Source organism: Oncorhynchus nerka, unplaced genomic scaffold, assembly GCF_034236695.1.
Source record: "Oncorhynchus nerka isolate Pitt River unplaced genomic scaffold, Oner_Uvic_2.0 unplaced_scaffold_408, whole genome shotgun sequence".
NCBI lineage: Eukaryota > Metazoa > Chordata > Actinopteri > Salmoniformes > Salmonidae > Oncorhynchus > Oncorhynchus nerka.
In genome coordinates, this window is record NW_027040491.1 from 678926 (window position 1) to 751014 (window position 72089).

Consider the following 72089-nt stretch of genomic DNA (forward strand, 5'->3'; position numbering starts at 1 on the left):
TGGTGTTGATAGAGGTGTTGTGTAGAGGGGTCTAGGTGCTGATGGAGGTGTTGACTAGAGGGGGTCTGGGTGCTGATAGAGGTGTTGACTAGAGGGGGTCTGGGTGCTGATAGAGGTGTTGTGTAGAGGGGTCTGGGTGCTGATGGAGGTGTTGTGTAGAGGGGTCTGGGTGCTGATAGAGGTGTTGACTAGAGGGGGTCTGGGTGCTGATAGAGGTGTTGTGTAGAGGGGGTCTTGGTGCTAATATAGGTGTTGTGTAGAGGGGGTCTTGGTGTTATGTAGAGGTGTTGACTAGAGGGGGGTCTGGGTGTTGTGTAGGGGGAGGTGTTGACTAGAGGTGTTGTCTGGGGGTCTGTGCTGATAGAGGTGTTGACTAGAGGGGTCTGGGTGCTGATAGAGGTGTTGACTAGAGGGGGTCTTGGTGCTGATGGAGGTGTTGACTAGAGGGGGTCTTGGTGCTGATGGAGGTGTTGACTAGAGGGGGTCTGGGTGCTGATAGAGGTGTTGTGTAGAGGGGGGGTCTGGGTGTTGATAGAGGTGTTGACTAGAGGGGGTCTTGGTGCTGATAGAGGTGTTGACTAGAGGTGTTGGGAGTCTTGGTGCTGATAGAGGTGTTGACTAGAGGGGTCTTGGTGTTGATAGAGGTGTTGTGTAGAGGGGGTCTTGGTGTTGATAGAGGTGTTGTGTAGAGGGGGTCTTGGTGCTGATAGAGGTGTTGACTAGAGGGGGTCTTGGTGCTGATGGAGGTGTTGACTAGAGGGGGTCTGGGTGCTGATATAGGTGTTGTATAGAGGGGGTCTGGGTGCTGATGGAGGTGTTGACTAGAGAGGGTCATGGTGCTGATAGAGGTGTTGTGTAGAGGGGGTCTTGGTGCTGATGGAGGTGTTGACTAGAGGGGGTCTGGGTGCTGATGGAGGTGTTGACTAGAGAGGGTCATGGTGCTGATAGAGGTGTTGTGTAGAGGGGTCTTGGTGCTGATGGAGGTGTTGACTAGAGGGGGTCTGGGTGCTGATGGAGGTGTTGACTAGAGGGGGTCTTGGTGCTGATAGAGGTGTTGTGTAGAGGGGGTCTGGGTGCTGATGGAGGTGTTGACTAGAGGGGTCTGGGTGCTGATAGAGGTGTTGTGTAGAGGGGGTCTGGAGGCTGATATAGGTGTTGTGTAGTGGGGGTCTTGGTGCTGATAGAGGTGTTGACTAGAGGGGGTCTGGGTGTTGATAGAGGTGTTGACTAGAGGGGGTCTTGGTGTTGATAGAGGTGTTGTGTAGAGGGGGTATGGGTGTTGATAGAGGTGTTGTGTAGAGGGGGTCTTGGTGTTGATAGAGGTGTTGTGTAGAGGGGGTCTAGGTGCTGATGGAGGTGTTGACTAGAGGGGTCTGGGTGTTGTGTAGGGGGTCTTGGTGCTGATGGGGGTGTTGACTAGAGGGGGTCTGGGTGCTGATAGAGGTGTTGTGTAGAGGGGGTCTTGGCGCTGATGGGGGTGTTGACTAGAGGGGGTCTGGGTGCTGATGGAGTTGTTGACTAGAGGGGGTCTGGGTGCTGATAGAGGTGTTGACTAGAGGGGGTCTGGGTGCTGATATAGGTGTTGAGTAGAGGGGGTCTGGGTGCTGATATAGGTGTTCAGTAGAGGGGGTCTGGGTGCTGATAGAGGTGTTGACTAGAGGGGTCTGGGGGTGATTATATAGGTGTTGTGCAGAGGGGTCTGGGTGCTGATAGAGGTGTTGTGTAGAGGGGGGTCTGGGTGCTGATGGAGGTGTTGACTAGAGGGGTTCTGGGTGCTGATAGAGGTGTTGTGTAGAGGGGGTCTGGGTGCTGATAGAGGTGTTGACTAGAGGGGTCTGGGTGCTGATGGAGGTGTTGACTATAGGGGGTATGGGTGCTGATAGAGGTGTTGTGTAGAGGGGGTCTGGGTGTTGAAAGAGGTGTTGACTAGAGGGGTCTTGGTGTTGATAGAGGTGTTGTGTAGAGGGGGTCTGGGTGCTGATATAGGTGTTGTGTAGAGGGGTCTGGGTGTTGATAGAGGTGTTGACTAGAGGGGTTCTTGGTGTTGATAGAGGTGTTGTGTAGAGGGGGTCTGGGTGCTGATAGAGGTGTTGTGTAGAGGGGGTCTTGGTGGTGATGGAGGTGTTGACTAGAGGGGGTCTGGGTGCTGATAGAGGTGTTGACTAGAGGGGGTCTGGGTGCTGATAGAGGTGTTGACTAGAGGGGGTCTTGGTGCTGATATAGGTGTTGTGTAGAGGGGGTCTTGGTGTTGTGTAGAGGTGTTGACTAGAGGGGGTCTGGGTGTTGTGTAGAGGTGTTGTGTAGATGGGGTCTGGGTGCTGATAGAGGTGTTGTGTAGAGTGGGTCTTGGTGCTAATATAGGTGTTGTGTAGAGGGGGTCTTGGTGTTGTGTAGAGGTGTTGACTAGAGGGGGTCTGGGTGTTGTGTAGAGGTGTTGACTAGAGGGGGTCTGGGTGCTGATAGAGGTGTTGACTAGAGGGGGTCTTGGTGCTGATGGAGGTGTTGACTAGAGGGGTTCTTGGTGTTGATAGAGGTGTTGACTAGAGGGGGTCTTTTGTGCTGATAGAGGTGTTGACTAGAGGGGTCTTGGTACTGATGGAGGTGTTGACTAGAGGGGGTCTGGGTGCTGATATAGGTGTTGTATAGAGGGGTCTGGGTGCTGATGGAGGTGTTGACTAGAGAGGGTCATGGTGCTGATAGAGGTGTTGTGTAGAGGGGGTCTTGGTGCTGATAGAGGTGTTGTGTAGAGGGGGTCTGGGTGTTGATAGAGGTGTTGTGTAGAGGGGGTCTGGGTGCTGATGGAGGTGTTGACTAGAGGGGGTCTGGGTGCTGATAGAGGTGTTGTGTAGAGGGGGTCTGGAGGCTGATATAGGTGTTGTGTAGTGGGGGTCTTGGTGCTGATAGAGGTGTTGACTAGAGGGGTCTGGGTGTTGATAGAGGTGTTGACTAGAGGGGTCTTGGTGTTGATAGAGGTGTTGTGTAGAGGGGGTATGGGTGCTGATAGAGGTGTTGTGTAGAGGGGGTCTTGGTGTTGATAGAGGTGTTGTTTAGAGGGGGTATGGGTGTTGATAGAGGTGTTGTGTAGAGGGGTCTTGGTGTTGATAGAGGTGTTGTGTAGAGGGGGTCTAGGTGCTGATGGAGGTGTTGACTAGAGGGGGTCTGGGTGCTGATAGAGGTGTTGACTAGAGGGGGTCTGGGTGCTGATAGAGGTGTTGTATAGAGGGGTCTGGGTGCTGATAGAGGTGTTGACTAGAGGGGTCTTGGTGCTGATATAGGTGTTGTGTAGAGGGGGTCTTGGTGTTGTGTAGAGGTGTTGACTAGAGGGGGTCTGGGTGCTGATGGAGGTGTTGTGTAGAGGGGGTCTGGGTGCTGATAGAGGTGTTGACTAGAGGGGGTCTGGGTGCTGATAGAGGTGTTGTGTAGAGGGGGTCTTGGTGCTAATATAGGTGTTGTGTAGAGGGGGTCTTGGTGTTATGTAGAGGTGTTGACTAGAGGGGGTCTGGGTGCTAATATAGGTGTTGTGTAGAGGGGGTCTTGGTGTTATGTAGAGGTGTTGTTTAGAGGGGGTATGGGTGTTGATAGAGGTGTTGTGTAGAGGGGGTCTTGGTGTTGATAGAGGTGTTGTGTAGAGGGGGTCTAGGTGCTGATGGAGGTGTTGACTAGAGGGGGTCTGGGTGCTGATAGAGGTGTTGACTAGAGGGGGTCTGGGTGCTGATAGAGGTGTTGTATAGAGGGGGTCTGGGTGCTGATAGAGGTGTTGACTAGAGGGGTCTTGGTGCTGATATAGGTGTTGTGTAGAGGGGGTCTTGGTGTTGTGTAGAGGTGTTGACTAGAGGGGTCTGGGTGCTGATGGAGGTGTTGTGTAGAGGGGTCTGGGTGCTGATAGAGGTGTTGACTAGAGGGGGTCTGGGTGCTGATAGAGGTGTTGTGTAGAGGGGGTCTTGGTGCTAATATAGGTGTTGTGTAGAGGGGGTCTTGGTGTTATGTAGAGGTGTTGACTAGAGGGGGTCTGGGTGTTGTGTAGAGGTGTTGACTAGAGGGGGTCTGGGTGTTGTGTAGAGGTGTTGACTAGAGGGGGTCTGGGTGCTGATAGAGGTGTTGACTAGAGGGGGTCTTGGTGCTGATGGAGGTGTTGACTAGAGGGGGTCTTGGTGCTGATGGAGGTGTTGACTAGAGGGGGTCTGGGTGCTGATAGAGGTGTTGTGTAGAGGGGGTCTGGGTGTTGATAGAGGTGTTGACTAGAGGGGGTCTTGGTGCTGATAGAGGTGTTGACTAGAGGGAGTCTTGGTGCTGATAGAGGTGTTGACTAGAGGGGGTCTTGGTGTTGATAGAGGTGTTGTGTAGAGGGGTCTTGGTGTTGATAGAGGTGTTGTGTAGAGGGGGTCTTGGTGCTGATAGAGGTGTTGACTAGAGGGGGTCTGGGTGCTGATGGAGGTGTTGACTAGAGGGGGTCTGGGTGCTGATATAGGTGTTGTATAGAGGGGGTCTGGGTGCTGATGGAGGTGTTGACTAGAGAGGGTCATGGTGCTGATAGAGGTGTTGTGTAGAGGGGGTCTTGGTGCTGATGGAGGTGTTGACTAGAGGGGGTCTGGGTGCTGATGGAGGTGTGTTGACTAGAGAGGGTCATGGTGCTGATAGAGGTGTTGTGTAGAGGGGGTCTTGGTGCTGATGGAGGTGTTGACTAGAGGGGGTCTGGGTGCTGATGGAGGTGTTGACTAGAGGGGGTCTTGGTGCTGATAGAGGTGTTGTGTAGAGGGGGTCTGGGTGTTGATAGAGGTGTTGTGTAGAGGGGGTCTGGGTGCTGATGGAGGTGTTGACTAGAGGGGGTCTGGGTGCTGATATAGGTGTTGTGTAGAGGGGTCTGGAGGCTGATATAGGTGTTGTGTAGTGGGGGTCTTGGTGCTGATAGAGGTGTTGACTAGAGGGGGTCTGGGTGTTGATAGAGGTGTTGACTAGAGGGGGTCTTGGTGTTGATAGAGGTGTTGTGTAGAGGGGGTCTGGGTGCTGATAGAGGTGTTGTGTAGAGGGGGTCTTGGTGTTGATAGAGGTGTTGTGTAGAGGGGGTATGGGTGTTGATAGAGGTGTTGTGTAGAGGGGGTCTTGGTGTTGATAGAGGTGTTGTGTAGAGGGGGTCTAGGTGCTGATGGAGGTGTTGACTAGAGGGGTCTGGGTGTGTGTAGAGGGGGTCTTGGCGCTGATGGGGGTGTTGACTAGAGGGGGTCTGGGTGCTGATGGAGGTGTTGACTAGAGGGGGTCTGGGTGCTGATGTAGGTGTTGTGTAGAGGGGGTCTGGGTGCTGATAGAGGTGTTGACTAGAGGGGTCTGGGTGCTGATATAGGTGTTGAGTAGAGGGGGTCTGGGTGCTGATATAGGTGTTGAGTAGAGGGGGTCTGGGTGCTGATAGAGGTGTTGACTAGAGGGGGTCTGGGTGATTATATAGGTGTTGTGCAGAGGGGGTCTGGGTGCTGATAGAGGTGTTGTGTAGAGGGGGTCTGGGTGCTGATGGAGGTGTTGACTAGAGGGGTTCTGGGTGCTGATGGAGGTGTTGTGTAGAGGGGGTCTGGGTGCTGATAGAGGTGTTGACTAGAGGGGGTCTGGGTGCTGATGGAGGTGTTGACTATAGGGGGTATGGGTGCTGATAGAGGTGTTGTGTAGAGGGGGTCTGGGTGTTGACTAGAGGGGTCTGGGTGCTGATAGAGGTGTTGTGTAGAGGGGGTCTGGGTGCTGATGGAGGTGTTGACTATAGGGGGTCTGGGTGCTGATAGAGGTGTTGTGTAGAGGGGGTCTGGGTGCTGATGGAGGTGTTGTGTAGAGGGGGTCTTGGTGTTTGGTGTTGTGTAGAGGGGGTCTGCTGATAGAGGTGTTGTGTAGAGGGGGTCTGGTGTGATGGAGGTGTTGTAGAGGGGGTCTGGGTGCTGATGGAGGTGTTGTGTAGAAGGGGTCTTGGTGTTGAGTAGGGGGTCTGGGTGTTGTGTAGAGGGGGTCTGGGTGCTGATGGAGGTGTTGTGTAGAGGGGTTCTTGGTGCTGATAGAGGTGTTGTGTAGAGGGGGTCTTGGTGCTGTTGTCTAGAGGGGGTCTGGGTGTTGTGTAGAGGGGGTCTTGGTGCTGATAGAGGTTTTGTGTAGAGGTGGTCTGGGTGCTGATGGAGGTGTTGACTAGAGGGGGTCTGGGTGCTGATGGAGGTGTTGACTAGAGGGGGTCTTGGTGCTGATAGAGGTGTTGACTAGAGGGGGTCTGGGTGTTGATAGAGGTGTTGAGTAGAGGGGGTCTTGGTGTTGATAGAGGTGTTGAGTAGAGGGGGTATGGGTGTTGAGGGGGTAGAGGTGTTGAGTAGAGGGCGGCTTGGTGCTTATAGAGGTGTTGACTAGAGGGGGTCTGGGTGCTGATAGAGGTGTTGTGTAGAGGGGTCTTGGTGTTGATAGAGGTGTTGTGTAGAGGGGGTCTTGGTGTTGATAGAGGTGTTGTGTAGAGGGGGTATGGGTGTTGATAGAGGTGTTGTGTAGAGGGGGTCTTGGTGCTGATAGAGGTGTTGTGTAGAGGGGGTCTTGGTGCTGATAGAGGTGTTGACTAGAGGGGGTCTGGGTGCTGATAGAGGTGTTGAGTAGAGGGGGTCTTGGTGTTGATAGAGGTGTTGTGTAGAGGGGGTCTGGGTGTTGATAGAGGTGTTGTGTAGAGTCAGTCAGCTGTGTGTCAGTCAGCTGTGTTTCAGTCAGCTGTGTGTCAGTCAGTCAGTCAGCTGTATTTCAGTCAGCTGTGAGTCAGTCAGTCAGTCAGCTGTGTGTCAGTCAGCTGTGTGTCAGTCAGTCAGTCAGCTGTGTGACAGTCAGTCAGTCAGCTGTGTGACAGTCAGTCAGTCAGCTGTGTGTCAGTCAGTCAGTCAGCTGTGTGTCAGTCAGTCAGTCAGCTGTGTGACAGTCAGTCAGTCAGCTGTGTGTCAGTCAGCTGTGTGTCAGTCAGTCAGTCAGCTGTGTGTCAGTCAGTCAGTCAGCTGTGTGTCAGTCAGCTGTGTGTCAGTCAGTCAGTCAGCTGTGTGTCAGTCAGTCAGTCAGCTGTGTGTCAGTCAGCTGTGTGTCAGTCAGCTGTGTTTCAGTCAGTCAGTCAGCTGTGTTTCAGTCAGCTGTGTTTCAGTCAGCTGTGTGACAGTCAGCTGTGTGTCAGTCAGCTGTGTGTCAGTCAGCTGTGTATCAGTCAGTCAGTCAGTCAGTCAGCTGTGTTTCAGTCAGCTGTGTGTCAGTCAGCTGTGTGTCAGTCAGCTGTGTTTCAGTCAGCTGTGTTTCAGTCAGCTGTGTGTCAGTCTGTGTTTCAGTCAGCTGTGTTTCAGTCAGCTGTGTTTCAGTCAGCTGTGTGTCAGTCAGCTGTGTTTCAGTCAGCTGTGTGTCAGTCAGGTGTGTGTCAGTCAGTCAGTCAGCTGTGTTTCAGTCAGCTGTGTGTCAGTCAGCTGTGTGTCAGTCAGTCAGTCAGCTGTGTTTCAGTCAGCTGTGTGTCAGTCAGCTGTGTTTCAGTCAGCTGTGTGTCAGTCAGCTGTGTGTCAGTCAGTCAGTCAGCTGTGTGTCAGTCAGCTGTCAGCTGTGTCAGTCAGTCAGCTGTGTGTCAGCTGTGTCAGTCAGCTGTGTTCAGTCAGTCAGCTGTGTGTCAGTCAGCTGTGTGTCAGTCAGCTGTGTGTCAGTCAGCTGTGTTTCAGTCAGCTGTGTCAGTTCAGTCAGTCTGTGTGTCAGTCAGTCAGTCAGCTGTGTTTCAGTCAGCTGTGTTTCAGTCAGTCAGTCAGCTGTGTGTCAGTCAGCTGTGTTTCAGTCAGCTGTGGGTCAGTCAGCTGTGTGTCAGTCAGCTGTGTTTCAGTCAGCTGTGTGTCAGTCAGCTGTGTGTCAGTCAGCTGTGTTTAGTCAGCTGTGTGTCAGTCAGCTGTGTTTCAGTCAGCTGTGTTTCAGTCAGCTGTGTTTCAGTCAGTCAGTCAGCTGTGTTTCAGTCAGCTGTGTGTCAGTCAGCTGTGTGTCAGTCAGCTGTGTGTCAGTCAGCTGTGTTTCAGTCAGCTGTGTTTCAGTCAGCTGTGTTTCAGTCAGCTGTGTCAGTCAGCTGTGTTTCAGTCAGCTGTGTCAGCTCAGCTGTGTTTCAGTCAGCTGTGTGTCAGTCAGCAGTCAGTCAGCTGTGTTTCAGTCAGCTGTGTTTCAGTCAGCTGTGTTTCAGTCAGCTGTGTTGTCAGTCAGCTGTGTGTTCAGTCAGCTGTGTGTCAGTCAGCTGTGTTTCAGTCAGTCAGTCAGCTGTGTGTCAGTCAGCTGTGTGTCAGTCAGCTGTGTTTCAGTCAGCTGTGTTTCAGTCAGCTGTGTTTCAGTCAGCTGTGTGTCAGTCAGCTGTGTGTCAGTCAGTCAGCTGTGTGTCAGTCAGTCAGTCAGCTGTGTTTCAGTCAGCTGTGTTTCAGTTAGCTGTGTGTCAGTCAGCTGTGTGACAGTCAGCTGTGTTTCAGTCAGCTGTGTTTCAGTCAGCTGTGTTTCAGTCAGCTGTGTGTCAGTCAGCTGTGTGTCAGTCAGTCAGCTGTGTGTCAGTCAGTCAGCTGTGTTTCAGTCAGCTGTGTGTCAGTCAGCTGTGTTTCAGTCAGTCAGTCAGCTGTGTTTCAGTCAGCTGTGTTTCAGTCAGCTGTGTTTCAGTCAGCTGTGTTTCAGTCAGCTGTGTGTTTCAGTCAGCTGTGTTCCAGGCAGCTGTGTGTCAGTCAGCTGTGTTTCAGTCAGCTGTGTGTCAGTCAGCTGTGTTTCAGTCAGCTGCTGTGTCAGTCAGCTGTGTTTCAGTCAGCTGTGTGTCAGTCAGCTGTGTGTCAGTCAGCTGTGTTTCAGTCAGCTGTCAGTCAGCTGTGTCAGTCAGTTCAGTCAGCTGTCAAGCTGTGTGTCAGTCAGCTGTGTGACAGTCAGTCAGTCAGCTGTGTGTCAGTCAGCTGGTGTTTTAACCCTCTCACCCCTATGTGCCTCTTCCTCCTCCTCCTCAGTTACTCCTGTCTCCCCCTCCTCTTCCTCCTCCTTCCTCCTCCCTCCTCCTCCTCTTCCTGTCCTCCTCCTCCTCCTCCTGTTTCCTCCTCCTCTTCCTCCCTCCTCCTCCTCCCCCTCCTCCTCCCCTCCTCCCCCTCTCCCTCCTCCTCCTCCCCTCTCCTCTTCCTCCACCCTCCTCCTCCTCGTTATTATCTAGTAATGCTCTGGGACCATCTGCTCTCTGCTCTCCCGTTACCTCTCCCCCCTCTGTGTGTGTGTGTGTGTGTGTGTGTGTGTGTGTGTGTGTGTGTGTGTGTGTGTGTGTGTGTGTGTGTGTGTGTGTGACCACTCCAAGTGCAGAGAGAGACTCATACCGTATGGCTGACTGTCAGAAGGCATATTGTCACCTCTGTGTAGGCCTGAATGATTGTAGGTCTTAATCTGAATGCTTTTCTGATGGAGTCAATGCTTTTCTGATGGAGTCAATTCTTTTCTAATGGAGCCAATGCTTTTCTGATGGAGTCCATGGCTCCTCACCAGCAGTGGGGGAGTAATCACCAGGTAATATAGCCTACAGTAATGTCTCCTCACCAGCAGGGGAGTAAATCACCAGGTAATATAGCCTACAGTAATGTCTCCTCACCAGCAGGGGGAGTAATCACCAGGTAATATAGCCTACAGTAATGTCTCCTCACCAGCAGGGGGAGTAATCACCAGGTAATATAGCCTACAGTAATGTCTCCTCACCAGCAGGGGGAGTAATCACCAGGTAATATAGCCTACAGTAATGTCTCCTCACCAGCAGGGGGAGTAATCACCAGGTAATATAGCCTACAGTAATGTCTCCTCACCAGCAGGGGAGTAATCACCAGGTAATATAGCCTACAGTAATGTCTCCTCACCAGCAGGGGAGTAATCACCAGGTAATATAGCCTACAGTAATGTCTCCTCACCAGCAGGGGGAGTAATCACCAGGTAATATAGCCTACAGTAATGTCTCCTCACCAGCAGGGGAGTAATCACCAGGTAATATAGCCTACAGTAATGTCTCCTCACCAGCAGGGGGAGTAATCACCAGGTAATATAGCCTACAGTATGTCTCTCCTCACCAGCAGGGGAGTAATCACCAGGTAATATAGCCTACAGTAATGTCTCACCAGCCTCACCAGCAGTAATGGGGAGTAATCACCAGGTAATATAGCCTACAGTAATGTCTCCTCACCAGCAGGGGGAGTAATCACCAGGTAATATAGCCTACAGTAATGTCTCCTCACCAGCAGGCGTGATCACCAGGTAATATAGCCTACAGTACTCACCAGTCAGATGTAATATAGCCTACAGTAATGTCTCCTCACCAGCAGGGGGCGTGATCACCAGGTAATATAGCCTACAGTAATGTCTCCTCACCAGCAGGGGGCGTGATCACCAGGTAATATAGCCTACAGTAATGTCTCCTCACCAGCAGGGGGCGTGATCACCAGGTAATATAGCCTACAGTAATGTCTCCTCACCAGCAGGGGGCGTGATCACCAGGTAATATAGCCTACAGTAATGTCTCCTCACCAGCAGGGGCGTGATCACCAGGTAATATAGCCTACAGTAATGTCTCCTCACCAGCAGGGGGCGTGATCACCAGGTAATATAGCCTACAGTAATGTCTCCTCACCAGCAGGGGGAGTAATCACCAGGTAATATAGCCTACAGTAATGTCTCCTCACCAGCAAGGGGAGTAATCACCATGTAATATAGCCTGCAGTAATGTCTCCTCACCAGCAGGGGCTGTAATCACCAGGTAATATAGCCTACAGTAATGTCTCCTCACCAGCAGGGGGAGTAAATCACCAGGTAATAAAGCCTACAGTAATGTCTCCTCACCAGCAGGGGGAGTAATCACCAGGTAATATAGCCTACAGTAATGTCTCCTCACCAGCAGGGGGAGTAATCACCAGGTAATATAGCCTACAGTCACCATGCCTACAGTAATCTCCTCACCAGCAGGGGCTGTAATCACCAGGTAATATAGCCTACAGTAATGTCTCCTCACCAGCAGGGGGAGTAATCACCAGGTAATATAGCCTACAGTAATGTCTCCTCACCAGCAGGGGGAGTAATCACCAGGTAATATAGCCTGCAGTAATGTCTCCTCACCAGCAGGGGGAGTAATCACCAGGTAATATAGCCTACAGTAATGTCTCCTCACCAGCAGGGGGAGTAATCACCAGGTAATATAGCCTACAGTAATGTCTCCTCACCAGCAGGGGGAGTAATCACCAGGTAATATAGCCTGCAGTAATGTCTCCTCACCAGCAGGGGGAGTAATCACCAGGTAATATAGCCTGCAGTAATGTCTCCTCACCAGCAGGGGGAGTAATCACCAGGTAATATAGCCTGCAGTAATGTCTCCTCACAGGTTTATTCATTCCTAAATTCATTGTTAATCTTAATTTTCAAGCTGTTGGCTGCATACCTTTTTCAACACACTACAATACATGTCAATCTACATTTCATAAGGAGGGGGAGGTGGGGGGGAACTCATGTGAGATTCGAAACCTTTGCCACAATCTGTGACAATTACCTATATGGACCTAGGCGTTTTACACATGACAGTTATTTTGACAAGTTGATGAAATACACGATAGTGTATTTAGAATCCTATAGAATCCTATTTAGAATCCTATAGAATCCTATTTAGAATCCTATAGAATCCTATTTAGAATCCTATAGAATCCTATTTAGAATCCTATAGAATCCTATTTAGAATCCTATAGAATCCTATTTAGAATCCTATAGAATCCTATTTAGAATCCTGACTAGAACCAAAAAATTTGATCATATTACTCCAGTGCTAGCCTCTCTACACTGGCTTCCTTTCAAAGCAAGGGCTGATTTCAAGGTTTTACTGCTAACCTACAAAGCATTACATGGGCTTGCTCCTACCTATCTCTCTGATTTGGTCCTGCCGTACATACCTACACGTACGCTACGGTCACAAGACGCAGGCCTCCTAATTGTCCCTAGAATTTCTAAGCAAACAGCTGGAGGCAGGGCTTTCTCCTATAGAGCTCCATTTTTATGGAACGGTCTTGCCTACCCATGTCAGAGACGCAAACTCGGTCTCAACCTTTAAGTCTTTACTGAAGACTCATCTCTTCAGTGGGTCATATGATTGAGTGTAGTCTGGCCCAGGAGTGGGAAGGTGAACGGAAAGGCTCTGGAGCAACGAACCGCCCTTGCTGTCTCTGCCTGGCCGGTTCCCCTCTTTCCACTGGGATTCTCTGCCTCTAACCCTATTACAGGGGCTGAGTCACTGGCTTACTGGGGCTCTCTCATGCCGTCCCTGGAAGGGGTGCGTCACCTGAGTGGGTTGATTCACTGTTGTGGCCATCCTGTCCGGGTTGACGCCCCCCCCCTTTGGGTTGTGCCGTGGCGGAGATCTTTGTGGGCTATACTCAGCCTTGTCTCAGGATGGTAAGTTGGTGGTTGAAGATATCCCTCTAGTGGTGTGGGGGCTGTGCTTTGGCAAAGTGGGTGGGGTTATATCCTTCCTGTTTGGCCCTGTCCGGGGGTGTCCTCGGATGGGGCCACAGTGTCTCCTGACCCCTCCTGTCTCAGCCTCCAGTATTTATGCTGCAGTAGTTTATGTGTCGGGGGGCTGGGGTCAGTTTGTTATATCTGGAGTACTTCTCCTGTCCTATTCGATGTCCTGTGTGAATCTAAGTGTGCGTTCTCTAATTCTCTCCTTCTCTCTTTCTTTCTCTCTCTCGGAGGACCTGAGCCCTAGGACCATGCCTCAGGACTACCTGACATGATGACTCCTTGCTGTCCCCAGTCCACCTGGCCATGCTGCTGTTCCAGTTTCAACTGACCTGAGCCCTAGGACCGTGCCCCAGGACTACCTGACATGATGACTCCTTGCTGTCCCCAGTCCACCTGACTGTGCTGCTGCTCCAGTTTCAACTGTTCTGCCTTATTATTATTCGACCATGCTGGTCATTTATGAACATTTGAACATCTTGGCCATGTTCTGTTATAATCTCCACCCGGCACAGCCAGAAGAGGACTGGCCACCCCACATAGCCTGGTTCCTCTCTAGGTTTCTTCCTAGGTTTTGGCCTTTCTAGGGAGTTTTTCCTAGCCACCGTGCTTCTACACCTGCATTGCTTGCTGTTTGGGGTTTTAGGCTGGGTTTCTGTACAGCACTTTGAGATATCAGCTGATGTACGAAGGGCTATATAAATACATTTGATTTGATTTGATTTAGTTGGACGCTTCCGTGAACAAGTCTACCTACGTCGGCCATCTTTGATTGGCTGATCCGGGAACTTGTGCCAGGATATATAAATCAGTGCCACCTGTCGAAGTTAGCATGGTGCTAACAGCAACATCTCACAGCAAGAACCTGTCGAAGTTAGCATGGTGCTAACAGCACCATCTCACAGCAAGAACCTGTCGAAGTTAGCATGGTGCTAACAGCAACATCTCACAGCAAGAACCTGTCGAAGTTAGCATGGTGCTAACAGCAACATCTCACAGCAAGAACCTGTCGAAGTTAGCATGGTGCTAACAGCACCATCTCACAGCAAGAACCTGTCGAAGTTAGCATGGTGCTAACAGCAACATCTCACAGGAAGAGCCTGTCGAAGTTAGCATGGTGCTAACAGCAACATCTCACAGCAAATCTGGTTCTCCCCAGACCTGACTGCCCTTAATCAACACAACTGCATTAGCATCGAACTCTTGCTGCTGGTGAGTTAGCATGGTGCTAACAGCAACATCTCACAGCAAGAACTGGCAAATCTGGTGCAGTCCATGAGGAGGAGATGCACTGCAGTATTTAATGCAGCTGGTGGCCACACACAGATACTGACTTTTACTTTTGATTTTGACGCCCCCCCTGTTTGTTCTGGGACACATTATTCCATTTCTGTTAGTCACATGTCTGTGGAACTTGTTCAGTTTATGTCTCAGTTGTTGAATCTTCTCGTGTTCATACAAATAGTTACACATGTTAAGATTTGCTGAAAATAAACGCAGTTGACAGTGAGAGGATGTTTCATTTGTATTTTTTTTGCTGAGTTTACGTACTTTTCATTCTTTCGTTATTATTGAATTGAACGTTACACAGGAATCTAATCAAAGAAACTTTGTTTAGAAGGTCTACGGGACATTAGTTCAGCCACACGTCTCATAGACACGTTGTTCAGAAGGTCTACGGGACATTAGTTCAGCCACACGTCTCATAGACACGTTGTTCAGAAGGTCTACGGGACATTAGTTCAGCCACACGTCTCATAGACACGTTGTTCAGAAGGTCTACGGGACATTAGTTCAGCCACACGTCTCATAGACACGTTGTTCAGAAGGTCTACGGGACATTAGTTCAGCCACACGTCTCATAGACATGTTGTTTAGGTCTACAGGACATTAGTTCAGCCACACGTCTCATAGACATGTTGTTTAGGTCTACAGGACATTAGTTCAGCCACACGTCTCATAGACACATTGTTCAGAAGGTTTACGGGACATTAGTTCAGCCACACGTCTCATAGACACGTTGTTTAGAAGGTCTACGGGACATTAGTTCAGCCACACGTCTCATAGACACGTTGTTCAGAAGGTCTACGGGACATTAGTTCAGCCACACGTCTCATAGACACGTTGTTTAGAAGGTCTACGGGACATTAGTTCAGCCACACGTCTCATAGACACGTTGTTTAGAAGGTCTACGGGACATTAGTTCAGCCACACGTCTCATAGACACGTTGTTCAGAAGGTCTACGGGACATTAGTTCAGCCACACGTCTCATAGACACATTGTTTAGAAGGTCTACGGGACATTAGTTCAGCCACACGTCTCATAGACACGTTGTTCAGAAGGTCTACGGGACATTAGTTCAGCCACACGTCTCATAGACACGTTGTTTAGAAGGTCTACGGGACATTAGTTCAGCCACACGTCTCATAGACACGTTGTTCAGAAGGTCTACGGGACATTAGTTCAGCCACACGTCTCATAGACACGTTGTTTAGGTCTACGGGACATTAGTTCAGCCACACGTCTCATAGACACGTTGTTTAGGTCTACAGGACATTAGTTCAGCCACAGGTCTCATAGTAGAAGGTCTACGGGACATTAGTTCAGCCACACGTCTCATAGACACGTTGTTCAGAAGGTCTACGGGACATTAGTTCAGCCACACGTCTCATAGACACGTTGTTCAGAAGGTCTACGGGACATTAGTTCAGCCACACGTCTCATAGACACGTTGTTCAGAACGTCTACGGGACATTAGTTCAGCCACACGTCTCATAGACACGTTGTTCAGAACGTCTACGGGACATTAGTTCAGCCACACGTTGTTCAGAAGGTCTACGGGACATTAGTTCAGCCACACGTCTCATATTACTCCGTTGGACTACTGACCAATTGAAAGAGTTCCTCCTAGTGGAAGCTTGGTCAGTAACTCCACCCCCTTTCCTGTCACTTGACTACACCTGTCCCACAAGCTGTTAACACATGACATAGAGACGGAAGGGACTTCCTCACCAACTGGAGACTGGAAGACAGAACCTCAGAGATCTGTACAGGTCAGTGTGGTCAGACAGCTATATCCTTAGAATAGACCGTACTTATAGAACAGAATAGCATACTACTTGTGGAACAGCTGCAACCATTGTTCTGCACACAACTTAGTTGAATTTTTCTAGGTAGTGATTACTGGTGATTACTCCCCCTGCTGGTGAGGAAACATTACTGTAGGCTATATTACCTGGTGATTACTCCCCCTACTGGTGAGGAGACATTACTGTAGGCTATATTACCTGGTGATTACTCCCCCTGCTGGTGAGGAGACATTACTGTAGGCTATATTACCTGGTGAGGAGACATTACTGTAGGCTATATTACCTGGTGTTTACTCCCCCTGCTGGTGAGGAGACATTACTGTAGGCTATATTACATGGTGATTACGCCCCCTGCTGGTGAGGAGACATTACTGCAGGCTATATTACCTGGTGATTACTCCCCCTGCTGGTGAGGAGACATTACTGTAGGCTATATTACCTGGTGATCACGCCCCCTGCTGGTGAGGAGACATTACTGTAGGCTATATTACCTGGTGATCACGCCCCCTGCTGGTGAGGAGACATTACTGTAGGCTATATTACCTGGTGATCACGCCCCCTGCTGGTGAGGAGACATTACTGTAGGCTATATTACCTGGTGATCACCCTGGTGAGGGGAGCTGGTGAGGAGACATTACTGTAGGCTATATTACCTGGTGATCACGCCCCCTGCTGGTGAGGAGACATTACTGTAGGCTATATTACCTGGTGATTACTCCCCCTGCTGGTGAGGAGACATTACTGTAGGCTATATTACCTGGTGATTACTGAGGAGACCCTGCTGGTGAGGAGACATTACTGTAGGCTATATTACCTGGTGATCACCCCTGCTGGTGAGGAGACATTACTGCAGGCTATATTATCTGGTGATTACTCCCCCTGCTGGTGAGGAGACATTACTGTAGGCTATATTACCTGGTGATTACTCCCCCTGCTGGTGAGGAGACATTACTGTAGGCTATATTACCTGGTGATCACGCCCCCTGCTGGTGAGGAGACATTACTGTAGGCTATATTACCTGGTGATCACGCCCCCTGCTGGTGAGGAGACATTACTGTAGGCTATATTACCTGGTGATCACTCCCCTGCTGGTGAGGAGACATTACTGTAGGCTATATTACCTGGTGATCACGCCCCCTGCTGGTGAGGAGACATTACTGTAGGCTATATTACCTGGTGATCACGCCCCCTGCTGGTGAGGAGACATTACTGTAGGCTATATTACCTGGTGAGGAGACATTACTGTAGGCTATATTACCTGGTGATTACTCCCCCTGCTGGTGAGGAGACATTACTGTAGGCTATATTACCTGGTGATTACGCCCCCTGCTGGTGAGGAGACATTACTGTAGGCTATATTACCTGGTGATTACAGCCCCCTGCTGGTGAGGAGACATTACTGTAGGCTATATTACCTGGTGATCACGCCCCTGCTGGTGAGGAGACATTACTGTAGGCTATATTACCTGGTGATCACGCCCCCTGCTGGTGAGGAGACATTACTGTAGGCTATATTACCTGGTGATCACGCCCTGCTGGTGAGGAGACATTACTGTAGGCTATATTACCTGGTGGAGACATTACTGTAGGCTATATTACCTGGTGATCACGCCCCTGCTGGTGAGGAGACATTACTGTAGGCTATATTACCTGGTGATTACGCCCCCTGCTGGTGAGGAGACATTACTGTAGGCTATATTACCTGGTGATTACTGTAGGCTATATTACCTGGTGAGGAGACATTACTGTAGGCTATATTACCTGGTGATTACTCCCCTGCTGGTGAGGAGACATTACTGCAGGCTATATTACCTGGTGATTACGCCCCTGCTGGTGAGGAGACATTACTGCAGGCTATATTACCTGGTGATTACTCCCCTGCTGGTGAGGAGACATTACTGTAGGCTATATTACCTGGTGATCACGCCCCCTGCTGGTGAGGAGACATTACTGTAGGCTATATTACCTGGTGATCACGCCCCTGCTGGTGAGGAGACATTACTGTAGGCTATATTACCTGGTGATCACGCCCCTGCTGGTGAGGAGACATTACTGTAGGCTATATTACCTGGTGAGGAGACATTACTGTAGGCTATATTACCTGGTGATCACGCCCCCTGCTGGTGAGGAGACATTACTGTAGGCTATATTACCTGGTGATTACGCTCCCCCTGCTGGTGAGGAGACATTACTGTAGGCTATATTACCTGGTGATCACGCCCCCTGCTGGTGAGGAGACATTACTGTAGGCTATATTACCTGGTGATTACTCCCCCTGCTGGTGAGGAGACATTACTGTAGGCTATATTACCTGGTGATTACTCCCCTGCTGGTGAGGAGACATTACTGTAGGCTATATTACCTGGTGATCACGCCCCCTGCTGGTGAGGAGACATTACTGTAGGCTATATTACCTGGTGATCACGCCCCCTGCTGGTGAGGAGACATTACTGTAGGCTATATTACCTGGTGATCACGCCCCTGCTGGTGAGGAGACATTACTGTAGGCTATATTACCTGGTGATCACGCCCCCTGCTGGTGAGGAGACATTACTGTAGGCTATATTACCTGGTGATCACGCCCCCTGCTGGTGAGGAGACATTACTGTAGGCTATATTACCTGGTGATTACTCCCCCCGCTGCTGGTGAGGAGACATTACTGCAGGCTATATTACCTGGTGATCACGCCCCCTGCTGGTGAGGAGACATTACTGTAGGCTATATTACCTGGTGATACGCCCCCTGCTGGTGAGGAGACATTACTGTAGGCTATATTACCTGGTGATCACGCCCCCTGCTGGTGAGGAGACATTACTGTAGGCTATATTACCTGGTGATCACGCCCCCTGCTGGTGAGGAGACATTACTGTAGGCTATATTACCTGGTGATCACGCCCCCTGCTGGTGAGGAGACATTACTGTAGGCTATATTACCTGGTGATTACTCCCCCTGCTGGTGAGGAGACATTACTGTAGGCTATATTACCTGGTGATCACGCCCCCTGCTGGTGAGGAGACATTACTGTAGGCTATATTACCTGGTGATCACGCCCCCTGCTGGTGAGGAGACATTACTGTAGGCTATATTACCTGGTGATCACGCCCCCTGCTGGTGAGGAGACATTACTGTAGGCTATATTACCTGGTGATTACTCCCCCTGCTGGTGAGGAGACATTACTGTAGGCTATATTACCTGGTGATCACGCCCCCTGCTGGTGAGGAGACATTACTGTAGGCTATATTACCTGGTGATTACTCCCCCTGCTGGTGAGGAGACATTACTGTAGGCTATATTACCTGGTGATCACGCCCCCTGCTGGTGAGGAGACATTACTGCAGGCTATATTACCTGGTGATCACGCCCCCTGCTGGTGAGGAGACATTACTGTAGGCTATATTACCTGGTGATCACGCCCCCTGCTGGTGAGGAGACATTACTGTTGGCTATATTACCTGGTGATCACACATTACTGTAGGCTATATTACCTGGTGATCACGCCCCCTGCTGGTGAGGAGACATTACTGTAGGCTATATTACCTGGTGATTACGCCCCCTGCTGGTGAGGAGACATTACTGCAGGCTATATTACCTGGTGATTACTCCCCCTGCTGGTGAGGAGACATTACTGTAGGCTATATTACCTGGTGATTACGCCCCCTGCTGGTGAGGAGACATTACTGCAGGCTATATTACCTGGTGATTTACTCCCCCTGCTGGTGAGGAGACATTACTGTAGGCTATATTACCTGGTGATTACGCCCCCTGCTGGTGAGGAGACATTACTGTAGGCTATATTACCTGGTGATTACTCCCCCTGCTGGTGAGGAGACATTACTGTAGGCTATATTACCTGGTGATCACGCCCCCTGCTGGTGAGGAGACATTACTGTAGGCTATATTACCTGGTGATCACGCCCCCTGCTGGTGAGGAGACCCTGCTGGTGAGGAGACATTACTGTAGGCTATATTACCTGGTGAGGAGACATTACTGTAGGCTATATTACCTGGTGATCACGCCCCCTGCTGGTGAGGAGACATTACTGTAGGCTATATTACCTGGTGATTACGCCCCCTGCTGGTGAGGAGACATTACTGTAGGCTATATTACCTGGTGATCACGCCCCCTGCTGGTGAGGAGACATTACTGTAGGCTATATTACCTGGTGATTACTCCCCCTGCTGGTGAGGAGACATTACTGTAGGCTATATTACCTGGTGATTACTCCCCCTGCTGGTGAGGAGACATTACTGTAGGCTATATTACCTGGTGATCACGCCCCCTGCTGGTGAGGAGACATTACTGTAGGCTATATTACCTGGTGATCACGCCCCCTGCTGGTGAGGAGACATTACTGTAGGCTATATTACCTGGTGATCACGCCCCCTGCTGGTGAGGAGACATTACTGTAGGCTATATTACCTGGTGATCACGCCCCCTGCTGGTGAGGAGACATTACTGTAGGCTATATTACCTGGTGATCACGCCCCCTGCTGGTGAGGAGACATTACTGTAGGCTATATTACCTGGTGATTACGCCCGCTGCTGGTGAGGAGACATTACTGCAGGCTATATTACCTGGTGATCACGCCCCCTGCTGGTGAGGAGACATTACTGTAGGCTATATTACCTGGTGATTACGCCCCCTGCTGGTGAGGAGACATTACTGTAGGCTATATTACCTGGTGATCACGCCCCCTGCTGGTGAGGAGACATTACTGTAGGCTATATTACCTGGTGATCACGCCCCCTGCTGGTGAGGAGACATTACTGTAGGCTATATTACCTGGTGATCACGCCCCCTGCTGGTGAGGAGACATTACTGTAGGCTATATTACCTGGTGATTACTTCCCCCTGCTGGTGAGGAGACATTACTGTAGGCTATATTACCTGGTGATCACGCCCCTGCTGGTGAGGAGACATTACTGTAGGCTATATTACCTGGTGATCACGCCCCCTGCTGGTGAGGAGACATTACTGTAGGCTATATTACCTGGTGATCACGCCCCCCTGCTGGTGAGGAGACATTACTGTAGGCTATATTACCTGGTGATTACTCCCCCTGCTGGTGAGGAGACATTACTGTAGGCTATATTACCTGGTGATCACGCCCCCTGCTGGTGAGGAGACATTACTGTAGGCTATATTACCTGGTGATTACTCCCCCTGCTGGTGAGGAGACATTACTGTAGGCTATATTACCTGGTGATCACGCCCCCTGCTGGTGAGGAGACATTACTGCAGGCTATATTACCTGGTGATCACGCCCCCTGCTGGTGAGGAGACATTACTGTAGGCTATATTACCTGGTGATCACGCCCCCTGCTGGTGAGGAGACATTACTGTAGGCTATATTACCTGGTGATCACGCCCCCTGCTGGTGAGGAGACATTACTGTAGGCTATATTACCTGGTGATCACGCCCCTGCTGGTGAGGAGACATTACTGTAGGCTATATTACCTGGTGATTACGCCCCTGCTGGTGAGGAGACATTACTGCAGGCTATATTACCTGGTGATTACTCCCCCTGCTGGTGAGGAGACATTACTGTAGGCTATATTACCTGGTGATTACGCCCCCTGCTGGTGAGGAGACATTACTGCAGGCTATATTACCTGGTGATTTACTCCCCCTGCTGGTGAGGAGACATTACTGTAGGCTATATTACCTGGTGATTACGCCCCCTGCTGGTGAGGAGACATTACTGTAGGCTATATTACCTGGTGATTACTCCCCCTGCTGGTGAGGAGACATTACTGTAGGCTATATTACCTGGTGATCACGCCCCCTGCTGGTGAGGAGACATTACTGTAGGCTATATTACCTGGTGATCACGCCCCCTGCTGGTGAGGAGACATTACTGTAGGCTATATTATTACGCCCCCTGCTGGTGAGGAGACATTACTGTAGGCTATATTACCTGGTGATCACGCCCCTGCTGGTGAGGAGACATTACTGTAGGCTATATTACCTGGTGATCACGCCCCCTGCTGGTGAGGAGACATTACTGTAGGCTATATTACCTGGTGATCACGCCCCCTGCTGGTGAGGAGACATTACTGTAGGCTATATTACCTGGTGATCACGCCCCCTGCTGGTGAGGAGACATTACTGTAGGCTATATTACCTGGTGATCACGCCCCTGCTGGTGAGGAGACATTACTGTAGGCTATATTACCTGGTGATCACGCCCCTGCTGGTGAGGAGACATTACTGTAGGCTATATTACCTGGTGATCACGCCCCCTGCTGGTGAGGAGACATTACTGTAGGCTATATTACCTGGTGATCACGCCCCCTGCTGGTGAGGAGACATTACTGTAGGCTATATTACCTGGTGAGGAGACATTACTGTAGGCTATATTACCTGGTGATTACTCCCCCTGCTGGTGAGGAGACATTACTGCAGGCTATATTACCTGGTGATTACGCCCCTGCTGGTGAGGAGACATTACTGTAGGCTATATTACCTGGTGATCACGCCCCCTGCTGGTGAGGAGACATTACTGTAGGCTATATTACCTGGTGATCACGCCCCTGCTGGTGAGGAGACATTACTGTAGGCTATATTACCTGGTGATCACGCCCCCTGCTGGTGAGGAGACATTACTGTAGGCTATATTACCTGGTGATCACGCCCCTGCTGGTGAGGAGACATTACTGTAGGCTATATTACCTGGTGATCACGCCCCTGCTGGTGAGGAGACATTACTGTAGGCTATATTACCTGGTGATCACGCCCCCTGCTGGTGAGGAGACATTACTGTAGGCTATATTACCTGGTGATCACGCCCCCTGCTGGTGAGGAGACATTACTGTAGGCTATATTACCTGGTGATCACGCCCCTGCTGGTGAGGAGACATTACTGTAGGCTATATTACCTGGTGATCACGCCCCCTGCTGGTGAGGAGACATTACTGTAGGCTATATTACCTGGTGATCACGCCCCCTGCTGGTGAGGAGACATTACTGTAGGCTATATTACCTGGTGAGGAGACATTACTGTAGGCTATATTACCTGGTGATTACTCCCCCTGCTGGTGAGGAGACATTACTGCAGGCTATATTACCTGGTGATTACGCCCCCTGCTGGTGAGGAGACATTACTGTAGGCTATATTACCTGGTGATCACGCCCCCTGCTGGTGAGGAGACATTACTGTAGGCTATATTACCTGGTGATCACGCCCCCTGCTGGTGAGGAGACATTACTGTAGGCTATATTACCTGGTGATCACGCCCCCTGCTGGTGAGGAGACATTACTGTAGGCTATATTACCTGGTGATCACGCCCCTGCTGGTGAGGAGACATTACTGTAGGCTATATTACCTGGTGATTACGCCCCCTGCTGGTGAGGAGACATTACTGTAGGCTATATTACCTGGTGATTACTCCCCCTGCTGGTGAGGAGACATTACTGCAGGCTATATTACCTGGTGAGGAGACATTACTGTAGGCTATATTACCTGGTGAGGAGACATTACTGTAGGCTATATTACCTGGTGATTACTCCCCCTGCTGGTGAGGAGACATTACTGCAGGCTATATTACCTGGTGATTACTCCCCCTGCTGGTGAGGAGACATTACTGCAGGCTATATTACCTGGTGATTACTCCCCCTGCTGGTGAGGAGACATTACTGTAGGCTATATTACCTGGTGATCACGCCCCCTGCTGGTGAGGAGACATTACTGTAGGCTATATTACCTGGTGATTACTCCCCCTGCTGGTGAGGAGACATTACTGTAGGCTATATTACCTGGTGATTACTCCCCCTGCTGGTGAGGAGACATTACTGTAGGCTATATTACCTGGTGATCACGCCCCCTGCTGGTGAGGAGACATTACTGTAGGCTATATTACCTGGTGATCACGCCCCCTGCTGGTGAGGAGACATTACTGTAGGCTATATTACCTGGTGATCACGCCCCCTGCTGGTGAGGAGACATTACTGTAGGCTATATTACCTGGTGATCACGCCCCCTGCTGGTGAGGAGACATTACTGTAGGCTATATTACCTGGTGATCACGCCCCCTGCTGGTGAGGAGACATTACTGTAGGCTATATTACCTGGTGATTACGCCCGCTGCTGGTGAGGAGACATTACTGCAGGCTATATTACCTGGTGATCACGCCCCCTGCTGGTGAGGAGACATTACTGTAGGCTATATTACCTGGTGATTACGCCCCCTGCTGGTGAGGAGACATTACTGTAGGCTATATTACCTGGTGATCACGCCCCCTGCTGGTGAGGAGACATTACTGTAGGCTATATTACCTGGTGATCACGCCCCCTGCTGGTGAGGAGACATTACTGTAGGCTATATTACCTGGTGATCACGCCCCTGCTGGTGAGGAGACATTACTGTAGGCTATATTACCTGGTGATTACTCCCCCTGCTGGTGAGGAGACATTACTGTAGGCTATATTACCTGGTGATCACGCCCCTGCTGGTGAGGAGACATTACTGTAGGCTATATTACCTGGTGATCACGCCCCCTGCTGGTGAGGAGACATTACTGTAGGCTATATTACCTGGTGATCACGCCCCTGCTGGTGAGGAGACATTACTGTAGGCTATATTACCTGGTGATTACTCCCCTGCTGGTGAGGAGACATTACTGTAGGCTATATTACCTGGTGATCACGCCCCTGCTGGTGAGGAGACATTACTGTAGGCTATATTACCTGGTGATTACGCCCCCTGCTGGTGAGGAGACATTACTGTAGGCTATATTACCTGGTGATCACGCCCCCTGCTGGTGAGGAGACATTACTGCAGGCTATATTACCTGGTGATCACGCCCCCTGCTGGTGAGGAGACATTACTGTAGGCTATATTACCTGGTGATCACGCCCCCTGCTGGTGAGGAGACATTACTGTTGGCTATATTACCTGGTGATCACGCCCCCTGCTGGTGAGGAGACATTACTGTAGGCTATATTACCTGGTGATCACGCCCCCTGCTGGTGAGGAGACATTACTGTAGGCTATATTACCTGGTGATTACGCCCCCTGCTGGTGAGGAGACATTACTGCAGGCTATATTACCTGGTGATTACTCCCCCTGCTGGTGAGGAGACATTACTGTAGGCTATATTACCTGGTGATTACGCCCCCTGCTGGTGAGGAGACATTACTGCAGGCTATATTACCTGGTGATTTACTCCCCCTGCTGGTGAGGAGACATTACTGTAGGCTATATTACCTGGTGATTACGCCCCCTGCTGGTGAGGAGACATTACTGTAGGCTATATTACCTGGTGATTACTCCCCCTGCTGGTGAGGAGACATTACTGTAGGCTATATTACCTGGTGATCACGCCCCCTGCTGGTGAGGAGACATTACTGTAGGCTATATTACCTGGTGATCACGCCCCCTGCTGGTGAGGAGACATTACTGTAGGCTATATTACCTGGTGAGGAGACATTACTGTAGGCTATATTACCTGGTGATCACGCCCCCTGCTGGTGAGGAGACATTACTGTAGGCTATATTACCTGGTGATTACGCCCCCTGCTGGTGAGGAGACATTACTGTAGGCTATATTACCTGGTGATCACGCCCCCTGCTGGTGAGGAGACATTACTGTAGGCTATATTACCTGGTGATTACTCCCCCTGCTGGTGAGGAGACATTACTGTAGGCTATATTACCTGGTGATTACTCCCCCTGCTGGTGAGGAGACATTACTGTAGGCTATATTACCTGGTGATCACGCCCCTGCTGGTGAGGAGACATTACTGTAGGCTATATTACCTGGTGATCACGCCCCCTGCTGGTGAGGAGACATTACTGTAGGCTATATTACCTGGTGATCACGCCCCCTGCTGGTGAGGAGACATTACTGTAGGCTATATTACCTGGTGATCACGCCCCCTGCTGGTGAGGAGACATTACTGTAGGCTATATTACCTGGTGATCACGCCCCCTGCTGGTGAGGAGACATTACTGTAGGCTATATTACCTGGTGATTACGCCCGCTGCTGGTGAGGAGACATTACTGCAGGCTATATTACCTGGTGATCACGCCCCCTGCTGGTGAGGAGACATTACTGTAGGCTATATTACCTGGTGATTACGCCCCCTGCTGGTGAGGAGACATTACTGTAGGCTATATTACCTGGTGATCACGCCCCCTGCTGGTGAGGAGACATTACTGTAGGCTATATTACCTGGTGATCACGCCCCCTGCTGGTGAGGAGACATTACTGTAGGCTATATTACCTGGTGATCACGCCCCTGCTGGTGAGGAGACATTACTGTAGGCTATATTACCTGGTGATTACTCCCCCTGCTGGTGAGGAGACATTACTGTAGGCTATATTACCTGGTGATCACGCCCCCTGCTGGTGAGGAGACATTACTGTAGGCTATATTACCTGGTGATCACGCCCCCTGCTGGTGAGGAGACATTACTGTAGGCTATATTACCTGGTGATCACGCCCCCTGCTGGTGAGGAGACATTACTGTAGGCTATATTACCTGGTGATTACTCCCCCTGCTGGTGAGGAGACATTACTGTAGGCTATATTACCTGGTGATCACGCCCCCTGCTGGTGAGGAGACATTACTGTAGGCTATATTACCTGGTGATTACTCCCCCTGCTGGTGAGGAGACATTACTGTAGGCTATATTACCTGGTGATCACGCCCCCTGCTGGTGAGGAGACATTACTGCAGGCTATATTACCTGGTGATATCACGCCCCCTGCTGGTGAGGAGACATTACTGTAGGCTATATTACCTGGTGATCACGCCCCCTGCTGGTGAGGAGACATTACTGTTGGCTATATTACCTGGTGATCACGCCCCCTGCTGGTGAGGAGACATTACTGTAGGCTATATTACCTGGTGATCACGCCCCCTGCTGGTGAGGAGACATTACTGTAGGCTATATTACCTGGTGATTACGCCCCCTGCTGGTGAGGAGACATTACTGCAGGCTATATTACCTGGTGATTACTCCCCCTGCTGGTGAGGAGACATTACTGTAGGCTATATTACCTGGTGATTACGCCCCCTGCTGGTGAGGAGACATTACTGCAGGCTATATTACCTGGTGATTTACTCCCCCTGCTGGTGAGGAGACATTACTGTAGGCTATATTACCTGGTGATTACGCCCCCTGCTGGTGAGGAGACATTACTGTAGGCTATATTACCTGGTGATTACTCCCCTGCTGGTGAGGAGACATTACTGTAGGCTATATTACCTGGTGATCACGCCCCCTGCTGGTGAGGAGACATTACTGTAGGCTATATTACCTGGTGATCACGCCCCCTGCTGGTGAGGAGACATTACTGTAGGCTATATTACCTGGTGAGGAGACATTACTGTAGGCTATATTACCTGGTGATTACTCCCCCTGCTGGTGAGGAGACATTACTGTAGGCTATATTACCTGGTGATCACGCCCCCTGCTGGTGAGGAGACATTACTGTAGGCTATATTACCTGGTGATTACTCCCCCTGCTGGTGAGGAGACATTACTGTAGGCTATATTACCTGGTGATCACGCCCCCTGCTGGTGAGGAGACATTACTGCAGGCTATATTACCTGGTGATCACGCCCCCTGCTGGTGAGGAGACATTACTGTAGGCTATATTACCTGGTGATCACGCCCCCTGCTGGTGAGGAGACATTACTGTAGGCTATATTACCTGGTGATCACGCCCCCTGCTGGTGAGGAGACATTACTGTAGGCTATATTACCTGGTGATTACGCCCCCTGCTGGTGAGGAGACATTACTGTAGGCTATATTACCTGGTGATTACTCCCCCTGCTGGTGAGGAGACATTACTGTAGGCTATATTACCTGGTGATCACGCCCCCTGCTGGTGAGGAGACATTACTGTAGGCTATATTACCTGGTGATTACGCCCCCTGCTGGTGAGGAGACATTACTGTAGGCTATATTACCTGGTGATTACGCCCCCTGCTGGTGAGGAGACATTACTGTAGGCTATATTACCTGGTGATTACTCCCCCTGCTGGTGAGGAGACATTACTGTAGGCTATATTACCTGGTGATCACGCCCCCTGCTGGTGAGGAGACATTACTGTAGGCTATATTACCTGGTGATCACGCCCCCTGCTGGTGAGGAGACATTACTGTAGGCTATATTACCTGGTGAGGAGACATTACTGTAGGCTATATTACCTGGTGATTACGCCCCCTGCTGGTGAGGAGACATTACTGTAGGCTATATTACCTGGTGATTACGCCCCCTGCTGGTGAGGAGACATTACTGTAGGCTATATTACCTGGTGATCACGCCCCCTGCTGGTGAGGAGACATTACTGTAGGCTATATTACCTGGTGATCACGCCCCCTGCTGGTGAGGAGACATTACTGTAGGCTATATTACCTGGTGATCACGCCCCCTGCTGGTGAGGAGACATTACTGTAGGCTATATTACCTGGTGATTACGCCCCCTGCTGGTGAGGAGACATTACTGTAGGCTATATTACCTGGTGATTACTCCCCCTGCTGGTGAGGAGACATTACTGTAGGCTATATTACGCCCCCTGGTGATCACTATATTACCCCCTGCTGGTGAGGAGACATTACTGTAGGCTATATTACCTGGTGATTACGCCCCCTGCTGGTGAGGAGACATTACTGTAGGCTATATTACCTGGTGATTACTCCCCCTGCTGGTGAGGAGACATTACTGTAGGCTATATTACCTGGTGATTACGCCCCCTGCTGGTGAGGAGACATTACTGCAGGCATTTTGTCTTTACAAGCAGATCAATATGATCAGCCTATTTACAGCAATTTTTTGTTGTTGTTATTGTTGTTTTCTTGTCTTTTACTGTCTTTTCACTTACTGTAGAATTTATCGTATTTTACCTGTAAAATAAAATTGGGACATTTTTCTAAATTTTTTTTTTTTTTTTACAAACAGGACAGTTTGGACCACATTCTTCCTGTCACCATTTTAATGATGTAATGATCTAGTTTCATTGGTGGAGTTTTAAACACTCGATGTATTTAAATCATAGAAGAATGTAATTGTTTTTAGGACAGCAGCTCTATTTTTTTAGTCAAGACTAATAGTAAGAGGCTTTGTGTAATGTTATGTTAGTAAGAGGCTTTGTGTAATGTTGTGTTAGTAAGAGGTTTTGTGTAATGTTGTGTTAGTGTATGTAAGAGGCTTTGTGTAATGTTGTGTTAGTAAGAGGCTTTGTGTAATGTTGTGTTAGTGTATGTAAGAGGCTTTGTGTAATGTTGTGTTAGTAAGAGGCTTTGTGTAATGTTATGTTAGTAAGAGGCTTTGTGTAATGTTGTGTTAGTGTATGTAAGAGGCTTTGTGTAATGTTGTGTTAGTAAGAGGCTTTGTGTAATGTTGTGTTAGTAAGAGGCTTTGTGTAATGTTATGTTAGTAAGAGGCTTTGTGTAATGTTGTGTTAGTGTATGTAAGAGGCTTTGTGTAATGTTGTGTTAGTAAGAGGTTTTGTGTAATGTTGTGTTAGTAAGAGGCTTTGTGTAATGTTGTGTTAGTGTATGTAAGAGGCTTTGTGTAATGTTGTGTTAGTAAGAGGTTTTGTGTAATGTTGTGTTAGTAAGAGGCTTTGTGTAATGTTGTGTTAGTAAGAGGCTTTGTGTAATGTTGTGTTAGTAAGAGGCTTTGTGTAATGTTGTGTTAGTAAGAGGCTTTGTGTAATGTTGTGTTAGTGTATGTAAGAGGCTTTGTGTAATGTTGTGTTAGTAAGAGGCTTTGTGTAATGTTGTGTTAGTAAGAGGCTTTGTGTAATGTTGTGTATGTAAGAGGCTTTGTGTAATGTTGTGTTAGTGTATGTAAGAGGTTTTGTGTAATGTTGTGTTAGTGTATGTAAGAGGCTTTGTGTAATGTTGTGTTAGTAAGAGGTTTTGTGTAATGTTGTGTTAGTGTATGTAAGAGGCTTTGTGTAATGTTGTGTTAGTAAGAGGCTTTGTGTAATGTTGTGTATGTAAGAGGCTTTGTGTAATGTTGTGTTAGTAAGAGGCTTTGTGTAATGTTGTGTTAGTGTATGTAAGAGGCTTTGTGTAATGTTGTGTTAGTAACAGGCTTTGTGTAATGTTGTGTTAGTAAGAGGCTTTGTGTAATGTTGTGTTAGTAACAGGCTTTGTGTAATGTTGTGTTAGTGTATGTAAGAGGCTTTGTGTAATGTTGTGTTAGTGTATGTAAGAGGTTTTGTGTAATGTTGTGTTAGTGTATGTAAGAGGTTTTGTGTAATGTTGTGTTAGTAAGAGGCTTTGTGTAATGTTGTGTTAGTGTATGTAAGAGGCTTTGTGTAATGTTGTGTTAGTGTATGTAAGAGGCTTTGTGTAATGTTGTGTTAGTGTATGTAAGAGGCTTTGTGTAATGTTGTGTTAGTAAGAGGCTTTGTGTAATGTTGTGTTAGTAAGAGGCTTTGTGTAATGTTGTGTTAGTGTATGTAAGAGGCTTTGTGTAATGTTGTGTTAGTAAGAGGTTTTGTGTAATGTTGTGTTAGTGTATGTAAGAGGCTTTGTGTAATGTTGTGTTAGTGTGTAAGAGGCTTTGTGTAAGTGTAGTGTATGTTTTGTGTAATGTTGTGTTAGTAAGAGGCTTTGTGTAATGTTGTGTTAGTAAGAGGTTTTGTGTAATGTTGTGTTAGTAAGAGGTTTTGTGTAATGTTGTGTTAGTAAGAGGTTTTGTGTAATGTTGTGTTAGTAAGAGGTTTTGTGTAATGTTGTGTTAGTGTATGTAAGAGGCTTTGTGTAATGTTGTGTTAGTAAGAGGTTTTGTGTAATGTTGTGTTAGTGAGAGGCTTTGTGTAATGTTGTGTTAGTAAGAGGCTTTGTGTAATGTTGTGTTAGTGTATGTAAGAGGTTTTGTGTAATGTTGTGTTAGTGTATGTAAGAGGCTTTGTGTAATGTTGTGTTAGTGTATGTAAGAGGCTTTGTGTAATGTTGTGTATGTAAGAGGCTTTGTGTAATGTTGTGTTAGTAAGAGGCTTTGTGTAATGTTGTGTTAGTAAGAGGCTTTGTGTAATGTTGTGTTAGTAAGAGGCTTTGTGTAATGTTGTGTTAGTGTATGTAAGAGGCTTTGTGTAATGTTGTGTTAGTAAGAGGCTTTGTGTAATGTTGTGTTAGTAAGAGGCTTTGTGTAATGTTGTGTTAGTGTATGTAAGAGGCTTTGTGTAATGTTATGTTAGTGTATGTAAGAGGTTTTGTGTAATGTTGTGTTAGTAAGAGGCTTTGTGTAATGTTGTGTTAGTAAGAGGCTTTGTGTAATGTTGTGTTAGTAAGAGGCTTTGTGTAATGTTGTGTTAGTAAGAGGTTTTGTGTAATGTTGTGTATGTAAGAGGTTTTGTGTAATGTTGTGTTAGTGTATGTAAGAGGCTTTGTGTAATGTTGTGTTAGTGTATGTAAGAGGCTTTGTGTAATGTTGTGTTAGTAAGAGGCTTTGTGTAATGTTGTGTTAGTGAGAGGCTTTGTGTAATGTTGTGTATGTAAGAGGCTTTGTGTAATGTTGTGTTAGTAAGAGGCTTTGTGTAATGTTGTGTTAGTGAGAGGCTTTGTGTAATGTTGTGTTAGTAAGAGGCTTTGTGTAATGTTGTGTTAGTGTATGTAAGAGGCTTTGTGTAATGTTGTGTTAGTAAGAGGCTTTGTGTAATGTTGTGTTAGTAAGAGGCTTTGTGTAATGTTGTGTTAGTGTTAGTAAGAGGCTTTGTGTAATGTTGTGTTAGTAAGAGGCTTTGTGTAATGTTGTGTTAGTAAGAGGCTTTGTGTAATGTTGTGTTAGTGTATGTAAGAGGCTTTGTGTAATGTTGTGTTAGTAAGAGGCTTTGTGTAATGTTGTGTTAGTAAGAGGCTTTGTGTAATGTTGTGTTAGTAACAGGCTTTGTGTAATGTTGTGTTAGTAAGAGGCTTTGTGTAATGTTGTGTTAGTGAGAGGCTTTGTGTAATGTTGTGTTAGTAACAGGCTTTGTGTAATGTTGTGTTAGTAAGAGGCTTTGTGTAATGTTGTGTTAGTAAGAGGCTTTGTGTAATGTTGTGTTAGTAAGAGGCTTTGTGTAATGTTATGTTAGTAAGAGGCTTTGTGTAATGTTGTGTTAGTGTATGTAAGAGGCTTTCTGTAATGTTGTGTTAGTGTATGTAAGAGGCTTTGTGTAATGTTGTGTTAGTAAGAGGTTTTGTGTAATGTTGTGTTAGTGTATGTAAGAGGTTTTGTGTAATGTTGTGTTAGTAAGAGGCTTTGTGTAATGTTGTGTTAGTAAGAGGCTTTGTGTAATGTTGTGTTAGTAAGAGGCTTTGTGTAATGTTGTGTTAGTGTTAGTAAGAGGCTTTGTGTAATGTTGTGTTAGTAAGAGGCTTTGTGTAATGTTATGTTAGTAAGAGGCTTTGTGTAATGTTGTGTTAGTGTATGTAAGAGGCTTTGTGTAATGTTGTGTTAGTGTATGTAAGAGGTTTTGTGTAATGTTGTGTTAGTAAGAGGCTTTGTGTAATGTTGTGTTAGTAAGAGGCTTTGTGTAATGTTGTGTTAGTGTATGTAAGAGGCTTTGTGTAATGTTGTGTTAGTGTATGTAAGAGGCTTTGTGTAATGTTGTGTTAGTGTATGTAAGAGGCTTTGTGTAATGTTGTGTTAGTAAGAGGCTTTGTGTAATGTTGTGTTAGTAAGAGGCTTTGTGTAATGTTGTGTTAGTGTATGTAAGAGGCTTTGTGTAATGTTGTGTTAGTGTATGTAAGAGGCTTTGTGTAATGTTGTGTTAGTGTATGTAAGAGGCTTTGTGTAATGTTGTGTTAGTAAGAGGCTTTGTGTAATGTTGTGTTAGTAAGAGGCTTTGTGTAATGTTGTGTTAGTGAGAGGCTTTGTGTAATGTTGTGTTAGTAAGAGGTTTTGTGTAATGTTGTGTTAGTGTATGTAAGAGGCTTTGTGTAATGTTGTGTTAGTAAGAGGCTTTGTGTAATGTTGTGTTAGTGAGAGGCTTTGTGTAATGTTGTGTATGTAAGAGGCTTTGTGTAATGTTGTGTTAGTGTATGTAAGAGGCTTTGTGTAATGTTGTGTTAGTAAGAGGTTTTGTGTAATGTTGTGTTAGTGTATGTAAGAGGCTTTGTGTAATGTTGTGTTAGTAAGAGGCTTTGTGTAATGTTGTGTTAGTGAGAGGCTTTGTGTAATGTTGTGTTAGTAAGAGGTTTTGTCTGAAACTGTCACACCCTGACCATAGTTTGCTTTGTATGTTTCTATGTTTTGTTTGGTCAGGGTGTGATCTGAGTGGGCATTCTACGTTACATGTCTAGTTTGTCTAGTTCTATGTTTGGCCTGATATGGTTCTCAATCAGAGGCAGGTGTTCGTCATTGTCTCTGATTGGGAACCATATTTAGGTAGCCTGTTGGGTTTTGGTGGGTGATTGTCCTTGTTACTGTCTCTGTGTTACTTTGCACCAGTATTAGGCTGTTTCGGTTTTCGTGTTACGTTTATTGTTTTTGTATTTGATTCGTGTTTACTTTGTTTCATTAAACATGGATCGCAATAGCCACGCCGCATTTTGGTCCGACTCTACTTCACCCTTACAGAAACGTTGTTTCCCCCATTGCTGCTAAAAGAGATCTTTTCTCAATGAGAAATGAAAAATACATTTAAAATATATATTTAAATATATATATAAATACGTCCGTCGGTGGATGTCTATTTAAATAAATCCATGATTCATTAATTTTTGTCCTAAGAAACATTATGACTAATATAACATGGATTTCTCAAATCAATAGAATATTATTAATCCAGGACTGTAATCCAGGAAACATTTGTCTGTGGTATTAATACTAGGGAGGACTGTAATCCAGGAAACATTTGTCTGTGGTATTAATACTAGGGAGGACTGTAATCCAGGAAACATTTGTCTGTGGTATTAATACTAGGGAGGACTGTAATCCAGGAAACATTTGTCTGTGGTATTAATACTAGGGAGGACTGTAATCCAGGAACCATCTGTCTGTGGTATGAATACTAGAGAGGACTGTAATCCAGGAACCATCTGTCTGTGGTATGAATACTAGAGAGGACTGTAATCCAGGAACCATCTGTCATTAGTCTGAATACTAGAGAGGACTGTAATCCAGGAACCATCTGTCATTAGTCTGAATACTAGAGAGGACTGTAATCCAGGAACCATCTGTCATTAGTCTGAATACTAGAGAGGACTGTAATCCAGGAACCATCTGTCATTAGTCTGAATACTAGAGAGGACTGTAATCCAGGAACCATCTGTCATTAGTCTGAATACTAGAGAGGACTGTAATCCAGGAACCATCTGTCATTAGTCTGAATACTAGAGAGGACTGTAATCCAGGAACCATCTGTCATTAGTCTGAATACTAGAGAGGACTGTAATCCAGGAACCATCTGTCATTAGTCTGAATACTAGAGAGGACTGTAATCCAGGAACCATCTGTCATTAGTCTGAATACTAGAGAGGACTGTAATCCAGGAACCATCTGTCTGTGGTATGAATACTAGAGAGGACTGTAATCCAGGAACCATCTGTCTGTGGTATGAATACTAGAGAGGACTGTAATCCAGGAACCATCTGTCATTAGTCTGAATACTAGAGAGGACTGTAATCCAGGAACCATATGTCATTAGTCTGAATACTAGAGAGGACTGTAATCCAGGAACCATCTGTCAGTGGTATGAATACTAGGGAGGACTGTAATCCAGGAACCATCTGTCAGTGGTATGAATACTAGAGAGGACTGTAATCCAGGAACCATCTGTCATTAGTATGAATACTAGAGAGGACTGTAATCCAGGAACCATATGTCTGTGGTATGAATACTAGAGAGGACTGTAATCCAGGAACCATCTGTCAGTGGTATGAATACTAGAGAGGACTGTAATCCAGGAACCATCTGTCATTAGTATGAATACTAGAGAGGACTGTAATCCAGGAACCATCTGTCAGTGGTATGAATACTAGGGAGGACTGTAATCCAGGAACCATCTGTCATTAGTCTGAATACTAGGGAGGACTGTAATCCAGGAACCATCTGTCTGTGGTATGAATACTAGAGAGGACTGTAATCCAGGAACCATCTGTCATTAGTCTGAATACTAGAGAGGACTGTAATCCAGGAACCATCTGTCATTAGTCTGAATACTAGAGAGGACTGTAATCCAGGAACCATCTGTCATTAGTCTGAATACTAGAGAGGACTGTAATCCAGGAACCATCTGTCATTAGTCTGAATACTAGGGAGGACTGTAAATCCAGGAACCATCTGTCATTAGTCTGAATACTAGAGAGGACTGTAATCCAGGAACCATCTGTCATTGGTATGAATACTAGAGAGGACTGTAATCCAGGAACCATCTGTCTGTGGTATGAATACTAGGGAGGACTGTAATCCAGGAACCATCTGTCAGTGGTATGAATACTAGAGAGGACTGTAATCCAGGAACCATCTGTCATTAGTCTGAATACTAGAGAGGACTGTAATCCAGGAACCATCTGTCATTAGTCTGAATACTAGAGAGGACTGTAATCCAGGAACCATCTGTCATTAGTCTGAATACTAGAGAGGACTGTAATCCAGGAACCATCTGTCTGTGGTATGAATACTAGAGAGGACTGTAATCCAGGAACCATCTGTCTGTGGTATGAATACTAGAGAGGACTGTAATCCAGGAACCATCTGTCATTAGTCTGAATACTAGAGAGGACTGTAATCCAGGAACCATATGTCATTAGTCTGAATACTAGAGAGGACTGTAATCCAGGAACCATCTGTCAGTGGTATGAATACTAGGGAGGACTGTAATCCAGGAACCATCTGTCATTAGTATGAATACTAGAGAGGACTGTAATCCAGGAACCATATGTCTGTGGTATGAATACTAGAGAGGACTGTAATCCAGGAACCATCTGTCAGTGGTATGAATACTAGAGAGGACTGTAATCCAGGAACCATCTGTCATTAGTATGAATACTAGAGAGGACTGTAATCCAGGAACCATCTGTCAGTGGTATGAATACTAGAGAGGACTGTAATCCAGGAACCATCTGTCATTAGTCTGAATACTAGGGAGGACTGTAATCCAGGAACCATCTGTCAGTGGTATGAATACTAGAGAGGACTGTAATCCAGGAACCATCTGTCATTAGTCTGAATACTAGAGAGGACTGTAATCCAGGAACCATCTGTCATTAGTCTGAATACTAGAGAGGACTGTAATCCAGGAACCATCTGTCATTAGTCTGAATACTAGAGAGGACTGTAATCCAGGAACCATCTGTCATTAGTCTGAATACTAGGGAGGACTGTAAATCCAGGAACCATCTGTCATTAGTCTGAATACTAGAGAGGACTGTAATCCAGGAACCATTTGTCAGTGGTATGAATACTAGAGAGGACTGTAATCCAGGAACCATTTGTCAGTGGTATGAATACTAGAGAGGACTGTAATCCAGGAACCATCTGTCATTAGTCTGAATACTAGAGAGGACGTGTAATCCAGGAACCATCTGTCATTAGTCTGAATACTAGAGAGGACTGTAATCCAGGAACCATCTGTCATTAGTCTGAATACTAGAGAGGACTGTAATCCAGGAACCATCTGTCTGTGGTATGAATACTAGAGAGGACTGTAATCCAGGAACCATCTGTCTGTGGTATGAATACTAGAGAGGACTGTAATCCAGGAACCATCTGTCTGTGGTATGAATACTAGAGAGGACTGTAATCCAGGAACCATCTGTCATTAGTCTGAATACTAGAGAGGACTGTAATCCAGGAACCATCTGTCATTAGTCTGAATACTAGAGAGGACTGTAATCCAGGAACCATCTGTCATTAGTCTGAATACTAGAGAGGACTGTAATCCAGGAACCATCTGTCTGTGGTATGAATACTAGAGAGGACTGTAAATCCAGGAACCATCTGTCATTAGTCTGAATACTAGAGAGGACTGTAATCCAGGAACCATCTGTCATTAGTCTGAATACTAGAGAGGACTGTAATCCAGGAACCATCTGTCATTAGTCTGAATACTAGGGAGGACTGTAATCCAGGAACCATCTGTCATTAGTCTGAATACTAGGGAGGACTGTAATCCAGGAACCATCTGTCTGTGGTATGAATACTAGAGAGGACTGTAATCCAGGAACCATCTGTCATTAGTCTGAATACTAGAGAGGACTGTAATCCAGGAACCATCTGTCTGTGGTATGAATACTAGAGAGGACTGTAATCCAGGAACCATCTGTCTGTGGTATGAATACTAGAGAGGACTGTAATCCAGGAACCATCTGTCATTAGTCTGAATACTAGAGAGGACTGTATCCAGGAACCATCTGTCAGTAGTATGAATACTAGAGAGGACTGTAATCCAGGAACCATCTGTCAGTGGTATGAATACTAGAGAGGACTGTAATCCAGGAACCATCTGTCATTAGTATGAATACTAGAGAGGACTGTAATCCAGGAACCATTTGTCAGTGGTATGAATACTAGAGAGGACTGTAATCCAGGAACCATCTGTCATTAGTCTGAATACTAGAGAGGACTGTAATCCAGGAACCATCTGTCATTAGTCTGAATACTAGAGAGGACTGTAATCCAGGAACCATCTGTCATTAGTCTGAATACTAGAGAGGACTGTAATCCAGGAACCATCTGTCTGTGGTATGAATACTAGAGAGGACTGTAATCCAGGAACCATCTGTCTGTGGTATGAATACTAGAGAGGACTGTAATCCAGGAACCATCTGTCTGTGGTATGAATACTAGAGAGGACTGTAATCCAGGAACCATCTGTCATTAGTCTGAATACTAGAGAGGACTGTAATCCAGGAACCATCTGTCATTAGTCTGAATACTAGAGAGGACTGTAATCCAGGAACCATCTGTCATTAGTCTGAATACTAGAGAGGACTGTAATCCAGGAACCATCTGTCTGTGGTATGAATACTAGAGAGGACTGTAAATCCAGGAACCATCTGTCATTAGTCTGAATACTAGAGAGGACTGTAATCCAGGAACCATCTGTCATTAGTCTGAATACTAGAGAGGACTGTAATCCAGGAACCATCTGTCATTAGTCTGAATACTAGGGAGGACTGTAATCCAGGAACCATCTGTCATTAGTCTGAATACTAGGGAGGACTGTAATCCAGGAACCATCTGTCTGTGGTATGAATACTAGAGAGGACTGTAATCCAGGAACCATCTGTCATTAGTCTGAATACTAGAGGACTGTAATCCAGGAACCATCTGGCTGTGGTATGAATACTAGAGAGGACTGTAATCCAGGAACCATCTGTCTGTGGTATGAATACTAGAGAGGACTGTAATCCAGGAACCATCTGTCATTAGTCTGAATACTAGAGAGGACTGTATCCAGGAACCATCTGTCAGTAGTATGAATACTAGAGAGGACTGTAATCCAGGAACCATCTGTCAGTGGTATGAATACTAGAGAGGACTGTAATCCAGGAACCATCTGTCATTAGTATGAATACTAGAGAGGACTGTAATCCAGGAACCATCTGTCAGTGGTATGAATACTAGGGAGGACTGTAATCCAGGAACCATCTGTCATTAGTCTGAATACTAGGAGGACTGTAATCCAGGAACCATCTGTCATTAGTCTGAATACTAGAGAGGACTGTAATCCAGGAACCATCTGTCTGTGGTATGAATACTAGAGAGGACTGTAATCCAGGAACCATCTGTCTGTGGTATGAATACTAGAGAGGACTGTAATCCAGGAACCATCTGTCAGTGGTGTGAATACTAGAGAGGACTGTAATCCAGGAACCATCTGTCATTAGTATGAATACTAGAGAGAACTGTAATCCAGGAACCATCTGTCATTAGTCTGAATACTAGGGAGGACTGTAATCCAGGAACCATCTGTCATTAGTCTGAATACTAGAGAGGACTGTAATCCAGTAACCATATGTCATTAGTCTGAATACTAGAGAGGACTGTAATCCAGGAACCATCTGTCAGTGGTATGAATACTAGAGAGGACTGTAATCCAGGAACCATCTGTCAGTGGTATGAATACTAGGGAGGACTGTAATCCAGGAACCATCTGTCTGTGGTATGAATACTAGAGAGGACTGTAATCCAGGAACCATCTGTCTGTGGTATGAATACTAGGGAGGACTGTAATCCAGGAACCATCTGTCTGTGGTATGAATACTAGGGAGGACTGTAATCCAGGAACCATCTGTCTGTGGTATGAATACTAGGGAGGACTGTAATCCAGGAACCATCTGTCATTAGTCTGAATACTAGAGAGGACTGTAATCCAGGAACCATCTGTCTGTGGTATGAATACTAGGGAGGACTGTAATCCAGGAACCATTTGTCAGTGGTATGAATACTAGAGAGGACTGTAATCCAGGAACCATCTGTCTGTGGTATGAATACTAGGGAGGACTGTAATCCAGGAAACATTTGTCTGTGGTATTAATACTAGGGAGGACTGTAATCCAGGAAACATTTGTCTGTGGTATTAATACTAGGGAGGACTGTAATCCAGGAAACATTTGTCTGTGGTATTAATACTAGGGAGGACTGTAATCCAGGAACCATCTGTCTGTGGTATGAATACTAGAGAGGACTGTAATCCAGGAACCATCTGTCTGTGGTATGAATACTAGAGAGGACTGTAATCCAGGAACCATCTGTCATTAGTCTGAATACTAGAGAGGACTGTAATCCAGGAACCATCTGTCATTAGTCTGAATACTAGAGAGGACTGTAATCCAGGAACCATCTGTCATTAGTCTGAATACTAGAGAGGACTGTAATCCAGGAACCATCTGTCATTAGTCTGAATACTAGAGAGGACTGTAATCCAGGAACCATCTGTCATTAGTCTGAATACTAGAGAGGACTGTAATCCAGGAACCATCTGTCATTAGTCTGAATACTAGAGAGGACTGTAATCCAGGAACCATCTGTCATTAGTCTGAATACTAGAGAGGACTGTAATCCAGGAACCATCTGTCATTAGTCTGAATACTAGAGAGGACTGTAATCCAGGAACCATCTGTCTGTGGTATGAATACTAGAGAGGACTGTAATCCAGGAACCATCTGTCTGTGGTATGAATACTAGAGAGGACTGTAATCCAGGAACCATCTGTCATTAGTCTGAATACTAGAGAGGACTGTAATCCAGGAACCATATGTCATTAGTCTGAATACTAGAGAGGACTGTAATCCAGGAACCATCTGTCAGTGGTATGAATACTAGGGAGGACTGTAATCCAGGAACCATCTGTCAGTGGTATGAATACTAGAGAGGACTGTAATCCAGGAACCATCTGTCATTAGTATGAATACTAGAGAGGACTGTAATCCAGGAACCATATGTCTGTGGTATGAATACTAGAGAGGACTGTAATCCAGGAACCATCTGTCAGTGGTATGAATACTAGAGAGGACTGTAATCCAGGAACCATCTGTCATTAGTATGAATACTAGAGAGGACTGTAATCCAGGAACCATCTGTCAGTGGTATGAATACTAGGGAGGACTGTAATCCAGGAACCATCTGTCATTAGTCTGAATACTAGGGAGGACTGTAATCCAGGAACCATCTGTCTGTGGTATGAATACTAGAGAGGACTGTAATCCAGGAACCATCTGTCATTAGTCTGAATACTAGAGAGGACTGTAATCCAGGAACCATCTGTCATTAGTCTGAATACTAGAGAGGACTGTAATCCAGGAACCATCTGTCATTAGTCTGAATACTAGAGAGGACTGTAATCCAGGAACCATCTGTCATTAGTCTGAATACTAGGGAGGACTGTAAATCCAGGAACCATCTGTCATTAGTCTGAATACTAGAGAGGACTGTAATCCAGGAACCATCTGTCATTGGTATGAATACTAGAGAGGACTGTAATCCAGGAACCATCTGTCTGTGGTATGAATACTAGGGAGGACTGTAATCCAGGAACCATCTGTCAGTGGTATGAATACTAGAGAGGACTGTAATCCAGGAACCATCTGTCATTAGTCTGAATACTAGAGAGGACTGTAATCCAGGAACCATCTGTCATTAGTCTGAATACTAGAGAGGACTGTAATCCAGGAACCATCTGTCATTAGTCTGAATACTAGAGAGGACTGTAATCCAGGAACCATCTGTCTGTGGTATGAATACTAGAGAGGACTGTAATCCAGGAACCATCTGTCTGTGGTATGAATACTAGAGAGGACTGTAATCCAGGAACCATCTGTCATTAGTCTGAATACTAGAGAGGACTGTAATCCAGGAACCATATGTCATTAGTCTGAATACTAGAGAGGACTGTAATCCAGGAACCATCTGTCAGTGGTATGAATACTAGGGAGGACTGTAATCCAGGAACCATCTGTCATTAGTATGAATACTAGAGAGGACTGTAATCCAGGAACCATATGTCTGTGGTATGAATACTAGAGAGGACTGTAATCCAGGAACCATCTGTCAGTGGTATGAATACTAGAGAGGACTGTAATCCAGGAACCATCTGTCATTAGTATGAATACTAGAGAGGACTGTAATCCAGGAACCATCTGTCAGTGGTATGAATACTAGAGAGGACTGTAATCCAGGAACCATCTGTCATTAGTCTGAATACTAGGGAGGACTGTAATCCAGGAACCATCTGTCAGTGGTATGAATACTAGAGAGGACTGTAATCCAGGAACCATCTGTCATTAGTCTGAATACTAGAGAGGACTGTAATCCAGGAACCATCTGTCATTAGTCTGAATACTAGAGAGGACTGTAATCCAGGAACCATCTGTCATTAGTCTGAATACTAGAGAGGACTGTAATCCAGGAACCATCTGTCATTAGTCTGAATACTAGGGAGGACTGTAAATCCAGGAACCATCTGTCATTAGTCTGAATACTAGAGAGGACTGTAATCCAGGAACCATTTGTCAGTGGTATGAATACTAGAGAGGACTGTAATCCAGGAACCATTTGTCAGTGGTATGAATACTAGAGAGGACTGTAATCCAGGAACCATCTGTCATTAGTCTGAATACTAGAGAGGACTGTAATCCAGGAACCATCTGTCATTAGTCTGAATACTAGAGAGGACTGTAATCCAGGAACCATCTGTCATTAGTCTGAATACTAGAGAGGACTGTAATCCAGGAACCATCTGTCTGTGGTATGAATACTAGAGAGGACTGTAATCCAGGAACCATCTGTCTGTGGTATGAATACTAGAGAGGACTGTAATCCAGGAACCATCTGTCTGTGGTATGAATACTAGAGAGGACTGTAATCCAGGAACCATCTGTCATTAGTCTGAATACTAGAGAGGACTGTAATCCAGGAACCATCTGTCATTAGTCTGAATACTAGAGAGGACTGTAATCCAGGAACCATCTGTCATTAGTCTGAATACTAGAGAGGACTGTAATCCAGGAACCATCTGTCTGTGGTATGAATACTAGAGAGGACTGTAAATCCAGGAACCATCTGTCATTAGTCTGAATACTAGAGAGGACTGTAATCCAGGAACCATCTGTCATTAGTCTGAATACTAGAGAGGACTGTAATCCAGGAACCATCTGTCATTAGTCTGAATACTAGGGAGGACTGTAATCCAGGAACCATCTGTCATTAGTCTGAATACTAGGGAGGACTGTAATCCAGGAACCATCTGTCTGTGGTATGAATACTAGAGAGGACTGTAATCCAGGAACCATCTGTCATTAGTCTGAATACTAGAGAGGACTGTAATCCAGGAACCATCTGTCTGTGGTATGAATACTAGAGAGGACTGTAATCCAGGAACCATCTGTCTGTGGTATGAATACTAGAGAGGACTGTAATCCAGGAACCATCTGTCATTAGTCTGAATACTAGAGAGGACTGTATCCAGGAACCATCTGTCAGTAGTATGAATACTAGAGAGGACTGTAATCCAGGAACCATCTGTCAGTGGTATGAATACTAGAGAGGACTGTAATCCAGGAACCATCTGTCATTAGTATGAATACTAGAGAGGACTGTAATCCAGGAACCATTTGTCAGTGGTATGAATACTAGAGAGGACTGTAATCCAGGAACCATCTGTCATTAGTCTGAATACTAGAGAGGACTGTAATCCAGGAACCATCTGTCATTAGTCTGAATACTAGAGAGGACTGTAATCCAGGAACCATCTGTCATTAGTCTGAATACTAGAGAGGACTGTAATCCAGGAACCATCTGTCTGTGGTATGAATACTAGAGAGGACTGTAATCCAGGAACCATCTGTCTGTGGTATGAATACTAGAGAGGACTGTAATCCAGGAACCATCTGTCTGTGGTATGAATACTAGAGAGGACTGTAATCCAGGAACCATCTGTCATTAGTCTGAATACTAGAGAGGACTGTAATCCAGGAACCATCTGTCATTAGTCTGAATACTAGAGAGGACTGTAATCCAGGAACCATCTGTCATTAGTCTGAATACTAGAGAGGACTGTAATCCAGGAACCATCTGTCTGTGGTATGAATACTAGAGAGGACTGTAAATCCAGGAACCATCTGTCATTAGTCTGAATACTAGAGAGGACTGTAATCCAGGAACCATCTGTCATTAGTCTGAATACTAGAGAGGACTGTAATCCAGGAACCATCTGTCATTAGTCTGAATACTAGGGAGGACTGTAATCCAGGAACCATCTGTCATTAGTCTGAATACTAGGGAGGACTGTAATCCAGGAACCATCTGTCTGTGGTATGAATACTAGAGAGGACTGTAATCCAGGAACCATCTGTCATTAGTCTGAATACTAGAGAGGACTGTAATCCAGGAACCATCTGTCTGTGGTATGAATACTAGAGAGGACTGTAATCCAGGAACCATCTGTCTGTGGTATGAATACTAGAGAGGACTGTAATCCAGGAACCATCTGTCATTAGTCTGAATACTAGAGAGGACTGTATCCAGGAACCATCTGTCAGTAGTATGAATACTAGAGAGGACTGTAATCCAGGAACCATCTGTCAGTGGTATGAATACTAGAGAGGACTGTAATCCAGGAACCATCTGTCATTAGTATGAATACTAGAGAGGACTGTAATCCAGGAACCATCTGTCAGTGGTATGAATACTAGGGAGGACTGTAATCCAGGAACCATCTGTCATTAGTCTGAATACTAGGGAGGACTGTAATCCAGGAACCATCTGTCATTAGTCTGAATACTAGAGAGGACTGTAATCCAGGAACCATCTGTCTGTGGTATGAATACTAGAGAGGACTGTAATCCAGGAACCATCTGTCTGTGGTATGAATACTAGAGAGGACTGTAATCCAGGAACCATCTGTCAGTGGTGTGAATACTAGAGAGGACTGTAATCCAGGAACCATCTGTCATTAGTATGAATACTAGAGAGAACTGTAATCCAGGAACCATCTGTCATTAGTCTGAATACTAGGGAGGACTGTAATCCAGGAACCATCTGTCATTAGTCTGAATACTAGAGAGGACTGTAATCCAGTAACCATATGTCATTAGTCTGAATACTAGAGAGGACTGTAATCCAGGAACCATCTGTCAGTGGTATGAATACTAGAGAGGACTGTAATCCAGGAACCATCTGTCAGTGGTATGAATACTAGGGAGGACTGTAATCCAGGAACCATCTGTCTGTGGTATGAATACTAGAGAGGACTGTAATCCAGGAACCATCTGTCTGTGGTATGAATACTAGGGAGGACTGTAATCCAGGAACCATCTGTCTGTGGTATGAATACTAGGGAGGACTGTAATCCAGGAACCATCTGTCTGTGGTATGAATACTAGGGAGGACTGTAATCCAGGAACCATCTGTCATTAGTCTGAATACTAGAGAGGACTGTAATCCAGGAACCATCTGTCTGTGGTATGAATACTAGGGAGGACTGTAATCCAGGAACCATTTGTCAGTGGTATGAATACTAGAGAGGACTGTAATCCAGGAACCATCTGTCTGTGGTATGAATACTAGGGAGGACTGTAATCCAGGAACCATCTGTCTGTGGTATGAATACTAGGGAGGACTGTAATCCAGGAACCATTTGTCAGTGGTATGAATACTAGAGAGGACTGTAATCCAGGAACCATCTGTCTGTGGTATGAATACTAGGGAGGACTGTAATCCAGGAACCATCTGTCTGTGGTATGAATACTAGGGAGGACTGTAATCCAGGAACCATCTGTCTGTGGTATGAATACTAGGGAGGACTGTAATCCAGGAACCATCTGTCATTAGTCTGAATACTAGAGAGGACTGTAATCCAGGAACCATCTGTCTGTGGTATGAATACTAGGGAGGACTGTAATCCAGGAACCATTTGTCAGTGGTATGAATACTAGAGAGGACTGTAATCCAGGAACCATTTGTCAGTGGTATGAATACTAGGGAGGACTGTAATCCAGGAGCCATCTGTCATTAGTCTGAATACTAGGGAGGACTGTAATCCAGGAACCATCTGTCAGTGGTATGAATACTAGGGAGGACTGTAATCCAGGAACCATCTGTCATTAGTCTGAATACTAGGGAGGACTGTAATCCAGGAACCATCTGTCTGTGGTATGAATACTAGAGAGGACTGTAATCCAGGAACCATCTGTCATTAGTCTGAATACTAGAGAGGACTGTAATCCAGGAACCATCTGTCATTAGTCTGAATACTAGAGAGGACTGTAATCCAGGAACCATCTGTCATTAGTCTGAATACTAGAGAGGACTGTAATCCAGGAACCATCTGTCATTAGTCTGAATACTAGGGAGGACTGTAATCCAGGAACCATCTGTCATTAGTCTGAATACTAGAGAGGACTGTAATCCAGGAACCATTTGTCAGTGGTATGAATACTAGAGAGGACTGTAATCCAGGAACCATTTGTCAGTGGTATGAATACTAGAGAGGACTGTAATCCAGGAACCATCTGTCATTAGTCTGAATACTAGAGAGGACTGTAATCCAGGAACCATCTGTCATTAGTCTGAATACTAGAGAGGACTGTAATCCAGGAACCATCTGTCTGTGGTATGAATACTAGAGAGGACTGTAATCCAGGAACCATCTGTCTGTGGTATGAATACTAGAGAGGACTGTAATCCAGGAACCATCTGTCATTAGTCTGAATACTAGAGAGGACTGTAATCCAGGAACCATCTGTCATTAGTCTGAATACTAGAGAGGACTGTAATCCAGGAACCATCTGTCATTAGTCTGAATACTAGAGAGGACTGTAATCCAGGAACCATCTGTCTGTGGTATGAATACTAGAGAGGACTGTAATCCAGGAACCATCTGTCATTAGTCTGAATACTAGAGAGGACTGTAATCCAGGAACCATCTGTCATTAGTCTGAATACTAGAGAGGACTGTAATCCAGGAACCATCTGTCATTAGTCTGAATACTAGGGAGGACTGTAATCCAGGAACCATCTGTCATTAGTCTGAATACTAGGGAGGACTGTAATCCAGGAACCATCTGTCTGTGGTATGAATACTAGAGAGGACTGTAATCCAGGAACCATCTGTCATTAGTCTGAATACTAGAGAGGACTGTAATCCAGGAACCATCTGTCTGTGGTATGAATACTAGAGAGGACTGTAATCCAGGAACCATCTGTCTGTGGTATGAATACTAGAGAGGACTGTAATCCAGGAACCATCTGTCATTAGTCTGAATACTAGAGAGGACTGTATCCAGGAACCATCTGTCAGTAGTATGAATACTAGAGAGGACTGTAATCCAGGAACCATCTGTCAGTGGTATGAATACTAGAGAGGACTGTAATCCAGGAACCATCTGTCATTAGTATGAATACTAGAGAGGACTGTAATCCAGGAACCATCTGTCAGTGGTATGAATACTAGGGAGGACTGTAATCCAGGAACCATCTGTCATTAGTCTGAATACTAGGGAGGACTGTAATCCAGGAACCATCTGTCATTAGTCTGAATACTAGAGAGGACTGTAATCCAGGAACCATCTGTCTGTGGTATGAATACTAGAGAGGACTGTAATCCAGGAACCATCTGTCTGTGGTATGAATACTAGAGAGGACTGTAATCCAGGAACCATCTGTCAGTGGTGTGAATACTAGAGAGGACTGTAATCCAGGAACCATCTGTCATTAGTATGAATACTAGAGAGAACTGTAATCCAGGAACCATCTGTCATTAGTCTGAATACTAGGGAGGACTGTAATCCAGGAACCATCTGTCATTAGTCTGAATACTAGAGAGGACTGTAATCCAGTAACCATATGTCATTAGTCTGAATACTAGAGAGGACTGTAATCCAGGAACCATCTGTCAGTGGTATGAATACTAGAGAGGACTGTAATCCAGGAACCATCTGTCAGTGGTATGAATACTAGGGAGGACTGTAAATCCAGGAACCATCTGTCTGTGGTATGAATACTAGAGAGGACTGTAATCCAGGAACCATCTGTCTGTGGTATGAATACTAGGGAGGACTGTAATCCAGGAACCATCTGTCTGTGGTATGAATACTAGGGAGGACTGTAATCCAGGAACCATCTGTCTGTGGTATGAATACTAGGGAGGACTGTAATCCAGGAACCATCTGTCATTAGTCTGAATACTAGAGAGGACTGTAATCCAGGAACCATCTGTCTGTGGTATGAATACTAGGGAGGACTGTAATCCAGGAACCATTTGTCAGTGGTATGAATACTAGAGAGGACTGTAATCCAGGAACCATCTGTCTGTGGTATGAATACTAGGGAGGACTGTAATCCAGGAACCATCTGTCTGTGGTATGAATACTAGGGAGGACTGTAATCCAGGAACCATCTGTCTGTGGTATGAATACTAGGGAGGACTGTAATCCAGGAACCATCTGTCATTAGTCTGAATACTAGAGAGGACTGTAATCCAGGAACCATCTGTCTGTGGTATGAATACTAGGGAGGACTGTAATCCAGGAACCATTTGTCAGTGGTATGAATACTAGAGAGGACTGTAATCCAGGAACCATTTGTCAGTGGTATGAATACTAGGGAGGACTGTAATCCAGGAGCCATCTGTCATTAGTCTGAATACTAGAGAGGACTGTAATCCAGGAGCCATCTGTCATTAGTCTGAATACTAGAGAGGACTGTAAATCCAGGAACCATCTGTCATTAGTCTGAATACTAGAGAGGACTGTAATCCAGGAGCCATCTGTCATTAGTCTGAATACTAGAGAGGACTGTAATCCAGGAACCATCTGTCATTAGTCTGAATACTAGAGAGGACTGTAATCCAGGAACCATCTGTCATTAGTCTGAATACTAGAGAGGACTGTAATCCAGGAGCCATCTGTCATTAGTCTGAATAATAGAGAGGACTGTAATCCAGGAACCATCTGTCATTAGTCTGAATACTAGAGAGGACTGTAATCCCGGAACCATCTGTCATTAGTCTGAATACTAGAGAGGACTGTAATCCAGGAACCATCTGTCATTAGTCTGAATACTAGAGGGGACTGTAATCCAGGAACCATCTGTCTGTGGTATGAATACTAGAGAGGACTGTAATCCAGGAACCATCTGTTTGTGGTATGAATACTAGAGAGGACTGTAATCCAGGAACCATCTGTCATTAGTCTGAATACTAGAGAGGACTGTAATCCAGGAACCATCTGTCATTAGTCTGAATACTAGAGAGGACTGTAATCCAGGAACCATCTGTCAGTGGTATGAATACTAGAGAGGACTGTAATCCAGGAACCATCTGTCATTAGTCTGAATACTAGAGAGGACTGTAATCCAGGAACCATCTGTCATAAGTCTGAATACTAGAGAGGACTGTAATCCAGGAACCATCTGTCATTAGTCTGAATACTAGAGAGGACTGTAATCCAGGAACCATCTGTCATTAGTCTGAATACTAGAGAGGACTGTAATCCAGGAGCCATCTGTCATTAGTCTGAATACTAGAGAGGACTGTAATCCAGGAACCATCTGTCATTAGTCTGAATACTAGAGAGGACTGTAATCCAGGAACCATCTGTCATTAGTCTGAATACTAGAGAGGACTGTAATCCAGGAACCATCTGTCATTAGTCTGAATACTAGAGAGGACTGTAATCCAGGAACCATCTGTCATTAGTCTGAATACTAGGGAGGACTGTAATCCAGGAACCATCTGTCAGTAGTATGAATACTAGGGAGGACTGTAATCCAGGAACCATCTGTCATTAGTCTGAATACTAGAGAGGACTGTAATCCTGGAACCATCTGTCATTAGTCTGAATACTAGAGAGGACTGTAATCCAGGAACCATCTGTCATTAGTCTGAATACTAGGGAGGACTGTAATCCAGGAACCATCTGTCATTAGTCTGAATACTAGGGAGGACTGTAATCCAGGAACCATCTGTCAGTGGTATGAATACTAGGGAGGACTGTAATCCAGGAACCATCTGTCAGTAGTATGAATACTAGGGAGGACTGTAATCCAGGAACCATCTGTCAGTGGTATGAATACTAGGGAGGACTGTAATCCAGGAACCATCTGTCAGTGGTATGAATACTAGGGAGGACTGTAATCCAGGAACCATCTGTCAGTGGTATGAATATTAGGGAGGACTGTCAGTGGTATGAATACTAGGGAGGACTGTCAGTGGTATGAATACTAGGGAGGACTGTCAGTGGTATGAATACTAGGGAGGACTGTCAGTGGTATGAATACTAGAGAGGACTGTAATCCAGGAACCATCTGTCAGTGGTATGAATACTAGGGAGGACTGTAATTTTACATGGTAAAAATCTGTCGTTCTGCCCCTGAACACAGATGAACCCACTATTCCCCGGTAGGCTGTCATTGTAAAGAAAAATTTGTTCTTAAACTGACTTGCCTTGTTAAAACCTCTTAGGGCTAGGCCTGAATACTGCCCCTTCTGGAGGAATTCGGCACCCATATAAACCATGATAAATTTTTGTCAAAAGTTGGTAATATATGCATATAAAAAATATTATCGAATAGGAAACACTCTAAAGCTTATAAAACCGTTTAAATTTTGTCTCTATGTAAAGCAGAAGTCTCAGGGCATGCATTCTCCCGAAGTCTCTCTTGTAATGGGAAAAGTTGCCATCACTTTGACGTCATCGTATACACACTTCCCAAACAGCTATAACCATGGAAACAGTTTCTACGTCTTCAGCGTGAAGCCTGCTTTCGATGAGGCGTGTAACTGTGAGAATCGCGCGCTCACGAGACGTTCAGCGTGCCCAAACGTCCCGGTGACGCAAAAAAAGTTTCACCAATGGGAGCTGGGAAATTTCTCTCTCTTCTCTCAGGACGGACTGAACAACGTGTGCTTATCTGTTCGCCCTCACGATTGCTGTAGACCTTTATAACATGCTAAGGCTTAATTATAAACATAGTTTGACAAGTTTACTCGAAATATAATGTATACTTTCGACGTTTTGGTGCGCATCCACTTGAAATTTGCATACATTTAGACCGAAAAGTGTCTAGTTTGAGAACGGAAAGACACAGACTTGAAAACTGAACGCTAACTTGGTGAGTATTAACCCTTCCAGGTCTTCTGAAGCAAGAACAGCCATGGTAAGGGAATATTTACGTCTTCATTTTGGGTTTCTGTCGACTCCATGATAGAGGAGTCAGTATGCTAAATGAGAGCGCCGACTCTCTATTATAGCCTAGTGAACGCCAAATGTAACGTTAAAAATAATTGTAACATAGCAATTGCATTTAGAAGAAGTTTATCTTGCCATACATATGTAAAACATGCATATTTAGTCAAAGTTTATGATGTGTATTCCTTGTTTGCTGACGTTATCTGCCGGAGCTATTTATTTCTCCTGACATTGCAGTAGCATTTTTTGAACGATGCATAATTGTAAACAGAGATTTATGGATATATATTGCATATTATTGAAAAAAAAATGAATGTACTGTGTAACATGTTATATTACTGTCATCTGATGAAGATTTCAAAAGGTTAGTGAAATGATTTTTCTTTTAATCCTGCGTTTGTTGATTGCATATTTTTTCCTACTTGGCTAAGCTAATGAGGTATGTATGCAGTGGTGGTTGGACATAAATATGTGCTATGTTTTCGCCGTAAAACATTTTAGAAATCTGACTTGCTGGGTAGATAAATAACTTCTTTATCTTTCATTTGAGCCATTTTTCAAGCGATTCTGTGGAGGTTAAATATTTTTAGGATTATTTATTGCGTTCCCTGCGCCACATTACAGCTCAGGGGGGGTGGGGCTTGATCCCAAAGGGGATCATGTGGCCCTGAAAGGTTAAACAAAAGTTAAATAAAAAATAAATGCAAAATAACTGCTACACAGCCTACATCGTTGTCACCATTTTAGTTAAAGCAACGTCATAGACAGCATAGCTAATAGAACTTAGTTAGTTTGTAAAACCGCTGATATCACGTAGTACAGTGGGTGGCAATACATTTCCTCTAAACAGGGCCCAGGACCAGTTGTCCCTCTAACCAGGGACCTTGGCCAGTTGTCCCTCTAACCAGGGACCAGTTGTTCCTCTAACCAGGGACCAGTTGTCCCTCTAACAGGGGACCAGTTGTTCCTCTAACCAGGGCCAGTTGTCCCTCTAACCAGGGACCAGTTGTTCCTCTAACCAGGGACCGTTTGTTCCTCTAACCAGGGACCAGGGCCAGTTGTTCCTTTAACCAGGGCCAGTTGTCCCTCTAACCAGGGACCAGGGGCCAGTTGTTCCTCTAACCAGGGACCAGGGACTAGTTGTTCCTCTAACCAGGGACCAGGGCCAGTTGTTCCTCTAACCAGGGACCTGGACCAGTTGTTCCTCTAACCAGGGCCAGTTGTTCCTCTAACCAGGGGCCAGTTGTTCCTCTAACCAGGGACCAGTTGTCCCTCTAACCAGGGACCAGGGGCCAGTTGTTCCTCTAACCAGGGACCAGTTGTCCCTCTAAACAGGGACCAGGGACCAGTTGTCCCTCTAACCAGGCACCAGGGCCAGTTGTTCCTCTAACCAGGGACCAGTTGTCCCTCTAACCAGGGACCAGGTGTTCCTCTAACCAGGGACCAGGGACAGTTGTTCCTCTAACCAGGGACCAGGGCCAGTTGTACCTCTAACCAGGGACCAGTTGTTCCTCTAACCAGGGACCAGTTGTTCCTCCAACCAGGGACCAGTTGTTCCTCTAACCAGGGACCAGTTGTTCCTCTAACCAGGGACCAGGGACAGTTGTTCCTCTAACCAGGGACCAGGGCCAGTTGTACCTCTAACCAGGGACCAGTTGTTCCTCTAACCAGGACCAGATGTTCCTCTAACCAGGGACCAGGGACCAGTTGTTCCTCTAACCAGGGGCCAGTTGTTCCTCTAACCAGGACCAGATGTTCCTCTAACCAGGGACCAGTTGTTCCTCTAACCAGGGACCAGTTGTTCCTCTAACCAGGGACCAGTTGTTCCTCTAACCAGGGCCAGTTGTTCCTCTAACCAGGGACCAGGGCCAGTTGTACCTCTAACCAGGGACCAGTTGTTCCTCTAACCAGGACCAGATGTTCCTCTAACCAGGGACCAGTTGTTCCTCTAACCAGGCCCAGATGTTCCTCTAACCAGGCCCAGTTGTTCCTCTAACCAGGGACCAGTTGTTCCTCTAACCAGGGACCAGTTGTTCCTCTAACCAGGACCAGATGTTCCTCTAACCAGGGACCAGGGCCAGTTGTTCCTCTAACCAGGGCCAGTTGTTCCTCTAACCAGGGACCAGGGCCAGTTGTTCCTCTAACCAGGGACCAGTTGTTCCTCTAACCAGGGACCAGTTGTTCCTCTAACCAGGGACCAGGGCCAGTTGTTCCTCTAACCAGGGCCAGTTGTTCCTCTAACCAGGGACCAGTTGTTCCTCTAACCAGGGACCAGGGACAGTTGTTCCTCTAATCAGGGCCAGTTGTTCCTCTAACCAGGGCCAGTTGTTCCTCTAACCAAGGACCAGGGCCAGTTGTTCCTCTAACCAGGGAGTTGTTCCTCTAACCAGGGACCAGGGCCAGTTGTTCCTCTAACCAGGGACCAGTTGTTCCTCTAACCAGGGCCAGTTGTTCCTCTAACCAGGGACCAGTTGTTCCTCTAACCAGGGCCAGTTGTTCCTCTAACCAGGGCCAGTTGTTCCTCTAACCAGGGACCAGGGCCAGTTGTTCCTCTAACCAGGGACCAGGGCCAGTTGTTCCTCTAACCAGGGACCAGTGGTTCCTCTAACCAGGGACCAGGGGCCAGTTGTTCCTCTAACCAGGGCCAGTTGGTCCTCTAACCAGGGACCAGTTGTTCCTCTAACCAGGGCCAGTTGTTCCTCTAACCAGGGACCAGTTGTTCCTCTAACCAGGGACCAGGGCCAGTTGTTCCTCTAACCAGGGCCAGTTGTTCCTCTAACCAGGGAACAGTTGTTCCTCTAACCAGGGACCAGGGCCAGTTGTTCCTCTAACCAGGGACCAGTTGTTCCTCTAACCAGGGACCAGGGCCAGTTGTTCCTCTAACCAGGGCCAGTTGTTCCTCTAACCAGGGACCAGTTGTTCCTCTAACCAGGGACCAGGGACAGTTGTTCCTCTAACCAGGGACCAGGGCCAGTTGTTCCTCTAACCAGGGACAGTTGTTCCTCTAACCAGGGACCAGGGCCAGTTGTTCCTCTAACCAGGGACCAGGGCCAGTTGTTCCTCTAACCAGGGACCAGTTGTTCCTCTAACCAGGGACAGTTGTTCCTCTAACCAGGGACCAGGACCAGTTATTCCTCTAACCAGGGACCTGGAATTCCTCTAACCAGAGAGAGAGAGAGAGAGAGAGAAGGGTAATAACTCAGAGTGTGTGTGTGTGTGTGTGTGTGTGTGTGTGTGTGTGTGTGTGTGTGTGTGTGTGTGTGTGTGTGTGTGTCACCATACGTTACTGATACGAGGTTTAGTATGACGTACATGGAGACGAAGCAGGATGTTCTCTTCAAAGTTAATTTGACACTTCAGATTTGCTACTGGCCAGTGACGAAACAAAATGGCTACCAAATTTCCTACAGAGTACATACAGTTCCAACAGGCTTGTATAGAATGAGCTGACTAATCAAAAGGCTTATCTGTTAGCTACACAGCTGGTTTCTTTATATTTTTTAATCGCGCTTAATCCTACAAAGACAATCTAAAGGCCATTGGGAAATAAACCAAACAACCCTTCCATCTAGGACTTATTTTAAAATCGGCAAAATGCTGGGAGAACATCTTTTATTTCTACTGATCAATATAGCATTTGCAAAGAAAAAAGCAATCTCTTAATTTATTTTAAAAAAGTGTGCTCTGTCTCTTTAAGAAACGAATAATGTCATTGGTGAAGCAGAATGTGGCTGTGGAATCTAGTGGAAACCAGACGGGAGGCTCTGGCGAGGGAGACGAAGAAGTGAATGAGTTTTTAGTGGCCAGGGAGACAAAGTTAATTAATACAAGTTTTGGGCGACAATCAACTTTCAAATCAGTATATTTAGTGTATTATCACAAATATTTGATCAAAAACAGTGAACTAGTGGCTTGAATTCGGCTGTCAGCTAGCAGTGGAATGTTAGTCTACGCAACTGGTAGCTACCGGTATCTTCTTCCATTGTAAAGTGCTGTAGCCTGTAGGGACATTGTTTTGCGAACAGTAAAGAACAGTTTCAACATGCCTTGTTACATTATTCAACTGTGTTAATGTCTGTGCAGCATGATGAGAGGGGAGCTAACAACACAGCCAGACAGAGCTAGTAATGAACGAGGAAGTGGAGCAGACTCTTTACGCTATAAAAGGGGCTGCTCTGAAAGGCCGACTTGATCCTCTCAATCACCTGAGACGCATTTGACAGAAGTACCGAACGTAACAAATATTTTAGTACCAAACTGTCTTTTTTGTTGTTGTACGACACCAGTGTGTGTGTGTGTGTGTGTGTGTGTGTGTGTGTGTAGTGTCCAGCTAAGCCAGTCCTACTGTAGCTGTATCAGTGTTTATCTTGATCAGCCTGGAGGAGAGATAATGAAAGGAGAGTAATTTATCACTGTCACAGATACCACTACCCAGTTCACACAAAGGAGAGAGAGAGGCAGAGAGTGAGAGAGGCCGAGGCAGAGAGTGAGAGAGGCAGAGGCAGAGAGAGGCAGAGAGTGAGAGAGACAGAGGCAGAGAGAGAGAGAGGCAGAGAGTGGAAGAGGCAGAGAGAGAGAGAGAGGCAGAGAGCGAGAGAGGCAGAGTGAGAGAGGCAGAGGCAGAGAGAGAGAGAGGCAGAGAGTGAGAGAGGCAGAGGCAGAGGCAGAGAGAGAGAGAGAGAGAGAGAGAGGGGCAGAGAGAGAGAGAGAGAGGCAGAGAGAGAGAGATAGATACTCGTACATTTCCTCAGTGAAAACAATGCACTGACCAAATGTCAAATTGGCTTTTTTTTTACCAAATTACCGTACGACAGACCACGTATTCACCCTGCTCACCCTTATTGACAAACAAACAAAAACAAAGGGCAAGTCTTCTCATGCTTTGTTAATTTTCAAAAAAAGTTTTTGAATCAATTTGGTAACGAGGGTCCTGCTGTACAAGTTGATGGAAAGTGGCGTTGGTTCAACATATATCCTTCCCACAAGGCCGTGGGGTGAGACAGGGATGCATCTTAAGCCCCACCCTTTTCAACATATATATCAATGTATTGGCATACGACATTACACAGGGTCGCGGGGTGAGACAGGGATGCATCTTAAGCCCCACCCTCTTCAACATATATGTCAATGTATTGGCGAGGGCACTAGAACAGTCTGCAGCACCCGGCCTCACCCTACTAGAATCTGAAGTCAAATGTCTGCTGTTTGCTGATGATCTGGTGCTTCTGTCCCCAACAAAGGAGGGCCTACAGCAGCACCTCAATCTTCTGTACAGATTCTGTCAGACCTGGGCCCTGACAGTAAATCTCAGTAAGACCAAAATAATGGTGTTCCAAAAAAGGTCCAGGACCACAAATATAAATTCCATCTCAGTAAGACTAAATTAATGTTGCCAGGACCACAAATTCCATCTAGACACTGTTGCCCTAGAGCACACAAAAAACTATACATACCTCGGCCTAAACATCAGAGCCACAGGTAACTTCCACAAAGCTGTGAACGATCTGAGAGACAAGGCAAGAAGGGCCTTCTATGCCATCAAAAGGAACATAAATTTCAACATACCAATTAGGATTTGGCTAAAAATACTTGAATCAGTCATAGAGCCCACTGCCCTTTACGGTTGTGAGGTCTGGGGTCCGCTCACCAACCAAGACTTCACAAAATGGGACAAACACCAAATTGAGACTCTGCATGCAGAATTCTGCAAAAAATATCCTCTGTGTACAACGTAGAACACCAAATAATGCATGAAGAGCAGAATTAGGCCGATACCCACTAATTATCAAAATCCAGAAAAGAGCCGTTCAATTCTACAACCACCTAAAAGGAAGCGATTCACAAACCTTCCATAACAAAGCCATCACCTACAGAGAGATGAACCTGGAGAAGAGTCCCCTAAGCAAGCTGGTCCTGGGGCTCTGTTCACAAACACAAACACACCCCACAGAGCCCCAGGACAGCAACACAATTAGACCCAACCAAATCATGAGAAAACAAAAAGATAATTACTTGGAAATAATTAACAAAAATACTGAACAAACTAGAATACTATTTGGCCCTAAACAGAGAGCAGAATACCTGACCGACCACAAAATGAGGTGGAAACTGAGCTGACCTCCTGCCAAATGTATGACCGTATTAGAGACAAATTTTTCCCTCAGATTACACAGATCCACAAAGAATTAGAAAACAAACCCAGTTTTGATAAACTCCCATATCTACTGGGTGAAATACCACAGTGTGACATCACAGCAGCAAGATGTGTGACCTGTTGCCACGAGAAAAGGGCAACCAGTGAAGAACAAACACCATTGTAAATACAATATAACAAATACAACCCATATTTATGTTTACATTTACATTTACATTTAAGTAGCAGACGCTCTTATCCAGAGCGACTTACAAATTGGTGCGTTCACCTTATGACATCCAGTGGATCAGCCACTTTACAGTAGTGCATCTAAATCTTTTAAGGGGGGGGGGATGGTGAGAAGGATTACTTTATCCTATCCTAGATATTCATTAAAGAGGTAGGGTTTCAGGTGTCTCCGGAAGGTGGTGATTGACTCCGCTGTCCTGGCGTCGTGAGGGAGTTTGTTCCACCATTGGGGGGCCAGAGCAGCGAACAGTTTTGACTGGGCTGAGCGGGAACTGTACTTCCTCAGTGGTAGGGAGGCGAGCAGGCCAGAGGTGGATGAACGCAGTGCCCTTGTTTGGGTGTAGGGCCTGATCAGAGCCTGGAGGTATTGAGGTGCCGTTCCCCTCACAGCTCCGTAGGCAAGCACCATGGTCTTGTAGCGGATGCGAGCTTCAACTGGAAGCCAGTGGAGAGAGCGGAGGAGCGGGGTGACGTGAGAGAACTTGGGAAGGTTGAACACCAGACGGGCTGCGGCGTTCTGGATGAGTTGTAGGGTTTAATGGCACAGGCAGGGAGCCCAGCCAACAGCGAGTTGCAGTAATCCAGACGGGAGATGACAAGTGCCTGGATTAGACCTGCGCCGCTTCCTGTGTGAGGCAGGGTCGTACTCTGCGGATGTTGTAGAGCATGAACCTATAGGAACGGGCCACCGCCTTGATGTTAGTTGAGAACGACAGGGTGTTGTCCAGGATCACGCCAAGGTTCTTAGCGCTCTGGGAGGAGGACACAGTGGAGTTGTCAACCGTGATGGCGAGATCATGGAACGGGCAGTCCTTCCCGGGAGGAAGAGCAGCTCCGTCTTGCCGAGGTTCAGCTTGAGGTGGTGATCCGTCATCCACACTGATATGTCTGCCAGACATGCAGAGATGCGATTCGCCACCTGGTCATCAGAAGGGGAAAGGAGAAGATTAATTGTGTGTCGTCTGCATAGCAATGATAGGAGAGACCATGTGAGGTTATGACAGAGCCAAGTGACTTGGTGTATAGCGAGAATAGGAGAGGGCCTAGAACAGAGCCCTGGGGGACACCAGTGGTGAGAGCACGTGGTGAGGAGACGGATTCTCGCCACGCCACCTGGTAGGAGCGACCTGTCAGGTAGGACGCAATCCAGCGTGGGCCGCGCCGAGAGATGCCCAACTCGGAGAGGGTGGAGAGGAGGATCTGATGGTTCACAGTATCGAAGGCAGCCGATAGGTCTAGAAGGATGAGAGCAGAGGAGAGAGAGTTAGCTTTAGCAGTGCGGAGCGCTCCGTGATACAGAGAAGAGCAGTCTCAGTTGAATGACTAGTCTTGAAACCTGACTGATTTGGATCAAGAAGGTCATTCTGAGAGAGATAGCGGGAGAGCTGGCCAAGGACGGCACGTTCAAGAGTTTTGGAGAGAAAAGAAAGAAGGGATACTGGTCTGTAGTTGTTGACATCGGAGGGATCGAGTGTAGGTTTTTTTCAGAAGGGGTGCAACTCTCGCTCTCTTGAAGACGGAAGGGACGAGCCAGCGGTCAGGGATGAGTTGATGAGCGAGGTGAGGTAAGGGAGAAGGTCTCCGGAAATGGTCTGGGGAAGAGAGGAGGGGATAGGGTCAAGCGGGCAGGTTGTTGGGCGGCCGGCCGTCACAAGACGCGAGATTTCATCTGGAGAGAGAGGGAGAAAGAGGTCAGAGCACAGGGTAGGGCAGTGTGAGCAGAACCAGCGGTGTCGTTTGACTTAGCAAACGAGGATCGGATGTCGTCGACCTTCTTTTCAAAATGGTTGACGAAGTCATCTGCAGAGAGGGAGGGGGGGAGGATTCAGGAGGGAGGAAAAGGTGGCAAAGAGCTTCCTAGGGTTAGAGGCAGATGCTTGGAATTTAGAGTGGTAGAAAGTGGCTTTAGCAGCAGAGACAGAAGAGGAAAATGTAGAGAGGAGGGAGTGAAAGGATGCCAGGTCCGCAGGGGAGGCGAGTTTTCCTCCATTTCCGCTCGGCTGCCCGGAGCCCTGTTCTGTGAGCTCGCAATGAGTCGTCGAGCCACGGAGCGGGAGGGAGGACCGAGCCGGCCTGGAGGATAGGGGACATAGAGAGTCAAAGGATGCAGAAAGGGAGGAGAGGAGGGTTGAGGAGGCAGAATCAGGAGATAGGTTGGAGAAGGTTTGAGCAGAGGGAAGAGATGATAGGATGGAAGAGGAGAGAGTACGGGGAGAGAGAGCGAAGGTTGGGACGGCGCGATACCATCCGAGTAGGGGCAGTGTGGGAAGTGTTGGATGAGAGCGAGAGGGAAAAGGATACAAGGTAGTGGTCGGAGACTTGGAGGGGAGTTGCAATGAGGTTAGTGGAAGAACAGCATCTAGTAAAGATGAGGTCGAGCGTATTGCCTGCCTTGTGAGTAGGGGGGAAGGTGAGAGGGTGAGGTCAAAAGAGGAGAGGAGTGGAAAGAAGGAGGCAGAGAGGAATGAGTCAAAGGTAGACGTGGGGAGGTTAAAGTCGCCCAGAACTGTGAGAGGTGAGCCGTCCTCAGGAAAGGAGCTTATCAAGGCATCAAGCTCATTGATGAACTCTCCGAGGGAACCTGGAGGGCGATAAATGATAAGGATGTTAAGCTTGAAAGGGCTGGTAACTGTGACAGCATGGAATTCAAAGGAGGCGATAGACAGATGGCTAAGGGGAGAAAGAGAGAATGACCACTTGGGAGAGATGAGGATCCCGGTGCCACCACCCCGCTGACCAGAAGCTCTCGGGGTGTGCGAGAACACGTGGGCGGACGAAGAGAGAGCAGTAGGAGTAGCAGTGTTATCTGTGGTGATCCATGTTTCCGTCAGTGCCAAGAAGTCGAGGGACTGGAGGGAGGCATAGGCTGAGATGAACTCTGCCTTGTTGGCCGCAGATCGGCAGTTCCAGAGGCTACCGGAGACCTGGAACTCCACGTGGGTCGTGTGCGCTGGGACCACCAGATTAGGGTGGCCGCGGCCACGCGGTGTGAAGCGTTTGTATGGTCTGTGCAGAGAGGATAGAACAGGGATAGACAGACACATAGTTGACAGGCTACAGAAGAGGCTACGCTAATGCAAAGGAGATTGGAATGACAAGTGGACTACACGTCTCGAATGTTCAGAAAGTTAAGCTTACGTAGCAAGAATCTAATTGACTAAAATGATTAAAATATACAGTACTGCTGAAGTAGGCTAGCTGGCAGAGGCTGCGTTGTCTGACATTTGTAATGTCTTTATTATTTTGTGAGTGTAATGTTTGCTGTACATTTTTATTGTTAATTTCACTTTATATATTATCAACCTCACTTGCTTTGGCAATGTTATCACGTTTCCCATGCCAATAAAGCCCTTGAATTGAATTGAATTGAATTGAGAGAGAGAGAGAGAGAGAGAAGAGAGAGAGAGAGAGACAGAGAGAGAGAGAGAGAGAGAGAGAGAGAGAGAGAGAGAGAGACAGAGAGAGAGAGAGAGAGAGAGAGAGAGAGAGAGAGACAGAGGGAGAGAGAGAGAGGGAGAGAGAGAGAGAGAAAGAGAGAGAGAGAAAGAGAGACAGAGACAGAGACAGAGACAGAGAGAGAGAGAGAGAGAGAGAGAGAGAGAGAGAGAGAGAGAGAGAGAGAGAGAGACAGAGAGACAGAGAGAGAGAGACAGAGACAGAAAGAGAGAGAGAGACAGAGAGACAGACAGAGAGAGAGAGAGATAGAGAGAGAGAGAGAGAGAGAGAGACAGAGAGAGAGACAGAGAGAGAGACAGAGAGAGAGAGACAGAGAGACAGACAGGGAGAGAGAGAGACAGAGAGAGAGACAGAGAGAGAGACAGGGAGAGAGAGAGACAGGGAGAGAGACAGAGAGAGAGACAGAGAGAGGAAGAGAGACAGAGAGAAAGAGATACAGAGAGAGAGACAGAGACATACAGTACCAGATTCTACAGTACCAGATTCTACAGTACCAGTTATACAGTACCAGACTCTACAGTACCAGATTCTACAGTACCAGAGTCTACAGTACCAGTTATACAGTACCAGATTCTACAGTACCAGAGTCTACAGTACCAGATTATACAGTACCAGATTCTACAGTACCAGATTCTACAGTACCAGAGTCTACAGTACCAGATTCTACAGTACCAGTTATACAGTACCAGATTCTACAGTACCAGATTCTACAGTACCAGATTCTACAGTACCAGTTATACAGTACCAGATTCTACAGTACCAGATTCTACAGTACCAGATTCTACAGTACCAGTTATACAGTACCATATTCTACAGTACCAGATTCTACAGTACCAGATTCTACAGTACCAGATTCTACAGTACCAGAGTCTACAGTACCAGATTCTACAGTACCAGATTCTACAGTACCAGATTCTACAGTACCAGTTATACAGTACCAGATTCTACAGTACCAGATTCTACAGTACCGGATTCTTCAGTACCAGAGTCTACAGTACCAGATTCTACAGTACCAGTTATACAGTACCAGATTCTACAGTACCAGATTCTACAGTACCAGATTCTACAGTACCAGTTATACAGTACCAGTTATACAGTACCAGATTCTACAGTACCAGTTATACAGTACCAGTTATACAGTACCAGATTCTACAGTACCAGATTCTACAGCACCAGTTATACAGTACCAGATTCTACAGTACCAGATTCTACAGTACCAGTTATACAGTACCAGATTCTACAGTACCAGATTCTACAGTACCAGTCTACAGTACCATATTCTACAGTACCAGATTCTACAGTACCAGATTCTTCAGTACCAGTTATACAGTACCAGATTCTTCAGTACCAGATTCTTCAGTACCAGTTATACAGTACCAGTTATACAGTACCAGATTCTACAGTACCAGATTCTACAGTACCAGAGTCTACAGTACCAGATTCTACAGTACCAGATTCTACAGTACCAGTTATACAGTACCAGATTCTACAGTACCAGATTCTACAGTACCAGATTCTACAGTACCAGTTATACAGTACCAGATTCTACAGTACCAGATTCTACAGTACCGGATTCTTCAGTACCAGAGTCTACAGTACCAGATTCTACAGTACCAGTTATACAGTACCAGATTCTACAGTACCAGATTCTACAGTACCAGTTATACAGTACCAGATTCTACAGTACCAGATTCTACAGTACCAGATTCTACAGTACCAGTTATACAGTACCAGATTCTACAGTACCAGATTCTACAGTACCAGTTACACAGTACCAGATTCTACAGTACCAGATTCTACAGTACCAGAGTCTACAGTACCATATTCTACAGTACCAGATTCTACAGTACCAGATTCTTCAGTACCAGTTATACAGTACCAGATTCTTCAGTACCAGATTCTTCAGTACCAGTTATACAGTACCAGATTCTATAGTACCGGATTCTACAGTACCAGTTATACAGTACCAGTTATACAGTACCAGATTCTTCAGTACCAGATTCTTCAGTACCAGTTATACAGTACCAGATTCTACAGTACCAGATTCTACAGTACCAGTTATACAGTAGCAGAGTCTACAGTACCAGATTCTACAGTACCAGATTCTACAATACCAGATTCTACAGTACCAGATTATTCAGTACCAGATTCTACAGTACCAGATTCTTCAGTACCAGATTCTACAGTACCAGATTCTTCAGTACCAGTTATACAGTACCAGATTCTTCAGCACCAGAGTCTACAGTACCAGATTCTACAGTACCAGAGTCTACAGTACCAGTTATACAGTACCAGATTCTACAGTACCAGTTATACAGTACCATATTCTACAGTACCAGATTCTACAGTACCAGATTCTACAGTACCAGTTATACAGTACCATATTCAACAGTACCAGATTCTACAGTAGCCTCAGATATAGAGAACACTAACTGTGTGCCCCGTCTCTCTCCCCCCCTCTGTCCGTCTCTCTCTCCTCATCTTGTTTTCAGGTTATTAACTTGTTCAACTACTGAGAGAGAGAGAGAGAGAGAGAGAGAGAGAGAGAGAGACAGAGACAGAGAGACAGAGAGACAGAGACACAGAGAGACAGAGAGAGAGACAGAGAGAGAGAGAGAGAGAGAGACAGAGACAGAGAGAGACAGAAAGAGAGAGAGACAGAAAGAGAGAGAGACAGACAGAGAGAAAGAGAGAGAGAGACAGAGAGAGAGAGACAGACAGAGACAGAGATGGAGGGTTAGTTAGTTGCTATGCAACCAGACTGTTCTGTTTGAGTGCATAACCATCCCCTGCGCTGAAACCGGATGGGGTCAACACACACACACACACACACACACACACACACACACACACACACACACACACACACACACACACACACACACACACACACACACACACATACACACACACACACACACACACACACACACACACACACACACACACACACACACACACACTCCTCCAGTCTAGTGTAGGTTATTTCAGTATCTGTTGTCCTCTAATAGAGTTTCTCCTGAGGCGCTGAACTGACTCCATCATATTATTGACTGCTGCTTGACTGAACCCAGCTCTCCTCTTCTCTCTCCCTCCTCCTCCTCTTCTTCTCTCTCCCTCCTCCTCCTCTTCTTCCTTCTCCCCCTCCTCTCCTCCTCCCCTCCTCCCCTTCTCCACTTCCCTCCCCTCACCTCCCCTCCTCTCCTCCTCACCCCCTCCTCCTCTCTCTCTCCTCCTCCTCTCCTCCTCCCCCTCCCTCTCTCTCTTCTTCTCTCTCCCTCCTCTCCTCTTCTCTCTCCTCCTCCTCCTCTTCTTCTCTCTCCCTCCTCCTCCTCTTCTTCCTTCTCCTCACCTCCCTCCTCTCCTCCTCACCCCCTCCTCTCCTCTCTCTTCTCCTCCCTCCTCCTCCTCTTCTTCCTTCTCCCCCTCTCCTCCTCCTCCCCTCCTCCCCTTCTCCACTTCCCTCCCCTCACCTCCCCTCCTCTCCTCCTCACCCCCTCTCCTCTTCTCCTCACCCCCTCTCCTCTTCTCTCTCCCTCCTCCTCCTCTCCTCCTCCCCTCCTCCCCTTCTCCACTTCCCTCCCCTCACCTCCCTCCTCTCCTCCTCACCTCCCCTCCTCTTCTCTCTCCCCCTCCTCTCCTCCTCCCCCCTCCCCCTTCTCCCTCCCCTCCCCCTCACCTCCCTCCTCTTCTTTCTCCCCCCACCTCCCCTCCTCTCCTCCTCTCCTCCTCACCTCCCTCTCCTCTCCCCTTCTCCACTTCTCTCCCCTCACCTCCCTCCTCTCCTCCTCTTCCCCCTCTCTCTTCCCCTCTCCTCCACTTCACTCCCCCTCCCTCCCTCACCCACTTCCTCCCCCTCTCCCTCTCCCCTTCTCCTCTCCTCTCCTCCCTCCACTTCTCTCCCCTCACCTCCCCTCCTCTCCTCCTCACCCCTCTCCTCCCCTCTCCCCTCACCTCCCCTCTCCCCCACTTCTCCCTCCTCTTCTTTTTTTTCCTCTCCCCTCTCCTCCTCTTCTCCCCCTCTCCTCTTCTTTCCCCCCACCCCTCTCCTCCCAACCTTTTTCAAGAGAGAGAGAGAGGAGAGGGGGAGAGAGAATTTAGTTCTGCCCAGAGTACCCCTGAAAGACCCCCTCTTGTGTATTTGACCAGTAGACCAATGGCCTCATGAGTCTTCTCACCTTCTCACCACGTGGACAGGCCAAGTATCCCCCTGGGCGTTCTTAGTTGAACACGGCTGAGAGAATCTTGACTAGAATAAAAAATATTTGATCATATTGCTAGCCTCCCTACACTGGCTTCCTGTTAAGGCAAGGGCTGATTTCAAGGTTTTACTGCTAACCTACAAAGCATTACATGGGCTTGCTCCTACCTATCTCTCTGATTTGGTCCTGCCGTACATACCTACACATACGCTACGGTCACAAGACGCAGGCCTCCTAATTGTCCCTAGAATTTCTAAGCAAACAGCTGGAGGCAGGGCTTTCTCTTATAGAGCTCCATTTTTATGGAATGGTCTGCCTACCCATGTGAGAGACGCAGACTCGGTCTCGACCTTTAAGTCTTTACTGAAGACTCATCTCTTCAGTGGGTCATATGATTGAGTGTAGTCTGGCCCAGGAGTGGGAAGGTGAACGGAATGGCTCTGGAGCAACGAACCGCCCTTGCTGTCTCTGCCTGGCCGGTGAGTCACTGATGTGATCTTCCTGTCTGGGTTGGCGCCCCCCCCTTGGGTTGTGCCGTGGCGGAGATCTTTGTGGGCTATACTCAGCCTTGTCTCAGGATGGTAAGTTGGTGGTTGAAGATATCCCTCTAGTGGTGTGGGGGCTGTGCTTTGGCAAAATGGGTGGGGTTATATCCTTCCTGTTTGGCCCTGTCCGGGGGTATCATCGGATGGGACCACAGTGTCTCCTGACCCCTCCTGTCTCAGCCTCCAGTATTTATGCTGCAGTAGTTTGTGTCGGGGGGCTAGGGTCAATCAGTTATATCTGGTGAAATTCTCCTGTCTTATTTGGTGTCCTGTGTGAATTGAAATATGCTCCTTCTAATTCTCTCTCTCTCTCTCTCCCTCCCCTCCCGGAGGACCTGAACCCTGGGACCATGCCTCAGGACTACCTGGCATGATGACTCTCGGCTGCTGCTCCAATTTCAACTGTTCTATCTGTGAACCCTGACCTGTTCACCGGACATGCAACCTTGTCCCGGACCTGCTGTTTTCTATGAAAAGCCAACTGACATTTAACTCCTGAGGTAGTGGCCTCTCTCTCTCACCTGCTGTCCTGACCTCTGAATGCTCGGCTATGAAAAGCCAACTGACATTTAACTCCTGAGGTAGTGGCCTCTACAACCACTGTGATTATCATTATCTGACCCTGCTTGTCTTTTCTCCTATAATGCAGGATGAATTCTGTTGGTTTCCCCACCAAGACAAACATGTGGTTGAGAAATCCCTCAGTGCTGAACTTCTGAGTCCAGCTGGTTCGCGTCCAAAGTAAAAAAAAACAGGAGAAAATCCCCAGATTTTTAAAGGTGGTATTAGGTGACACAGTAGTAGTCACAGCAAACAACTCTGTTAAATATCTTGGATGTGTGCAAGATAATCAACTGACAGGGGAGAGTATGGTGCAAAATATTATCTCCATAGTGAACCATACAATTTGGTTCCTGGCTACAACCTCCAAAATATCTGGATAAGAATGAAAAATGGGGAAATTGGCAGGGGCTCTTGTTCAGTGCCAGTCTTCCTGTTCAGTGCCACTCTTTCCTGTCCCGTGCCACTCTTTCCTGTCCCGTGCCACTCTTTCCTGTCCAGTGCCACTCTTTCCTGTTCAGTGCCACTCTTTCCTGTTCAGTGCCACTCTTTCCTGTACCGTGCCACTCTTTCCTGTCCCGTGCCACTCTTTCCTGTTCAGTGCCACTCTTTCCTGTCCAGTGCCAGTCTTTCCTGTCCAGTGCCACTCTTTCCTGTTCAGTGCCACTCTTTCCTGTTCAGTGCCACTCTTTCCTGTCCTGTGCCAGTCTTTCCTGTTCAGTGCCACTCTTTCCTGTTCAGTGCCACTCTTTCCTGTCCTGTGCCAGTCTTTCCTGTTCAGTGCCACTCTTTCCTGTCCTGTGCCAGTCTTTCCTGTTCAGTGCCACTCTTTCCTGTCCCGTGCCACTCTTTCCTGTCCAGTGCCAGTCTTTCCTGTGCCCGTGCCACTCTTTCCTTTTCAGTGCCACTCTTTCCTGACCAGTGCCAGTCTTTCCTGTCCCGTGCCACTCTTTCCTGTTCAGGACCACTCTTTCCTGTCCCGTGCCACTCTTTCCTGTCCCGTGCCACTCTTTCCTGTGGCCCGTGCCACTCTTTCCTGTTCAGTGCCACTCTTTCCTGTCCAGTGCCAGTCTTTCCTGTCCCGTGCCAGTCTTTCCTGTTCAGTACCACTCTTTCCTGTCCAGTGCCACTCTTTCCTGTTCAGTGCCAGTCTTTCCTGTCCCGTGCCAGTCTTTCCTGTTCAGTGCCACTCTTCCTGTCCAGTGCCACTCTTTCCTGTTCAGTGCCACTCTTTCCTGTCAGTGCTTTCAGTCTTTCCTGTTCAGTGCCACTTTCCTTTCCAGTGCCACTCTTTCCCATGCCAGTCTTTCCTGTGCCCGTCTCTTCCTGTTCAGTGCCACTCTTTCCTGTTCAGTGCCACTCTTTCCTGTCCTGTGCCAGTCTTTCCTGTTCAGTGTCTTTCCTGTCCCGTGCCACTCTTTCCTGTCCAGTGCCAGTGCCAGTCTTTCCTGTCCCGTGCCACCAGTGCCACTCTTTCCTGTCCCGCGCCAGTCTTTCCTGTCCCGTGCCACTCTTTCCTGTTCAGTGCCACTCTTTCCTGCCACTCTTTCCTGTCAATGCCACTCTTTCCAGTGCCACTCTTTCCTGTTCAGTGCCACTCTTTCCTGTTCAGTGCCACCTTTGTCCCAGTGCCACTCTTTCCTGTGTCCCCACTCTTTTTCCTGTTCAGTGCCACTCTTTCCTGTTCAGTGCCACTCTTTCCTGTTCAGTGCCACTCTTTCCTGTTCAGTGCCACTCTTTCCTGTCCTGTGCCAGTCTTTCCTGTCCCGTGCCACTCTTTCCTGTCCAGTGCCACTCTTTCCTGTTCAGTGCCAGTCTTTCCTGTCCCGTGCCACTCTTTCCTGTTCAGTGCCACTCTTTCCTGTTCAGTGCCACTCTTTCCTGTCCCGTGCCAGTCTTTCCTGTCCCGTGCCAGTCTTTCCTGTTCAGTGCCACTCTTTCCTGTTCAGTGCCACTCTTTCCTGTCCAGTGCCAGTCTTTCCTGTCCCGTGCCACTCTTTCCTGTCCCGTGCCACTCTTTCCTGTCCCGTGCCACTCTCTCCTGTCCAGTGCCACTCTTTCCTGTTCAGTGCCACTTCTTTCAGTGCCCTTCCCAGTGCCACTCTTTCCTGTCCCGTGCCACTCTTTCCTGTCCCGTGCCACTCTCTCCTGTCCAGTGCCACTCTTTCCTGTTCAGTGCCACTCTTTCCTGTCCCGTGCCACTCTTTCCTGTCCAGTGCCAGTCTTTCCTGTCCCGTGCCACTCTTTCCTGTCCAGTGCCACTCTTTCCTGTCCTGTGCCACTCTTTCCTGTTCAGTGCCACTCTTTCCTGTCCCGTGCCAGTCTTTCCTGTGCCCGTGCCACTCTTTCCTGTCCCGTGCCACTCTTTCCTGTTCAGTGCCACTCTTTCCTGTCCCGTGCCACTCTTTCCTGGCCCGTGCCACTTTTTCCTGTCCAGTGCCACTCTTTCCTGTCCCGTGCCAGTCTTTCCTGTCCCGTGCCACTCTTTCCTGTTCAGTGCCACTCTTTCCTGTCCAGTGCCACTCTTTCCTGTTCAGTGCCAGTCTTTCCTGTCCCGTGCCACTCTTTCCTGTTCAGCCACTTTTCCTGTCCCATGCCAGTCTTTCCTGTCCCAGTCTTTCCTGTTCAGTGCCAGTCTTTCCTGTCCTGTGCCAGTCTTTCCTGTTCAGTGCCACTCTTTCCTGTTCAGTGCCAGTCTTTCCTGTCCAGTGCCACTCTTTCCTGTTCATGCCAGTCTTTTTCCTGTTCCCAGTACCACTCTTCCTGTTCAGTGCCACTCTTTCCTGTCCAGTGCCACTCTTTCCTGTTCAGTGCCACTCTTTCCTGTTCAGTGCCACTCTTTCCTGTTCAGTGCCACTCTTTCCTGTTCAGTGCCAGTCTTTCCTGTTCAGTGCCACTCTTTCCTGTTCAGTGCCACTCTTTCCTGTCCAGTGCCACTCTTTCCTGTTCAGTGCCACTCTTTCCTGTCCAGTGCCAGTCTTTTCCTGTCAGTGCCACTCTTTCCTGTTCAGTGCCACTCTTTCCTGTCCAGTGCCAGTGCCACTCTTTCCTGTTCAGTGCCACTCTTTCCTGTCCAGTGCCAGTCTTTCCTGTTCAGTGCCACTCTTTCCTGTCCCGTGTCTTTCCTGTTCAGTGCCTCTTCCTGTTCAGTGCCACTTTTCCTGTTCAGTGCCAGTGCCAGTCTTTCCTGTTGCCAGTGCCACTCTTTTCCTGTCCAGTGCCAGTCTCTTTCCAGTGCCACTCTTTCCTGTTCAGTGCCACTCTTTCCTGTCCCGTGCCACTCTTTCCTGTCCAGTGCCAGTCTTTCCTGTCCCGTGCCACTCTTTCCTGTTCAGGACCACTCTTTCCTGTCCAGTGCCACTCTTTCCTGTCCTGTGCCAGTCTTTCCTGTTCAGTGCCACTCTTTCCTGTTCAGTGCCACTTCTTTCCTGTGTCCCGTGCCACTCTTTCCTGTTGCCACTTTTCCTGTTCAGTGCCACTCTTTCCTGTTCAGTGCCACTTTCCTGTCCCGTGCCAGTCTTTTCCTGTCCCTGCCACTTTTTCCTGTCCAGTGCCACTCTTTCCTGTCCCGTGCCACTTTTCTTTCCTGTCCTGTTCAGTGCCACTCTTTCCTGTCCAGTGCCACTCTTTCCTGTCCAGTGCCACTCTTTCCTGTCCCGTGCCACTCTTTCCTGTTCAGGACCACTCTTTCCTGTCCAGTGCCACTCTTTCCTGTCCTGTGCCACTCTTTCCTGTTCAGTGCCACTCTTTCCAGGACCACTCCTGTCCTGTGCCAGTGCCAGTCTTTCCTGTCCCGTGCCACTCTTTCCTGTTCAGGACCACTCTTTCCTGTCCAGTGCCACTCTTTCCTGTCCTGTGCCACTCTTTCCTGTTCAGTGCCACTCTTTCCTGTCCCGTGCCACTCTTCCTGTTCAGTTTTTTCCTGTCCAGTGCTTTCCTGTCCCGTGCCACTCTTTCCTGTCCCGTGCCACTCTTTCCTGTCCAGTGCCACTCTTTCCTGTTCAGTGCCACTCTTTCCTGTCCCGTGCCAGTCTTTCCTGTCCCGTGCCACTCTTTCCTGTTCAGTGCCACTCTTTCCTGTTCAGTGCCACTCTTTCCTGTGCCCGTGCCACTCTTTCCTGTCCCGTGCCACTCTTTCCTGTTCAGTGCCACTCTTTCCTGTCCAGTGCCAGTCTTTCCTGTCCCGTGCCACTCTTTCCTGTCCCGTGCCACTCTTTCCTGTCCAGTGCCACTCTTTCCTGTGCCCGTGCCACTCTTTCCTGGCCCGTGCCACTTTTTCCTGTCCAGTGCCACTCTTTCCTGTCCCGTGCCAGTCTTTCCTGTCCCGTGCCACTCTTTCCTGTTCAGTGCCACTCTTTCCTGTTCAGTACCACTCTTTCCTGTCCCGTGCCACTCTTTCCTTTCCCGTGCCACTCTCTCCTGTCCCGTGCCAGTCTTTCCTGTTCAGTACCACTCTTAATTAATTGCAGACATCTCAGAACAAATTAGGTCAGAATGATTCTTAAACATCTTCACTCTTCCCACGTCGAAAGCCTTTAGATGACTGAAAGTGGAGGGGAGAGAGAGTCGCTCAGATAAAATGGCGTCTTGTACATCAGATTGTCCACAGTACGATCCCGTAGGTAGCTATGTAACTACTTTTAACTTAGTGCGGGATAACCATAACTATTCAACTAGAAGGAGTCAAACTGACATTGTTCCTTTTTAGATTTAAAAAGTGGTACGAAAGGGAAAATAAACATGTTTTTCAAATATTTTTTATACTCTTTGGAATAATCTCTGAAATGTATTTATATGTATATATGTGTTTATATGGAAGCAGCGCAGGTCCTAATCCAGGCACTTGTCAGGTATTACTGCAAGTGTTGGCTGGGCTCCCTGGCCATTAAAAAAACAAAACAGGCTGTTCAATACGTCACCCCGCTCCTCCGCTCTCTCCACTGGCTTCCAGTTGAAGCTTGCATCCGAAAATGGTGCTTGCCTCACGGAGCTGTGCACCTCAGTACCTCCAGGCTCTGATTACACCCAAACAAACTGCGTTCATCCACCTCTGGCCTGTGCCTCCCTACCACTGAGGAAAATCCCACCAGCCCAGTCAAAACTGCCTCTGGCCCCCAATGGTGGAACAAACTCCTCACGACGCCAGGACAGCGGAGTCAATCACCACCTTCCGGAAACACCTGAAACCCCACCTCTTTAAGGAATACCTAGGATAGGATAAAGTAATCCTTCTCACCCCCCTTAAAAGATTTAGATGCACTATTGTAAAGTGGCTGCTCCACTGGATGTCATTGAATGCACCAATTTGTAAATGCTCTGATAAGAGCGTCTGCTAAATGACTTAAATGTAAATGTAAATATATGTGTTTATATGTATGTATAACCTTCATGAGGTAGTTGGAAGTTTCTCTGGAAAAACAAAATTTGAATAGTATTGAAAAGGGAGTGGTAAGATTAAAGTAGGTGCCTGATAGCCTTTTAGGTTGATGTTTTATAATGTCATTGTCTTGCATGTATATATATATATATATATATATTTGTATATTAGGGATTGATTATTTATATATGTAAGGGTTTGTGAGACAAGGAAGATGTACCATAGTTGTTTATTATTTTATTAGGAACGGAAATGGTATCCTCCTAACCTTGTTGTATTCTCACTTCCTGTTCACCTCTTTCCCACTTCCTGTTTCCTTCTTCAAAAGGACCACGGTGGAAATAAGCTGTTAAACTCTAACCTTGTTGTATTCCTACTTCCTGTTTACCTCTTTCCCACTTCCTGTTTCCTTCTTCAAAAGGACCACAGTGGAAATAAGCTGTTAAACTCTAACCTTGTTGTATTCCCACTTCCTGTTTACCTCTATCCCACTTCCCGTTTCCTTCTTCAAAAGGACCACAGTGGAAATAAGCTGTTAAACTTCTTCATGATTTTATTAAACAAGCTGTTAAACTCTAACCTTGTTGTAATTCTCACTTACTGTTTACCTCTTTCCCACTTCCTGTTTACCTCTTTCCCACTTCCTGTTTCCCTCTTCAAAAGGACCACAGTGGAAATAAGCTGTTAAAATCCTTCATGATTTTATTAAATAAGCTGTTAAACTCTAACCTGGTTGTATTCCCACTTCCTGTTTACTTCTTTCCCACTTCCTCTTTACCTCTTTCCCACTTCCTGTTTCCCTCTTCAAAGGGACCACAGTGGAAATAAGCTGTTAAACTCTAACCTTGTTGTATTCCCACTTCCTGTTTACTTCTTTCCCACTTCCTGTTTACCTCTATCCCACTTCCTGTTTCCTTCTTCAAAAGGACCACAGTGGAAATAAGCTGTTAAACTCCTTCATGATTTTATTAAATAAGCTGTTAAACTCTAACCTGGTTGTATTCCCACTTCCTGTTTACCTCTTTCCCACTTCCTGTTTCCCTCTTCAAAGGGACCACAGTGGAAGTAAGCTGTTAAACTCCTTCATGATTTTATTAAATAAGAACTCTCTTATGTATTGATTATAGAAATTGCCAAATACATTCAAATCAATCAATAACGACACAACCTCAATTGCTCTCCACACCGACCTCACCCACCCAGATAAGAGGAACATCTATGTGAGAATGCTGTTCATTGACTACAGCTCAGCGTTCACCACCATCGTCCCTTTACAATGCCCGTCACCAAGCATAGAGCACCCAGCTCAGCGTTCACCAAGCATAGAGGATCCTGCTCAGCGTTCACCAAGCATAGAGGACCCAGCTCAGCGTTCACCAAGCATAGAGGCTCC